At 37.6% G+C, this 72,089-nt stretch overlaps 1 protein-coding gene across 3 annotated transcripts; it reads right to left on the bottom strand.

The window, feature by feature from the left end:
- Positions 1–1,815: 1,815 nt before the first annotated feature.
- malrd1 (MAM and LDL receptor class A domain containing 1) lies at positions 1,816–57,405 on the bottom strand. 3 transcript variants are annotated; one of them, XM_060874088.1, is made up of 34 exons: positions 57,341–57,405; positions 57,028–57,138; positions 53,720–53,854; positions 53,490–53,578; positions 52,598–52,771; positions 51,491–51,587; positions 49,708–49,833; positions 48,439–48,591; positions 47,893–47,998; positions 47,425–47,792; positions 46,836–47,266; positions 45,845–45,932; positions 45,551–45,730; positions 45,295–45,454; positions 41,985–42,141; positions 41,633–41,743; positions 39,047–39,260; positions 37,981–38,228; positions 36,270–36,555; positions 32,627–32,872; positions 31,211–31,368; positions 25,413–25,590; positions 20,529–20,657; positions 19,697–19,849; positions 17,281–17,438; positions 13,945–14,152; positions 10,636–10,914; positions 9,396–9,521; positions 8,497–8,563; positions 5,723–5,814; positions 5,523–5,622; positions 5,315–5,375; positions 4,309–4,410; positions 1,816–2,382 (listed from the first exon to the last, which is right to left on the bottom strand). In XM_060874088.1, exons 1-34 carry the CDS (start codon positions 57,390–57,392, stop codon positions 2,320–2,322), a joined length of 5,406 nt encoding a protein of 1,801 aa, XP_060730071.1. In that variant the 5' UTR covers positions 57,393–57,405; the 3' UTR covers positions 1,816–2,319. The 3 variants fall into 3 exon arrangements, with proteins under 3 accessions (XP_060730071.1, XP_060730072.1, XP_060730070.1); XM_060874089.1 differs by having other exon boundaries at positions 57,331–57,369; XM_060874087.1 differs by lacking the exon at positions 57,341–57,405 and having other exon boundaries at positions 57,028–57,315.
- Positions 57,406–72,089: the final 14,684 nt, after the last annotated feature.

Genomic DNA, 72,089 nt, shown 5'->3' on the forward strand with positions numbered 1-72,089 from the left:
AACACATCATAGAAATATCAGAGATTAAAAAAAATTATCTGAGAGAAAACAAGTAGAACTTTGCCAATATGTCTAGTCCTTCTTGTCATTAACGTGTATGCCAAAAGATACCCTTAAAATATATCGCAGTGTGAAATGTACCCAGTCATCTGGTAATAGAAAGGATCATTCTAACAAGAACTTCCTACTGATGGACTGCCTGATGGATCGGGGCGAAATTCTGAGGTGGACTTTTTTCCCTTGAGACAAAAATGGACTTTGTGTTTCTGAGCATGAATATGTAAGCAACATTTCTGTAATTGAATCAGTTCATCTGCCTGTTACAATGATAATTTCATATACTGTAAACAGAAATCATACAAACATTCAATAACAATGATATTTACAATACTACTAATATTCAACCAATCGTTCTTTATTTATCACGAGAACGACACGTAGTGGTGGAACACATAGCTCAACATATTCAAACGTATTTGATTTATTATTGAGCTTTTGAACCTAATTAACCAGTTTTATTTCAGTCAAGTAATCAATGGGCTTAATTGAAACCTTAGAAACCTGAAAAAAAATCCTCTCCTATAAAAATGGCAATATAGATCTAGAATTAAAAAGTGCAATAATAAAAATCTCCAATAGCCAGAAAAATTATTGTTCATGTTTAAGTTATGAGCTCAATATTTGCAAAGTTGTAGTGTGTTCATAAATCTGTAGCTGGAAATTTATTTTATAGTTGAGTTTAAAGTTCGAGAACCCATGCAATAAACGAATGCTTTTTGTGTGAATTATGATACGGTCAGTGAGTCTTGCAGTGTTTTCATTACTCTGTCTTCTAATAACATTCACATCACTAAAGGATGGAGACATATCAATGACTCCCACATTGCTTTGTTAACTGTTTTGAATTTCTTGTTCAAAACACAAAGGACCTGGAGCAAGTATTAGCCCAAGCAACAAACACACATACACACAAGCTGTGCTTGGAACAAGGTGATCGATAAAGCTGTCTTTCCACACAGTCTCAGAGCAGCAGTTCAATGATCCATTCAAACCCACGTTAATTGTGTGTGTGTGTGTGTGTGTGTGTGTGAGGGTGAGTGTGTATGTATGTATGTATGTATGTATGTATGTATGTATGTATGTGTGCACATAGGTGTATTTATATGCATGTACAGTAGGTGTGTTTATGTATGTGTGTATGAATGTATGTGTGTTTGTTTCTGAGGTCATCAGCTCTGTATTGATACATTAATACGAATATTTGTTTTAATTCAGCATTTTCATTCTGCCACAACGGTGTACAGAATTCATTATTTACATACTTACTTATTTTATATGATTAACACACATTATCAATTTATGCTAAACTCAGAAGCACACATACAAACACACCTACTAACCTACCAACCTACATACGTGTGTGTGTGTGTGTGTGTGTGTGTGTGTGTGTATGTGTGTGTGTGAGAGAGAGTGAGACAGAGACAGAGAGAGAGAGAGAGACAGAGAGGGAGGCAGAGAGAGACAGAGACAGAGAGAGAGAGAGAGACAGAGAGAGAGAGGCAGAGAGAGACAGAGACAGAGAGAGAGACAGAGAGAGAGAGAGAGACAGAGAGGGAGGCAGAGAGAGACAGAGACAGAGAGAGAGAGAGACAGAGAGAGAGAGGCAGAGAGAGACAGAGACAGAGAGAGAGAGAGACAGAGAGAGAGAGGCAGAGAGAGACAGAGACAGAGAGAGAGAGACAGAGAGAGAGAGAGAGACAGAGAGACAGAGAGACAGAGCACACAATTGAAGTATCACGCTGTCAAACTAAATACTTGGTTTTGGTAAACAGTCCACTTTTATTGGCATATGCTGTGGTTCCACCACAAACAAAATCATTTAAAGATTTAAAAACAAAGTCCATGTTTTTGTAGGAGAATTGTGGTCTATTCTATGGTATATGAATAATAAAGAAACCACACGTTGAAGAGTAAAACAGGAAAAAACAAGTAGGAAATTTGTCGTGTTAAATATAATGTTTGAGTTTGTACTCAACTCTGTGAACTTTACAAGTAGGTTAGAACATCTTGGGGCCAAAGTAATAAGCTGGTAATTTGCAGATGTTCTCAGTGTTTTTTCCCAGAAGGGTCAAATAAATGCAATTTTCATAGGTATATATTTTTAAGGCTTTAGATACAAGTACAGTCATGTCAGCCAGGAAGGTTCAAATAACAAAAGTACATCCATAGGGGTTTTGTAGTGCAATTGCATGTGTGTGTGTGTGTGTGTGTGTGTGTGTGTGTGTGTGTGTGTGTGTGTGTGTGTGTGTGTGTCCATCCTCAGGCCTCAGAGCATTTAGGTTCCTTGTAGAGTGGGTTGGAAAAAGACAGTTTGGCAGGAAACTAAAAACAAGACAAAAGAATAGGAAGGTTATAAAGGTACAGTAGCTTTTAAGTAAAAAAATGTTACAGCTAGAGATGGTGGTGTTACTGGTTGCATGACAAACTCTGTTGCTCTTTGGCTGGAAAATGAAAGAGTGACTATGTAAAGAGTAAAATATGTGCTTGGTTCACTCTATATTGATACTGATTGAAGCAAATGTAGGGGAAAAAGGCCCCTTTATATATTGTACATAATAATCCTCACTTATTTGAAGAAATGTATAATTCAGCAGTTGGCTGCTTATCATCCAAAAGTACTTTATCTTACTGCAGAACAGTGTGCCACTATATCAGCTGTTGAGTGATTCAATTCAAACAATTGGAATATTAATGCCTGCCTGAGTCAGTCACTTGCGCGTGTCACTAAAGACAAAATCCAAGGCAAAAGTACACACAAAAAAGAAGAAATTGACTATTGCTTCATAATATCCATCCATTTTTTTAACACTTATCCTACACATGGTTGCAGGGAGCCTGGCGTCTATCTATGGCCAGGTCAACTAGGTCAAAACCTACAGGTATTTACTGATGAGGCCAAATGTATGCATACACCTAGGCTAAACACATTTATATTACTAAAAACCCATGCTTCCTCCCATACAATGGGGAGACTATCTATGAAAAACATTAAAATATATATATGGTTGTATCATGGGGTGCTTCATATATACAGTATTTATGAATCAAGTCCTGGCTTCTAACCTTCTCAGTGTAATTCATACACAGGTATGAACATGGCAATCTAAATCAAGTGCAACCTAAAACAGCTTGTCTTCATAAAACATAGGAAACTATGAGAAAATGGGAACATGATTCATTTGACCCAACTGCTAGAAGCAAACCAAACTAGCTATGCATTAATGTTATCATACAAATTGATAATCTGACACGTGAGTTGACAAAACAGGGAACAGTGGACAGAGCTGGGATCCTGCACTACCTATATTTTCGCCATTCCTATATTTCCTATGTAAATGTGTGCAGTGAAAACAAAAATTCACTTCCATTTCACGGTATCTAGACTAGGTCAAGTGTGTCCAATCTCATTCAGAAAGGGCCGGGTGTACTGCAAGTTTTCATTCCAACCATGCAGAAGTTACACCTTATAGTATTTTGAAAGCCAAGGTCAACTGATTAAATGTGTGGAATCAGATGTGGCTCCTTCTTGACTGGAAAGAAAACCTGCACCCACACCGGCCCGTTACGGATAAGATTGGCCAACCCTGCACTAGGTGAATGAAGTGTTAGGAAAGACCAAACATAGCCAATGTTTCATAGCTGGAGTTACTTATGTTTACAGACTGTATATGCTTCAGCTGAACTCACACATTGTTTACACAATACTCAATACTGTACATTAGATTTTGGAAAAATAAATATATGTCAAACATGACAAAATCTGTTCCAAGCTGCAAATGGGCTACATTTAGTGTCAATGCAAATCATTATTTATCTCAATTGCTGTAGTCTACAAAAAAGGTTAATAAGAAATGCATAATGAACTAACAAGAACTTTGATCAACACTGAATTGAAGTTAAGTTGCAGTGGAGGCTCAAGTGGCTAAGGCTCTGGGTTGTTGATTGGAGGCTCAAGGTTCAAACCCCAGCACTGCCAAGCTGCCACTGTTGGAACCTTAAGCAAGGCCCTTAACCCTCACTGCTCCAGGTCTCTGTATCATAACTGCCCCTGCGCTCTGACCCCAACCTCCTCAGTGAGGGTATGCAAAGAAAATAATTCCACTGTGCTCTAATGTGTATGTGGAGATAATAAAGTCTTCCATGCACCTGATTCACACATTCATAATAAATATGCATTTAATGAAATTTCATATTCTTCTTTTACTTTAGTACAGGTCAAAGTCTGTTCATGTGTGTTATTGTGTGTACCTCTGGTTCATCTTTCCATGGGTAAACACTAATGGACAGTTTAGGGAATTTACTCCATCTTGACTTAAACGCAGCAGATTCTCTGGGTCCCACATCTGAAAACTGAATCAGACATTAAACTCTCTTAGACTCCAACATCATAACTGAAATGCATTAAGGCTGAACACCAATAATCATACTTTGTGCAAATGTTTAGTATATGTAATGCAGGGTACATTATTATAGGAATATTTACAAAAGCATCATTATAATACAGTGATGTAAGCAATGAAGGTCATATGACAATGAGATGACATTATGATATTGTGCTGCACTATACCTGCATTTGTCTGAGCATTATGGGTAACATCATGTGTTAGTGCCTTTAGATATTAACACATTTTACCATTACAATAGCTTTCCATTAAGCTGATGGAATAGAAATTATATTGCAGCAGGTCTGATATATAATTATTCAGGACACTGTTGCTTTCAGTGTGAGATGTTTTTACCTTTGTTCATAACCTTACACAGAATTTTAGTGGGTCGAAAATAAAGTCTTCAGATTATAGATGCTTATGAACAAACACTTGGGGCATCTTAGAAAGCAGAAATGGGTTTGATCTCACTATTTACTTTAAAGATAGTTTGTGAAAAATATGTTTTTTTGTTTTTTTTATGGAACATTTCGAATATATTGCTTTACTAGTCCAGGTAAAGTGACATACGTCTGACAAACTACAAATTCTTAAAGCCTGAGTGTCTATTTTCTTATGAGTCATATCACTGTGACAAATAAATGTAATCCTGAACATGGACACAACTAAAATAAATATAGACGAATAGACAGACAGACAGACAGACAGACAGACAGACAGACAGACAGATAGATAGATAGATAGATAGATAGATAGATAGATAGATAGATAGATAGATAGATAGATAGATAGATAGAAAGATTTAAGGTGCTTTTTGAAATGAATATCTGAAGAAGTGTGCTCTCTGACTCTAATGCTTGTATACTGACCTGTCCTCTACACTCAGTAGCATAATGGTCCATCTCATCATTGGAAATCAACCTGGAGTCCCTAAGCAATAATCCAAACAATATTAACATTAATTTATAAAAAGCAAACCAGAAAAGTAATTTTTTCCCCCCTTTCTTTCAATATAAGTAAGATTAAGGATTGTAAAAATAGGGCATAAAAAACCAGGTCCAAATTATATACACTTACTTAGCTGTGCGCTTTCTTTGAATGAAGAAGAATATAACGGTGCCGGTCACAACAGCCAAGATGAGGATCATTACTATACTTACGACAGTGTACGCTATCACTGAAACACATGCAGAATTATGACATATCCATAGACAAACACACACACACACACACACACACACACACACACACACACACACACACACCCACACACTTACCTGGTCCAGCATCAGCAATCACAATTGAAGATGTGGGATTTGTTGGGTTTTGTAGCACATGACAGCGGTTGCCAGTCCACATTGATTTACAGCTGAACAGGAAAGAAATGAAACATTAACACACACGCACACCATGGCATCTGCTAACTAAAATGACCTTCAGTAAACAAAGATAAATTCCTTCGTGTTGGTTCACATCTGCTCCATTTCACAAAATATAAAGACATCCATTTAAACCACAGTCACACAGATGAGGATAAAACATTTACTGATGCTACACTAGTACACAATAAGCTCCCATTAGAGGCAACACTAGGGACTATGCGGGCCCCGGGCAGGAAAATGCAAGAGGTTTTCTTTGTACAATTTTGCCATTGTGTTCCTCAGATGATATATCAGAAATCCTTAAAATCCTCACTATTATGAGCCAACTAGAGCATAAATGTCTGACTGTGTTAGTGCGATATTCTGCATGCTAGATGTAGCACTAGATTAAGCTTCCCAAATAAAAAAATCTTCACTACACCATGGATGCTACAACAGAACACTTGATAAAGTGCAGGCTTTTATACTGTTTATATAATGTACCAGAAAAGATCATGATACCAAGACAATTGAAGCATCTGATCTACCATGAAAGTTAACTCAATAATTGACATTTACATTATTGAGCAGATGCCCTTATCCAGAGCGACATACATTATCTCTTTTTTATACAACTGAGCAATTGAGGGTTAAGGGCCTTGCTCAAGTGCCCAACAGTGGAAGCTTGGTGGACCTGGGATCGAACTTACAACCTTCTGATTGGTAGCCCAACACTTTAACCACTAGGCTGTCCAGACCCTTGACACCACATGCTCCAAACTGAAAGCCAAATCCTGTCAACTGCTTGCTTGTCAAAATGATGTTACTTTCTTTATGCCTTAACCTACTGTTATTAGATTAATGCCTCTACTCTAGTCCAGCTTCCTCTTTTCCACCTCTTCTTGGCTTCCAGACTGATACGTTCTCTTCAGTATGAAGATTAGTTGCACATACAGTAAGAGTGAGATGGGGTCTGCTTTAAAGGAAGGGTTTGTTGGTTGGGGATCTTGTGTAGTGAGTGTGTGTGTGTGTGTGTGTGTGTGCGTGTGTGTGTGTGTGTGTGTGTGTGTGTGTGTGTGTGCATGTGTGTGTGTGTGGGGTCCTCGTGGAGTGTTTTACATCGCCCAGCTTTTTATGGAAGTTCTGCACTAAATTTGAGATTTCACAATTTCTAGGACTTTCTAGTGTCAGCCTTCAGCGGCAATACCTGGGGTCCCAAGCAACCGCCCCTCTTGCCTGTGCTCTATTTATGTCTCTGACACTCATGTTAATACATTTTGGCTTTATTTGTCCTATATCTGCTTGCATTAAAGTAACAATCTCCAGTTCTTGGAGCTTTCATGCTCACCTGTACTATAATTGGAACCTGCAATTTTCTGTTCATATACTTTTGGCAGTCGGTGAGGGTAGCAGATACGGAGAGCAAGTGCAGGTATACATGACTTCATGAAAGTTTATTAAATTCAAAACAACAATGTAATCCAGAAACAACATCCCGGTGCAGGCAGTGATCGATAAACAACATGACCTAAGCACAATTTTGAACAAAAAACTGAAACCAGCAAACTATATACAGCATCTTTGTATCATAACTCAGAGTGTATAATTTGCAACGTGAAGGTGCAGTGCTAATGCTTATATTATATAACATGTGTGTAACTGAATTCTGGTGAATATAACTGGTAACTTGAGAGTATCTGTGATCTCTGTGAGTTGTAGTGCTTGGTGCCTATGTTTGTAGGCTGCACTGTAGTCTGGGAGTTAGTGCGAGACACTGATTTCAGTGTTGACATGACACAGTGATTTGAAAGCTCATGTTCTGCTGCCACTCTATTATTTCACTCTGATATTCACACAGTTGTCGTATCAGAAGTATTGTGCCTTAGTGCAAGGATTTCACAGGGCATAATATGATCAAGTGACATTTAAGAGTGTTAATTAAGTGCTATATGATACCTAGTACAATGGTGCTCAGCAGAACAACTCAATCATGCTCAAAATCATTAGACAGGTAGGTTAGCTAGGTCTAGCTAATATAACTAATGCATTTGGTTAGCATATAAAATAAATATATGCCAACCAAACAAGCTATTTCACCATTTGCAGGAATGTGAGGTAGTTTGTAAGTATATACCTGCAGTTTTGTGTCTACTAAGTTAACTTGTCTTTCTACAATGCAGTATAACAATAGAAGGAGAAGCCTTTATTTTTTGGCACATATACTTTACAGCACAGTGAAATTCTTTGCTCGCTTATCCTAGCATTGGAAGTTAGGGTCAAAGTGCAGGGTTAGACATGATACAGGGCCCCTGGAGTAATAAGGGTTACGAGCCTTTTTCAAGGGCCACTGGTGGCAGCTTGGCAGTGCTGGGGCTTGAACCACAATCTGTGCTACCACACTGTAACATGACTCTATATTGGTAAGCATTTTGATTCACAAATACATCTAAATAAAGCTTGCTGATTTAGTTTGTTGAGATGTTGATACTGAAAAAATAATTTTGTGTACATAAAATTCCCAGAAGTAATTATAAGTGGTGTTCCAAGTTACTGTGTCTCATGTGCTGTACATGTGATTGTGCTATAATGGATAGTTAAACTTATGAGTGCATATTGAGACTTCAAATGCTTGCAATATTATTTACTTGTGTGCGCGCATGCGTGTGTGTGCGTGTGTGTGTGTAACTTACATGCACACAGGTCCATGGATCCCCACTATACACATTCCATTATTAAGGCAGTAACCAGTGGGGCACTCTGTAAGCCAGACATATACGTTTAAAGGACACACACAGACACACAGACACACAGACACACAGACACACACACACACACACACACACACACACACACACACACACACACACACAAATTTAACAAAAATTATGAATGTTTATTTTGCAACAGATTTCCTTTACATATTCAGTACTATTTTATTACAGTCAGTCTCTGGGAATTTTTCATTACAGAAGTTTCAGTGACTAAAAACAAACTTAAAGTAGAACAGATGAGATTTTATAAACCCTGGAAAGACGAACTGCAGATCGAGAAGTTTCTCATTTGTCTCAAAATCTTTCTGCTCAGTTTGTGCTGTTGACTAATAAGTGATGCATGAGACATTAAAAAAGACGAACCTCAATAGGCTGACTGAGAAAAAAATAATGAAGCACTGAAATGAATAATTTATACCTTTTTAATATTCCCGTTATAGGGATCAGCATGTGTGAATGAAGAAAGATGGCTTCACATATCCCTTTCATTAGTCTAATGCTAAATTGATGCGGTTCATCATAAGCGTCATTATTATATGCTGCACACAGGTTCAATTAAGGGTGAGCCAGGCACAGGGAAATTGCAACACGGCAACATTATTAACTTATTATTAATTAATTTAAAGTTAAGGCTTCATGTTTTGTCTTCTTGCAATTAAGATTCATATATTCCTAAGATTATTATTATAAGATTCACGCATTTCACACAAATATACTTTTACTATACATACCTGCATGTGTATGGGTTTATGTATGTGCAGTATAACTAATTCTGAGTGTTTTAAAGGGAAAAAAGGATATCATTAAGTTAGCTTTACCATAGCAGCTGGATTCATCCGAGTTAAAAGCAGGACAGTCTACAGTTTGATCACATCGCTTGCTGTGAGGAATACAGCTAGCAGCTACCTCACACACCAACTCCCCGATCTCACACTGCACAGCAGCTGCACACACAGAGGGAAAGACATAATCAGGAAAAGTTTTAGCATTTACGCTCACTGACAAGTTTTATGATGTAAACCTAGCATTTTTGTTTAGCTTTAGCTCATGTTATCAGTGGAAAGAGATCACTATGTGACCGCCAGTCAGCAGATATGATTAGCAGAATGCGGTTTTAACATTGACATGGAGGATAAAAACAAAGAAAGAAAGCGAAGAAAGGCTTACGATAAGGCAAGAAGTAGGACGTGTTAATATAGGATCAGCTTTCCAGCGCTTGAGAGAACTGAAGGAGCGGGAAGTTGGCCACATATTCACAGATTTGAGTTTCCCGAGTAAACAACTCCTGAGCTAAACGCTGTTACTACACAAATAACACCTCTTTTCTATCGTAGTAATGTAGAGAGGCAGCTACAACTGCGTTTTGTGTAGTAACAGTGTTTAGCTCAGGAGTTATTGACTCGGGAAACTCGAAACTGTGAATATGCGGCCGACTTTACTTAAGACGTTGAGGTTGGTTTTTTTCCTTCTCGATTGGTGAGTAACGTTGGTTTTACTTTATTTCACACAACTAATATATGCCGTCCTTTGCATGATTATGCTTGTGTGTCATTTTTGCTTGTTTGTTTATCTGCAATCGTATTGTTCTTCCCTTCAGCTAAGATAAAGACACATTTCTTTCCATTATTTGCCTGGGTTATGTATGTATGTGTGGGCGGAGCTATCAATACAGGGGTGGGACCTATTTGGGTTAGGGCCGTGATTGTTTTGGTGATTTCATACAGTATGTCAACATTGGCTTTCAAACATCGGAGACCCTGCCTTTAATGGTTCAAATGAACGTTTTCATGAGAGCTTTAAGTCATCATACAGTAGTTCTTCATAAGTTTGCTTTTTCTTGTCTACAAGGGGCAATACTGATAATATACTCCTTTGGCAGATGTGGTAAATGGTAACATTCTATGTAAGATAATCCCAGTAGAGGTAAAACATCTCATTTACGGCATTTAGCCGTAACCCTAACCCTAACCCTGACACTAACTCTAATCTCATACTGAAAGTCAACAGTGTCGCGATTGTGTGCATGTATCCGTGTGTATGTGTGTGTGCACATCTTACGACATTCATTTTCATCCTCGCTGTTGGGGCAGTCTGGTACACTGTCACAGCGCAACAATGCTGGAATGCATATATTTTTGGCACAGTGGTACTGAGTGTCCTCACATACTGCTTGTGGTGGCACAGTCCCGGGTACCAAACTACCACAATCCTCCTCGTCTGAACCATCCACACAGTCCACGTCTCCATCACAGTGCCAGCTCTGGGGCAAACACTCCAACAAGTACACACACTGAAATTGTTCTGAATCACATGTCGAAGGAACCGGGGTCACAGGAGCTGTAAAATACATTAAACATTACAAGTCAATTACTTTTAAACATTTTTCCTTCAAATAGTTCAATCTCAGGTCATAAAAAAGAAAGTAGAACCTAGGTGTCCAATATAAGGTAAGGGAATATAATACAAAGAAATTTAGTGTGGCAACTGCTACACATAACACTCTGGAAGGAGTTTTAATAGTTTTTATATAATTAGGGTGTGAAAAATGCTGTAAATAGAAAAAAAACACTTTCAAAAATATATATGTTGTGTTTGTGTATTTTTAGAAATTTACAAAATGCAAAATGAGCAAACAAACAAATCAATTCAAAAAAATCAAATCAATATTTGTTGTGAATATGACCCTTTGGCTTAAAGGCATCTTGTACAAAGTAAGGATTTTTGTAAGACCAGAGTCAGGTATATGGTTAACCAATTATACCAAGCATATGCTAATGCTAATAAATGTAGGTTGAAACATAGTCATTTACTGAAACAGACACAGCTGTGTAGGAGGCTTAAAAGTGGGTAAGGAAAAAACAGATTCTGCTACTATGGTGAGGTTGTGGTTTCACGTTTCATATCACAGGGCATACACCATGGTCAGACTGATCACAGCAACAAGACACAAGGTAGTCCTACAGCATCAGCAAGGTCTCTCCCAGGACAAAGCAGAGTTCAAAGCAGACTGGGGTTTCAAGATGTGCTATTTAATCTATTTTGAAGAAGCACAATGAAACAGGCAATATTGAGGACCAAAGACCAAGGAAACTTGCAGATGAAAGACGCATCATACTTACTTACCCTTAACATCAGAAGATGTCCAACAGTGCCATCGGCAAAGAACTGGAGGACATAAGTGAACCAAGGTACACCTATCTACCGTCGAGAAAAGTATGGCCAGAAATGGTCTTCATGGAAGAATTATGAACATAAAACCTAACCTCCAACATGGAAACAAGACTAAGAGACTCAACTATGCATGAACTGTGGTGCAGAAAAATGTCAGCAGGTGCTCTGGGCTGATGAGTCAAAAGTTCAAATATTTGGCTGGAGAAGGAGGCAGGTTGTCTGCCAAAGGGATGAAGAGCGTTCTGCTGGCAACAGTGAAGCATGGTGGGGGTGAATACAAGTTTGGGGCATTTATGCAAATGAATTTGGGGATCTGGTCAGGATTAATGATGTCCTCAATGCTGATGAAAGATACTTCCATGTCATGCAGTACCATCAAGGAGGCATCTGAATTATTCTGCAACAACCCCAAACATACAATGCCTTGCAAAAGTATTAATACCCACTGAACCTTTCCACATTTTGACACGTTACATCCACAAACAAAAAATCTATTTTATTAGTATTTTATGTGATAGACCAACACAAAGTGGCACATAATTGTGAAAATGGAAGGAAAATGATAAATGGTGTCCAAATTTTTTTTACAAATAAATATGTGTGCGTGCATTTGTATTCAGCCCCACTGAGTCAATACTTTGTAGAACCACCTTTTGCTGCATTTAAACAGCTGTAAGTCTTTTGGGGTATGTCTCTACCAGCTTTGCACATCTAGAGGTGTGAAATTTTTTGTGAAATAGCTCAAGCTCAGTCAGATTGGATGGCCAGCGTCTGTGAACAGCGATTTTCAAGTCTTGCCACAGATTCTCAATTGGATTTAGGTCTGGACTTTGACTGGGCCATTCTAACACATGAATATGCTTTGATCTAAACCACTCCATTGTAGCTCTGGCTGTATGTTTAGGGTCATTATCTTGCTGGAAGGTGAACCTCCGCCCCAGTCTCAAGTCTTTTGCAGACTCTAACAGGTTTTCATCTAAGATTGCCCTGTATTTGACTTCATCCATTTTCCCATCAACTCTGAACAGCTTTCCTGTCCCTGCTGAAGAAAAGCATCCCCACAACATGATGCTGCCACCACCATATTTCACGGTGGGGATGGTGTGTTCAATGTGCAGTGTTAGGTTTCCGCCACACATAACGTTTTGAATTTTGTCCAAAAGTTCAATTTTGGTCTCATCTGACCAGAGCACCTTCTTTCACATGCTTGCTGTGTCCCCCACTTGGCTTGTCACAAACTGCAAACGGGATTTTTTATGGCTTTCTTTCAAAAGTGGCTTTCTTCTTGCCATTCTTCCATAAAGACCAGATCTGTGGAGTGCACGACTAATAGTTGTCCTGTTGACAGATTCTCCCGCCTGAGCTGCGGATCTCTGCAGCTACTCCAGAGTTACCTTGGGCCTCTTGGCTGCTTCTCTGATTAATGCTCTCCTTGCACGGCCTGTCAGTTTAGGTGGACGGCCATGTCTCGGTAGGTTTGCATTGTACAATGCTCCGTGAGATGTTCAAGGCTTGGGATATTAATTTATAACCTAACCCTGCTTTACACTTCGCCACAACTTTATCCATGACCTGTCTGGTGTGTTCTTTGGTCTTCATGATGCTGTTTGTTCACTAATGTTCTCTAACACACTTCTGCGGGCTTCACAGAACAGCTGTATTTATACATACAAGATTAAATTACACAAAGGTGCACTTTATTTGCTAATTAGGTGACTTCTGAAGGCAGTTGGTTTCACTGGATTTTAGTTAGGGGTATCAGAGTAAAGGGGGCTGAATGTGGAAAAGTTCAGTGGGTGTGAATACTTTTGCAAGGCACTGAAAAGCTAATGTCATTAAGAATGATCTTCAGTCTAGTGAAGACCAAGGAATCCAGGAACTGATGGTTTGGCTCCCACAGAGCCCTGATTTTAACATCACAGACAAACCAGATTTGTCTGGTTTTACAGACAAACAGATTAGTTTAGTTTAGTTATTGGCAGATTGTTCCTTCAAAACTGTTTGCAAGTGTACCTAGAAGAATTGCTAGAAATTTGGTCACAACAAATACTGATTTGACTTGGATTTCTCTTCTGTTCATGTAATTTTCATTTTGTTAATTGATAAAAATAAACTATTTACATAAAATGACACTTCTATTCAGCTGATGTTGATACAGATAATAACAAAACAGAATATGAGGCGTAGGTGCTTTACCTCCTATAACACACTCTCGGGTGAAGGAGAGGTCATCGATGGCAATGTCTGTTTCGTTCCATTCGTTTCCTCCCACCTCTGCCTGAAAACTCACTCTGAATGGATGAGGGTTTGACAGCACAACGTTACTGTAACGCCACCCTTTTCCGTAGTCCCCACTAGCAGCCCACATCAGTAAAGGAATGCCGTTACTGCCCACTGTGTACACCTACAGAGTTCAGTACAGAAACTTTATTTTCATCCTTCACCAACTCCCTTCCTGGGGAATTTATTATCTCCATTAAAAACGTACTACGCCTACAAATGGTCTTGGAGAATCTCTACACCTTTATTCTAATAAAAAATGCTCTATGAATATGCATAAATATGCAAATTAGAAACAGCTTCAGGTTCTTCTGCTATTCAAATCCCATGTTCTTCCTCTCACTTCTCTGATAAAGCTATACTATAATATTTGGCATGGTATGCTTACATTCTATTAAAAATAGAAGTAACACAGAGGGCGATGTGACTCTGTATGTGTGAAACTCACACTCACTTGGAGTCTGAAGACAAGTCTGTTAATCTTCTCTCTAAAAATGTCAATATATCAGAGGCATTTAGTATTGTATTTAGTGTAGTGCCTTCATTTTCATAGGATCAAAAGTGACTGGACAAACTAACATAATTATAAATAATATTTTGACTATGGAAATATAAGTCTGGAACCCACATCTATTTCCACATGCTGAGTTTCTTCCTTTGCTAAGTCTTTACTGCACCCACCTTCAGTTTGTCTTCGGTAAGTGAAAAGCATGCTCGGTCGGCTCAAGGTTTGGAACATTCCATTACTTTGCCTTACTCAGTGTGTTTTGGTTCATTATCCAGGTGTACTGCACCATGCAGTCCTATCAATTTTGCAGCGTTTGACTGAATCTGAACAGAAAGTGTAGCTCTATACACTTTAGAATTCATCCATTCACATCATCAATAACACCAATGACCCTGTTCCTCTGGCAGGCATACAGGTCCGTGCCATAACACTGCCACCACCATGTTTAACAGAGGATACTTTGGATCATGTGTCCTTCCTTTCCTTCTCCATACTGTCTCTTTTTTTCGCATCATTCTTGTTTTGTTTGTTCTCCTTGTTCCACAATTGGGCAAGGTTTTTCTAGTTTTTTTTTTTTTTTTTTTTTTTAATGAAGTCTAATCTGGCCTTTCTGTTCTTGATTGTTAACAGTGGTTTGAACATCTTGATGTAAACAGTCTGTATTTACATTCATGATGGCGTCTCTTGATTATAGACTAGACAATGATACGCCCACCTCCTTTTCTTCTTCTGTGTTCTTCTATGTTCATCTGGCCAGTGGTCATGGTATGTAGGTCAGTACAGGAAGTTTAAACTTGCTTTAAATGAATGCTTGCTTTAGAATCATTCTTAGGGAGGAAAGTCTGTGGTTTACTTGTTTGTTTTTTTTCAAAATTATTTCAGCAATATTGTATATTTAAAAGGTATGGTTAATATATAAAGTTTATTAATTTTTAAAATCTGTTTAATTCAATGTGGTCTATTTAATTGTCTTCAAATCTGTACATGTATCTGTTCCCTTTTCAGCCCTTGCTCATGCTTTTCTTCTATCTTAGGCTTGGATGTTATCTAATTGGTCTTTCATGCACCGTTTGCACACACACACACACACACACACACACACGCACACACATGCACACACTCACACATGCACACACGCACACACACACACACACACACACACACACACACACACACACACACACACACACACACACACACAACTGTTCAACATTTGTTTAGACTATACTGTAGAACACCCAGTTTGTCTTTGTGCATGCAATAAACATCTTTTCTATAATAACCTGGCTCTTGGGCTCCTGATTCTTTATTCATCTAACTTCTGATGAAACGGCAGAGAATTGATGGTCAAAAGATGGTCAAGATTTATAGGACTTGGGTACATGTTGTGAACTGGAATGTCACATAAACATTACAGCACAGTGGAGAATGTCAATTCTTCACATATCTCCGCTTGTAGGAAAGCTCGTGCCAGAGCACAGGGTCAGCCATGATACAGCACCCCTGGAGCAGGGAGGGATACAGGTTTTGCTCAAGGTCCCAACCTTGGTATCTTGGTGGTGCAGAACTCAACACCTTCTGATCCATAACCTAGCACCTTAACTATTGATCCTACATGTCTGTCGTCTTCCAGGCTTTTGGTGTTCCTAAGCTCACTAGTGCCTTCTTTCTTTTTAAAAAATTTGACCACTATTAATATCTCTGTACTAAAATTCTCTTTTACTTTTTCAGCCTAATCAACACTTTTTTTTAACAGTCAATTGCCCTTAGGAACTGTAACTAGTAATTCATTTTTGTTCTGAATTAAAGCTGAAATTTTATTTTGGATTCTTTATATGGTGCTTGTGTACAGAGGGAAAATGATAGAAAATGTGTCACTGTCTGAATAATTTGACATTCTACTGTAAAACGATTATAGTTAACCATAGAGGAAGTGAAGTCTTACAGGCACACTTAAGACAAATAAAAAACAGTCAAGAGAGAAGAATGTCATGATTTACTATTCTAAAGGCTGCTCTTAGGTCCAGTGAAATAAGTCTCTTGAAGGCAGCCGGGTGAGAAGAGTGAAGATAATTAGTGCCTCATAAAAGATCTGTCTCAGTGCTAGAAAGCCTCAAAGTGGTTATGAATGGCAAGGTAACTCTTAACTGAAAGGGAACCGTTTTTTCTAGCAGTTCGGACAGAGGGGGAGATTAAAGGTTAGATTTATACAGAGGTACAGGGGTACCCAAACTCATTAGTCAAAGTACAGCTGTTCACCTAAAATACTTTGCTTAAAGAACAGCTTGTTACACAACTCTATAGTACATTCTAATTTGTGTTATAAACGTATTCAATTCTATTCTCATTATATTTCTTATTCATTCTATTCTTCTATTCCCACTGCTTTTTGATGTACGATTGTGTATGTGACAAAAATAATTTAGAATTTTAGTTATTTCCATCTTGCTCCCACGTCTGTTAACAGATGTTGTAGATCAAATTTGGTCCAAAATTTGGTACAGCTGAAATGTACTAATATTGTATAGAAAATGTAATACAGTTAGAGCGCTCAAGGAAATCCAGCCCTGGGATTGGTGAAATAGATGGAACCAGAGCAGCAGAGACTTTAAGAGATTTATTGAGAATTTAAGAGACTTATTGATGAAGCAGCAGAGGGAATAGGAGATATAGTAAAGCAGTTTTATCCTTGTTTGTCAGATGAACTCTGCTTGCCAAACCCTTAATATCTTTCACTTTCTTACCTTCAGTGTGCCCATTTGTTTGTAGCCATACATGTGGAACCAGAAGCGCAGATGGCAGACACCAGAACTGGCCGGAAACTCCTGCTGGGTGATTATACGAGCGACATCCCCCTCTCGCTGCAAGGCTGAATTCACATACAAGTAGCTCCCTGTACCATCTCCCAGTTTACACCCACAAATACACAAGAGACTTTCATTACAGTCATGAAATGACTGACATAAACCATCATCATAAATCACCTCTATTTTATGTACTGCATCAATATAGGAAAATTGCTTGGGAAGGAAATTGCATTTTTAATGTTTTTTTTTAAATCATGTTTTTTTAAAGCAGGAGAAAAACATTGTATAAGGGTGTTTCTATGATTAGAGTGACATGTAGTATTGTATATGTAAGTCCTAAGAATGAAACCTTAAAAAATCCAAACGAATGGAAGAATATATGAAGATTTTTACAAAATGACAGCAAATACACAAATATCCAATAGGAACAGCATGAAGACATCGAGTACATGCTAGTGATGCAATTATTAGATTAGTACTGTTATTTAAAAAAGCAATAAGCTTGTATTTTCATCTATAGTATACTGGACAAGCCCTGGGAAATTTGGGTGATTGGTGCAATTTCCGTTCGAATATCAAATGACTTTAATATTCAATATTCAAATATTTCCTAAGTTCTCACTCACTCACTCATTTTCTACCGCTTATCCGAACTACCTCGGGTCACGGGGAGCCTGTGCCTATCTCAGGCGTCATCGGGCATCAAGGCAGGATACACCCTGGACGGAGTGCCAACCCATCGCAGGGCACACACACACTCATTCACTCACGCACTCACACACTATGGACAATTTTCCAGAGATGCCAATCAACCTACCATGCATGTCTTGGACCGGGGGAGGAAACCGGAGTACCCAGAGGAAACCCCCGAGGCACGGGGAGAACATGCAAACTCCACACACACAAGGCGGAGGTGGGAATCGAACCCCCAACCCTGGAGGTGTGAGGCGAACGTGCTAACCACTAAGCCACCATGCCCCCCTTTCCTAAGTTTAATATTTATATTTTAAGGTAAAGTACACTACATGGCCAAAGGTTTATAGACACCCAATCATTACATATGTGTTTGTGGAACAACCTATTCTAGATTAATTCCCTTTTTGCTGTTATAATAAACTCTACTCATCTGGAAAGACTATCCAATAGATTTTGTTTATTGGTGAGATCAGACACTGATGTATGGTGAGGAGGTCTGGGGGTCAGTCAGTGTTCAGTGGAGTTGAGGTCAAGGCTCTTTGGAGGACATGCAAGTTCTTCCACTTTATACTTGACAAAAAAATGTATTCATAAATCTCACTTTGTTCACAGAGGCCTTGTCAGGCTGGAACAGGTTTTGGCCCCTGATTTTCAGTGAAGGGAAATTGTAATGCTACATCATTCTAGACAATTGTGTGCTTCCAATGTTACGGCAACAGGTGTTTTTACAACATCAGCATGTGGTCATGTCACTGAAAATTAAACTACCATCTCTCAATATGTAATGTGCCAGGGTCTTGATCTTTTACACACATGTTGTATACACATTGTATACACATACATGTTGCTAATGTGACAAGCTCATGTTGGTTTCTTTTCTGCCATTTTTATCCAAACAGGCTGCTCAGGTACTTGTTCAGTCTCTTGTCATTTCAAGACTGGACTACTGTAACTCACTGCTGGCAAGTCTACCTATGAACGCAATTCATCCTCTGCAAGTGATCCAAAATACAGCTGAACAACTTGTTTTCAACCTGCCTAAATTCTCCCACCCCACAAAACTGCTGCGCTCCCTCCATAGGCGTAAGCGCATTTGTAAGTCGCTCTGTGCGTGATTCATGACCCAGTGATACTATCTGATAGTGCCCTTGAATATGGGTCTATATTAACAATGTATTGACACTAAAATGGACATCAATCTTGCTATTCATTTTATTTACTTTTGTCCAGTTCATACAATTTTGAAAGTATTTGAAGCAGACAAAAAAGTTTCTAAGCAGGTTTTAGTCAGAGGAAATGGTTAAGATAAGGACAGCTTTATTATCATGCTGCTCTGAATTCAACCATTTCAGTCCTGTCATCGCTCAGAGCCCTCTTGGTACAATGCTCAATTCCCTCAAATTCCCATAATGATATTACCAATAATTCAAAGCCATTAGAAAAGGAAACCATGTAATCAGACAATGACTGTGTCATAATTTTTTTCAGTCTTGGTCTTATAATGTAAAGTCTTTTAGATACTATTTACACTGCATGTAAAAATTTAACCATTGATGAGAATCTATGGATTTAGGTACAAAACTGAATTGTTTCTCAAATTCCATTGGTTTGTTTAGATTAGCTGAGTTTTAAAGTTTACCGTAGCTGTAACACCTACCAGGGCTGTGATCAGTGGATGGTCCTGCTCCTTGATGTTCTCTGCCATGTCCGAGCTGCCAGTCAAAATCGTCGTCCTGATCTTGCACCAGCTGACATTCTGCCTCCCAGTGATCCTCAGGCATGCTGAAGTTACAGGCTCCTGCTAGCCCACCTGCAGAATATCAAATAGTAAAAATGCATTGCTTATATAGACGAAAAAGACACAGTTCCACTGTCCTGAGCAAGAACTGTGTCTTTCTGGACATCTCCAGAATTATTGGTGCCATTTATGGAAGAAGGCAGTGAGACATATGTTGAGATTAAACATAGAGGCACACATCATTTAAAAAATTTAAATAATCATTATTTAGAGAGGCGATAATAAGATGAAGGTGACAATAAGATGCTCTTAAATGCTAGAGGATTTTTAAACTATTTTTAAAACCTTTACTTTTTCCTCTTTTGAAAGAATTTTCAATTACAAACATGTGTATGTTGATGAATGCTATAACAGAGAGTATACGGTTTATTACTTGTGTACCAGATCAGTCATTTATCAGTCAGTTAGTGCTGCTTTAATAGGGACAGCGTTAAAAGAAGATACTGTGGCAAAATATACTTATATACCGCCATCGTCACCAACAAGAAAACTTTTTACGGTTTGTTTGGAATGTCAAATTAATGCATTACAATTTAACATCCGAGACATGGTTATGTTTTTATATGTGCTTCTTTTACCTGAACAGCAATAACACCCTGCACTTTTAGTGCACATATTTAAGGGTTTTAGCTCAGTGTAATATAACAAGTGCAGCATTTCCTCTCAGGAACTGCAGAGAAAATCCACTCACTGCAGACCAGCTCATCGGATCCATCAGTGCAGTCCGGCTTATTGTCACACACCAGACTGGAAACGATACAGTTGCCGTTGTTGCACACAAAATCAGTGGCTTCCGGGCAAGATCCAGGATGTGTGCCACCTGAAACATACATATTCAAATAAACACAGATACATAAACAAATCCACATACACATTTTTCTTACTGAAAAATATGTCACCCAATCCTTGATCTTCTAACAAAAAAGGAATATTTTGGATACATTTACAATATAAAACCTGCAGTTTTTGTAAAATAATAAATAAATAAATAAATAAATAAATAAATAAATAAATAAATAAATAAAAATACATGTAATATATAAAAATGTATGCAAGGCAGTCTTCCTCAAGCGGTGGTGCCAAATGTCCTCTCAATGCCAAAACTGTCAGATCTTTATACTCTTTTCTTTATATCCAAGACATAATAATATGCCTTCAGAGCTGCCTGTGTGCATGTATGTGCATGTGTGTGTGTGAGAGACAGTGTGTGAGAGTGTGTGTGTGAGTACAGACATCATGGCTGATTAAATATGTTTAAAAAATATTAAAATAAAAAATTAAATATAATTCATAAAAATCATAAATATGCTTTTGGTGAACTGCAAAGAAAACATAAACCTTATGTAAGTCAAAGCTCCTTCAGAATTTTGTCTCTCTCAGCCAGTAAATGTCTTCCTATGAGGCGACCATTAGCTCCTCAGCACCTTTGCACTTGCTTACATCAGACCTAGCACGGATACCGCTATAACACATTACCCGTTATCACATCATATGTCAGTACTCTTCACGGAATCAAAGTTTATTGCTTTACACTCAGCCTTCCTTAGGAAATCCTTCTAGGAAATCCATTATCCTTCATCCATTTCGAACAAATCACACAAGACACTAGCATGCTTTCAGGCATGCTGCAAAAGAGCTGAGACAAAAACACATCACACCTTAGAACATGAGTGACAAAAACATAGGAAATCTCTTCTGAGCTCTGTAAATACTAACATATAGGCTAAATAATATTACTGCACAGCGGTAAGAAGAGCTGACGATTTAGAAGGATGGACAAAGGACATTTAAAAACATACATTTCACAATTTATCTTGATGATAATTACTGTTACTCTTTCTGTTCTAAGTACTGTAAGGAATGAGTTTATCATATTCACAGACAGCAATTTACTTCCTTAATACACAATAGGGAACAACACACACCCACACACCCACACACACACACACACACACACAAGAGAGAGCAGTTGAATGCTGAACACTGTTTTCATTATGCTGTTAAATGCCTTTCTGCCTTTACAACCAGACAGGGAGGGCCGAGAAGGAAATACATAAAAGATCTAAGAGAAAAAAAAATGTGTTAGTGGCCAATACACATGGATATCTATTCAGCATCTATATGTATGTGTGTATGTGTGTGTGGGTGTGTGTGTGTGTACCATGTAGTTTGTCAGATGTGGAAAATGGTACTAAGGAATGAAACCTGATCAAAACTTTGCAATAATCAGCTAAATCATTCTACTCACTGACAGTTGAAATAAATAACATTGATCATTTTTTATCAGTAGCATCTCTAAAGAAGTGGGTTCTATTAGACAGCAAGTGAATAATCAGTTTGTAAATGGGTGAAGTGTAAGGCCCAAACTGTGATGGCTAGCATCTCTAATACAGCAGTTCTCGTGTGGTGAATAGAATGGAAGCCTTTATTTTGTTACATACAGTATACATTACAGCACAGCGAGGGATGTGGTAGCCTAGTGGTTAAGGTGTTGGGCTCCCAATCGGAAGGTTGTGAGTTTGATTCCTACCTCCACCAAGCTACTACTGCTGGGCCCCTGAGCAAGGCCCTTAACCCCCAATTGCTCAGTTGTATTAAAATGAGATAAAATGTAAGTTGCTTTGTATAAAGGTGTCTGTTAAATGATGTAAATGTGAGATTCTTTTCTTTGTATATCCCAACTTGGTTGGGGTCAGAGCACAGGGTCAGCCATAATATAGCACCCCTGGAGCAGAGAGTTTTAAGGGCCCAAAATTGTCAGCTTGGTAGTGCTGGGGCTTCAACCTTGATCCACAGAACAACAACACAAAGCCTCTTGAGCCACCACTGCCCCAGGTGGTCCCAATATGCAATGGTTAATACCTACCAATATGTGGTCTAAGGAAGTACAACAGGCAACAGGGTCATGAACACCCAAAATCCACTGGTCCGATCTCACAGAGCTTGTAAATGAAGAGCTGATCATCTACAGCATTTGGTGGACACCGTTATCCAGAACAACTTATCTCATTTACACAAACAAGCAGTTGGACCAGCAGTGGCAGCTTGGTAGCTGTGGGATTTTAACTGACAACATTCCCATCAGTAGTCTCACTTCTTACCCACTGAGATACTATTTCAGTGCATGTTGGGAATGTAGAAAGGTGTCAAAACAAATAATGTATCACAGATTGCTGTGTATGGGGCTGTGTAGCTGCAGACCGGTCCAATGCTGAAATCACCCAGAATGGGAATGTGACCATCAGAACAGGATTTGGAATGAAGCAATGGAAGAAGATGAATCATCTTTTCTTTTACACATGTGGACAGCTGGGTGTAAAAGTCACTTAACTAGGAAAGAGATGGCACCAGGATGTATTCTGTGAAAAAGGCAAACTGGAAGAGGTAGTTTGACTAAGTTAAGGCAAAGGATACAATACTGTGCAAAAGATTTAGGCAGGTGTGAAAAAATGCTGTAAACAAAGAATGCTTTCAAAAATGGAAGTGTTAAACATTTATTTTCATACATGAACAAAATGCAGTGAATGAACAAAAGAGAATCTAAATCAAATCAATATTTGGTGTGACCACCCTTTGCCTACAAAACAGCATCAATTCTTCTAGGTACACTTGCACACAGTTTTTGAAGGAACTCAGCTGGTACAGTAGGTTGTTCCAAACATCTTGGAGAACTAACCACAGATCTTCTGTGGATGTAGGCTTTCTCACATCCTTCTGTCTCTGTCAGGACTCTGCCTGGACTTTGGCCATGTGCCTTTTGTTTATGTTTCGCGTTCACGTGTCTGCCCCGCCCTCGTCTCTTCCTGCCCATTTCTGCACACCTGTTCCTCATGTTTCTGTTGTCCTTGTCTCCTGTTGTCTTCGTCTTGTCTGGTCCTGTCTCGAGTCTGTGTTCCTGTTTTGTGTTTAAGTTAATAAATCCCTGTTTGTTGTGAAGCTGTTCTGCATTTAGGTCTGTTTTTATCCTGTGTTCGTGTCAGTCTCTTCATGTAATCCCAGACACACTCGATGATGTTGAGATCAGGGCTCTGTGGGGGCCGTGCCATCACTTCATGCTGGTTTGAAGGCAAAAGGTAGTAACACCAAATATTGATTTCATTCAGATTTTTCTTTTGTTTGCTCACTTTGCATTTTGTAACTTGACAGAAATAAACACTCATTATTTATATTTCTGAAAGCATTCTTTGTTTACAGCATTTTTTCACACCTGCCTAAAACTTTTGCACAGTACTGTATATGCCTCATATTATACGAGTCTTTGCTTACTCCAGTAGTGGAGTGGTACAGTACAGTATCATCATTGTAGATGATAAACTGGTAAGGTTCTGAATTGTAACTAAAATGAGTCAGCATTCTACTGATGTATAGCATACAATCATCAGCTGAATGAGAGAATTAAGAGTCCGTCGAAATTTCTATTGATTTTTTGACGGTGTAAAAAAAATGAATAAGTACAAAGTAATTTATTCATTCAAATTTAATTAAGTATAGTAATGAAGTATAATTACTCAAGTACTTTCCAACTGGGTCATATAAGAATAAAGATAAATATTAAACGCTGTAATTCACTTTAGATTATATGTATAATAGTAAATGCTAATGTGTCTTTACTTTAAAGTTGACCATAGGATCACTTTCCTAGCTTTAATTACCAGCTATCATGACTGTCATGGTCCAAAAAAAATAAAAAATAAAATAAGAGGGCAACATGTGCAGGTGCCCAGATATCAAGCTTCTTATGTGTTAACAGAGTCGGGGTTTTTTTCATCAGCTAATTAAGCAAGCGATATGATATTTTATTAAGCACCGCTCTGAGCTGTCCAAAGAGTCCTGCTGGTCAAGTCGCTACATGAATATTAAGCAATAATGAGACGAGGGAAATTAAAAGTTGACACTTCATTCGAATGTGATAAGTGAACTTTCTAGAAATGTTTATGAAATGTTCCCATAACTGCTTGTCCATATGTCTAAGGAACATAAGGAAAGCCTTTGTTGTCTGTACATGTGTTTATGTGTAATGTGTGTTTTCTGTCTTCCTTTGGTCGAGTGGAGAATTTAAATGTGCAGACTAAATGAACCACAAAGATTTTTTAACCAAATACATTGGTATTCCAAGGCATTACAGGTATGTTTACACAGCCTTTATTTTACACGCTTAAAAACCTGGAGTAACCAGTACACCGGTCTTCTAACAACAAACTGACCACAAAGGCCTTGGAAATGAGCAGATGAGTCAGAAATGTTAAATGAGGTAGAACGCTGCGCTTAGACTTTGTGGCGGACCTCTGGGGATTGAGTCTGACAATAAAATTCCAGTTGTAGCACAATCCTTTGCTGAACTATTTACTGACTTAACACAACTGATGCAAGTTACTGTCTATTAGGCTCGATAAATTAAATCAGGTGTTCTGGGAGGATGAAAAGCTTGAATCCACTGAACTGGGAAACAATGAAAAATGAGGCAATTCACAGTGAAGTTGAGTGTGTGTGTGTGTGTGTGTGTGTGTGTGTGGGTGTGTGTGTGTGTGTGTGTGTGTGTGTGTGTGTGTGTGTGTGTGTGTGTGTGCATACTCACTGCGGGCACAGTTGATAAACTGCAGGTCGTCAAGTGCAGCCCCACCACTGACGTCTCTCGCACGAACCACCTCAAAGATAAGTTCGAAGTTCCTCAGGTTCCTCAAAGGCACCTCAGCTCTCCTCCACTCATGCATCATCCTCTGCTCCATCCACAGCTCCTTCAGCTCGTTCTCTGTCTGATCATCACATGGAAACAGACAACAATCCAAACTTTACTCAGTATATTATAGAAAATGCAGTGACACTGTATGAACTTGCTGAGATATTAATTAGTTTATTAATGAATGACATATTTTGCTATTCAGCTCTTTATATTTACTTTTAATGTTCTGTAACATCCAGGATACAATTAAGCTCCGGTTTATGCTTATGTTATAGCAGCTCTAAACAATTGTTCTCTAACCGTCCTCTCTGTTTTTCCTACTCGTGTAAAGTTAATGAGCACAGCTTCACCACAGAGTCAGGCACTAGACCCAGACAGACCTGGCTACCAAAAGAAGTCAAACTCCACTGCACACAGAATGAAGAAGAAACAAAAGTGCACTGATGTCATCATGCCTTAAATCTACACCAATTAAGGTGTAAAACTTTTTTCCCCATTTCACAACCCAGGAGAAAGACTTCAATTTGCTGGTAAACAAGCATAAACAACAAGACTCATAAACAACCGTCACAAAACATAAAAGCAGACGTTGATCCTAGAGCTAACAACACATGGTGTTAATAATCAAAAGCATATGTAAACTTTTAATCTGGTTTATTTGTGTAAATTCAGTCATACTTTTATCTCATGTGCCGGAGCTAAACATCTGTTACATGAACTAGCTTATTCAAGGCAGTAATAAATGCACTATTTTCAGCCTACCTAGTATTCATTTTTGAACTGATTACATTCTGAAAACTTAGAGATTCTGCAAACTTATGACCACAACATTATTTACAGTATGTCAAGCCTAAATTAAATGTAAATTTTTTTTCAACTAGTTGTTTCACACATTTCATAGGTGTCAATCGCTGCATCTACACTGCTATCGTTGTGTAGACAACAATATCAGGTCTCCTACAGTATGCAATGTCAATGACAATGTGTACTCTTGTTACATATGATATGAACAAAGCACACCAAGTTTCATGTTAGGTACCTTCTGATATCTAAACTCTAAAGCAAAATGTCTGATATACAATAACACAATATTATAGGCCATGTTCCCAAGAGCTATTTAGAAACAGGATTTTAATATATTTTGTATAACCATGTAATTATTAAGGAGAAAACAAACCAGGGCAGAAATAAAGAACAGTAATTCTTCCATTAAGGATGGAACAATGCTGTGCCAAATCATTCATCAAGCTAGAAAAATCCTGGGAAATGTCAGCCCCAATTAATTGACCGCTATACTAAAGCTTTTAAAGGATAGGGATTTAAATATCAATACAATATAATCAAATGTAATGAATGGATTGTTATATATAATCCAAACTCTTACTCAGAATCCTACTGCAAGCCGTATCCTTGTGCATTATTAATTTGGCAGATGCTTTTATACAGTGACACATTAATAAGTAGAGCAGAATTTAGCATGTAAGCATTGGAGGGTTATGGATCGTGCTTAAGGATCTAAATTTGTGACTCTGGCTGATAACTCATGACCTGACAATCACTAGCTGAATTTCACTGTTTCTTTTAAAAGACCCTTTAGTGAAATGGACTTATATATCGTTCCAGGAGGTCCAGCTGAAATACATTGTTCCAGGAGGTCCAGCTTAAACAGTTTCCTGCTCTTTGGGTGGTACTGAAGTACTGTAATAGATTTATAATAGTAATGTTCAGATAAATAATGTTCAGATAAATGTTCAATAAAGGTGATATCGGGATAGCTGATATACATTGATCATCCATTCTATTAAGAACACCTGCTCATTCATGCAATTATCTAATCAGCCAAGTGGCAGCAGTCAAATGGATCAAATCATCCATCCATCCATCCATCCATCCATCCATCCATCCATCCAATTTCTGTACCTCTTGTCCTACCCTGGGTCAAGGGGAGCCTGTAGTCTATCCCTTATTTATACCTCATATCATCTCAGGGAGTGTTTCTTTGCCACCAACATCCATGCCATAATCAAAGTCACAGAGCTCACATTGTTTACCCTTTCTGATATTTGATGTGAACATTATCTAAAGCTCTTGAACTGTCTTTGCATGGCTTAATGCGTTATGTTGCTGCCACTTGATTGGCTGATTATATGTTGGATGGTCAGTGTATATGACCTGGTCTACTAAAAGGTATATATTTCCAGATAATGGTGCCCTGTCATATCCATGGGTGACACATACTGTAGTAATGCTCTTTTTGGCTCAAGGTCGCTACTTACAGCTGAGACTACAGCTGAGAAAAGCCAAAAAAAGAAAAAAAGAAAAAAAAACACTCTTGACTTTCTTGTTCCTCATCAGAAAGAAGGGCGTTAATTTATTTAATTATTCGCTTCACCTCAATAAACATTCAAACAAATTTCTTTCAAATATACATCACTCGACACAGCTAGCTGGCTAACAATTAATGAACATCGAGGTGTCCATGTTTATTTTTTAATGTTTTTTATTGAATGCAGCGAGATTGAAAATGACCTGCAAATTTCCAATGGTGAAGTAAGTGGAGTCCAGCATAATCATTACCATTTTGTAGCCAACACATGGTAGTTTTTTTTTTTAATTTAAAATAATTCTGGAACTCTTGCAGGCTGAGGACAGGAAGTTATTACATTTTCCACAACAAATTAAATATTCGCATATACTGTTTATTGATATCATCGTCTGCAAAAAAGTACGAAATACCAAGACGTTTGAAAATGTGTGGCAATCTACAGTAGGTTTTTGGCACTTATTGCAATCTAAGCCAATCCATTGTGCAGCTCTTAGAGTTTGGCAAAGGGTGAAAAATAATTGCGCTGTTATTGGCACTATACAGTCAATCCATCAGTCTACGGATCAGTCTACTGCTGTGTAGAGGGAAGCATTATTGCTATAAGCAAAACATAATGCAGACAAAGCAGCCAGCCTCGGTGTAGAACTTCAAGAGATTTATAAGTGAGGTAGCGCAAGTGCAGACTTAATCAAATATTAGGCATGGATGACTGAACAGCATAAGGTGAGTGTTTATATTATAAATGCATTATAGTCTCTTGTGTGTGTGTGTGTGTGTGTATGTGTGTGTGAGTGTGTGAGTGTGTGAGTGTGTGTGTGTGTGTGTGTGTGTGTGTGTGTGTGTGTGTGTGTGTGTGTGTGTGTGTGTGAGTGTGTGTGAGTGTGTGAGTGTGTGTGTGAGTGTGAGTCTTTGTGTGTTTCAGCAGTCTAAACAACCTCGGGGCAATAACTGTAGCAGATTTTTGTCTGATGATATCTGACCTCGGCACTCTGATAAACAGTGATATATGATATTGGGATAAAAAAAATGAGTGTGAAAGAGATGATAGTCTGTTTAGATGAGTGTGTGACAAATAATTTGTTATTCTGATGATATGATGATATGACAAAAACAAGCGCTAAGGGAGTAAATTTCAGTACATTACTAATTACTAATGAATGTAAACAAACAGGAAAAAATAATATTACAATAATAATAATCTATAATCTGAAACACACACACACACACACACACACACACACACACACACACACACACAGTCTGGGAGTGTATCCATCTTAACTGCAGAGCCAGATGGTAGTGGAAAGCTGCTCTGTTGTTTGGGTGAACAGATAAACACATGGGCAAGTTGGCATTGCTCAGCTATCGGTACAGATGGCACAAATAGAGCTGCAAAGCTACTTTAAGATCCTCGGATTACCCAGAAGAGGGTCTATTTCTCTGTCTGAAATCAAGACAACAGACAACAGAACAAAGACAGACTAAATTCGTCTTTTGTTTGGGAACATGGTGCATAAATTCTTTATTAAGTATGGATGAGATTTTCAGTAATAATGTCTCATATAATCATGTCTGTATAATTGTATTCATTATGATGCTTCATAATGTTTATTGTATGCAATGATGTTGTAAGTAAAAGACAACAATTGCTGGACCATGCTGTTATGCATGAATAATCTACACAGGATGGAGTGATAGGAGAGCCATTAACGCAGCTTTATTTTCATACAATTTCTACTACTTACAACTTGCCAGTGCTAAAACATAATGAAACATTATTACACATTGTACATTTGTAACTTTTATTTAATGGAATGGAATGGAATTTAATGTAATTTAATAATATAGTTTTGTGTAATCCCATGGAATGTCTGTGAGACAAGTTAGTTCCATGTTATAAACTAATGGAGCAGCGAATCATGGGAGAATTTCTGGTAGGCTGTGGGTTTGCCAATACAATAAGTTAAATATTAGAGGTATAACCTCAAACGTCTTATTACAGCTGTGCTCTGAGACACACACATACACGCAGGCATTTTTGTTCACATCAGAAGTACATTATTGGCAAGAATCTTATCACATTGTTGCCAAAGCAAATATTGCAGGTAGACTGAAACAACGTTACACACTGTGAGCCTATCGATCACACCCCTGCTTCCTCATACAGGAGGCAACAAGCCAATGAGTGCAGCCAGCCGAGATCCTAAATTGCACCATTGATTCCAGTCTGGTCACATGACAAATGTACAGGTTTACAGGTAGACCTAAGAACTCTCGCTTTAGCTTTAATCAATATGGAACATGGAAGTAAATGTACAAAATTTATTTCGCAAGAGCAGCAAGGACAGAGAACTGAGATCCAGCTGTTGAGACAGGCATGTACAGTATAGTGCACACAGTGTAACTCTGCATATGAGCTAATGTAGCAATGACAGCTACTGTATGTGATCATCCCACTGCATATAATATTAATGCTAATTATCTACAGAAAAAAATTGGATTATTAGAGTTTGACAAATTATGTAGTCCATGCTTCTCTTTCCTTCCACTTCAAGTGGCTTCCAGTTTAGTGTCATTTTAGCTTCAGGGAAATTTCAAGGCACGGCTGGGATACTTGACTGATTTGTGACTGATTTATTAGGTTCGAAATTGTTATGTGGCCAATTGTTGTGTGGTGAGTGAGGGATATTTGCTCATTTTTATACTTTCTAAGAAGCCATATTCATATTTACATTACTAGTAGCCCAGCTCAGCTGAAACTAAAGTAAGAGTGTTTGTTTAAGTCAGAGACACACCGATTGTCATTTACGAAGAAATCAAAAAACATAATCACCTCTGTCCTGAAGAATCTATAGGTTTGGTAAGCTTACTGACTGAGTAAATGTCAAATATACTCCCAACACGTCCTCATATCAGTGATTATACATGTTTCTTTATTATTATTATTATTATTATTATTATTATTATTATTATTATTATTATTATTATTATTGTTGTTGTTGTTGTCATTGAATTGTTGTTGTTGTTATTGTTGTTATTGCTAATGTTAGCCATTGATTATACCAAGTCTGTGTTGTTATTATTATTATTATTATTATTGTTGTTGTTGTTGTTGTTGTTGATGATGATGTTGTTGTTATTGTTGTTGTTATTGTTGTTGTTGTTGTTGTTGTTGTTAGCTATTGATTATACCAAGTTTGTGTGGAAGTGTTGTAACTACAGGAATAATAATATGATTATTAATAAACTGGAAACATTTTTTACAGTTTGTGTACTCACACAAGTACACAGTTGTGTACTCTTTCACAAGGATGTAATTCTGGCTGAAGTTACAGCAACTAACACTGAAAAGTTTGACGTGTTTTACCTTTAAGAAGAGACGGATGACTCCTGTTGCTTTGTGGGAGATGTAGTACCAGAAAGTCAGTTTGCAGATTGCACTGGACTCTTTATATAAAAAACTTCTCATATGAGCTTTATCCCCCTTTAGACCCACTGGAGTGGCTGCCAAATATACAAAGTGGCCTGGGACATAGAGGAAAAAAGAGAGAGGTATAGGATCACAGAGAATAAAAGTGATTTAGGATTGTAGACAGGTGAAAATTAGTACAGATGAAAATATTACTATATACTGTAGACACAGCTGCTGAGCTCAGAAACTTAAAGATCAGCTCGCAGGAAATGGACGGAACCTTTTTATTCTATTATTATGCAAAGTTCATGAATGAACAAAATGCCAACAGAGGGTTTTGGCAATGGCTTTAATAATATCAGCATCGCTAATGCTATTATAGTCCATATTTTTTGTAGCACTTATACTACACATGGCCACTAAAAAACCAACAGTTTATCCCAGGAATTAAATGGGGCACAATCACAGGGCACAATCGCAGTGACAACTGACAATTTAGAGATGACAATCACCCTAAAGTGCAGATATTTGGACTTGGGGAAGAAACTGGAGTACCCTGAGGAAACCCCTTAGGTGCTGGAAGAACATAAAAGCAATGAAATCAAACCTCTTGCATACACATGCATGTTCATTCTAGCAATTGAATAGCTTTGGAATATAAATACAAAATACATTGCTGCTGTACTGTACAGCTGTACTGTATATGTATACAAATGTGGTTAAATGGGAGCATAGTGGCATTGTGGGCAGCATATTTCCATCACACAGAGAGGGACTGAGTAATTATTGTCACATCACTTAACGTCACATGTCTGACATGGACTCCGACTCCCAGAAACTACCAGCACTCCCACATTCACACTCATTCCAGACTTTTAAGGATGTATTTCTGTTAATGATGTGCTAGTGTTTCTCGACTTGTGATCCTAATGAGCTCTGATGTTCCTGTTTCGCTCTGCTGAACATTTGCCTGTCTATTTGGATTGTGCTTTTACACTGTGCCTGTTTACCTGTCCCGATACTTTTTCCCATTCCTAATTTTGTGACTGCTTATCCTTTATTTCAGGCTTATGTTACTAAATTCTACATTTGCACCTAACCCATTTTGCCTCATGCAAGCTATTTACTTTTCCTTACTTTTTATATATTGAAGGTTGACTATAAGCAGTAAGAAATAATTTAGCTTATGTGGACCAACATATATACTATTACACTGTTTTAGATATAACTCTGGGAACTGGATATGAGTCAGTGTGCAAATATCTAAATGGTGCATCAAGGCCTACAGTGTAAATGCAGCCGATGTAAAAGCTTTAATAGCTCAGATATGTGTATAACGTATATGTAAAAATCTCAAGGTCATCTTCCTACCGTTTTCATTCAAGAGTGTGTGATCATATGGTGGTCTGATGCTTTGAGCAGAGCCAGTGCCTAGCATTAAATCAAAATTGTCTGCAAGAGAGCTCTTCCATCCGCAACGACCGTCTTCGAACGAGCAGGAAGTCCCGCAGTTCTTCTCATCGCTGTTGTCTCCACAGTTGTCAATAAAATCACATAGTTGCTCTTGTTTGTAACAGTCACCGTTATCACACTGAAGTAAACCTATTGGGCAGAAATCTGAGGACAAACAGACACAGATAATATGTGATATAAAACAAATGAGCAAAATATATTGTGCATTGTGTAACTGTGTGTAGAGATGGGGGAAATGTGCACTGTGTGTGTGTGTGGGAATGTTAGGGTATTAAAAGGGTGATGAGGCGTGAGGAAGAGGGGAGGTTTCTGTAATGAGTGATGAAAAGAATTCATAAATTCTCTAATCTTTTCTTCCTGTGGAGAGCTCAAGGCCAAACAGCAGGTCTTTTTACACCCTTTCAGTCATCCTTATTTTATTTTCTCTTCTCTTCTTCTCCAAGAACAAGGCTTTCCCTCATGGAATCACTAACAAAGTTAAAAATACAACGCTGTGCATGTTCAGGTATGTGCAAGATCAGATCTCCACCTACACACACACACACACACACACACACACACACACACACACACAATCCCACACTGTCATAAGATATTTAAAAAGAAATTCTGTGACATTACTAAGACGAAGCGTAGTGGGATTGTGTGAGTCATATCTCTCATCAAGGAATCTCTCCAGTGGCTTCAGAACAAAGTAAAAATAATTAAAACCCTGAGCCGGAATCTGATATGTGATTTGATGCTGATCAAATCCACATGGCCTCATGCACCCCGACTGCAGATTTATGCTTCAAACCGGGTTAAAAATTCTGATCTGATCTAACAGTGAAAGTTGTCAACATGTCATCATATTAGCGTGACTGAAACCTTGCTAACAGCAGAGATGCTTAACACATGATATATTCTAAATAGATCCTGGAATGCTTTGCCCTGGGCTGACTGTGGGCTGACTGTGGAAGTGTTATCTATTATCAACACATTCAGTCGTTACGACTTGCAAACTATTCACACTCCTTATTTATCATACGCACTAGCATTTAAATTCAATATTAAAATATTTAGAACAAACAAAAATAATTAAGCATCACAATGTGATACTTGATGAGTATTCATTAATTAGAACAAACAAACGGATTAATTGTTAAAATTTTGTATTATTTTGATATCAAATTATATTTATATTAATAATGTTCAAACAGCTAATTAATCCCAAGCATTAACCAAGGGAAATTTGATATTTATTTAAATACAATTTACTAAAATGCGTATAAAGTAATCTATCTAATCTTTCCTTTGCATATTTATAAAGGTAGTTTATCTAACTATCATAAATATGTATTGTAGTGTATTGTATAGTTAGTTAATTCTTTTGCTAATTTGAGTCATTGATGATTAGGGACCACAACAAGAAAACAAAAATCTAGCAACGTTCACAATGCAGATATGTTTCATGGTTAATAAATGATAATGTCATACTGTATGTCTGTGTCGTTATTTCATCCTTCCATTCTTACAAAGACTGCGCTACTGTGTGGTTCAGTTAAAACAGTGTCATTTTTTTTTAAATGAAGTATCACAGTCTATAATATTTAACAATATTCACTGAAATGTTGTTGTCCACTGAGAGACTTTGTTTGATTCATTTTTTTTTAATTTCATTTAATTTGAATATTTCATTTAAATCATCATCACTAAAGTAGTTCAACTAAAATAGGTCAAACTCAGAATATTTTATTAATCTGTATTAATATATTTAATATATATATATATATATATATATATATATATATATATATATATATATATATATATATATACACACACACACACACACACACACATATATATATATCTTGATTACATTCTTTAAAGTGATACATAATACCTGTAAATCAGGGCTATAAGGTTTATTACTAATAACTTAGTAATAAATAAATTACTAAGTGAAAAATAAACCATGCAAGATGGATTCTTACTGTACATCAAAGAATTATTGAATGAATAAAAATTTACAGAAAACTATGAACATATCTTTAAGGCATTTTTCCTTAACTCCATACGGTACTCTTGAGATTTTATAAAATCTGATATTAACCTAAAGTTACCTCAAGTTACTCATGCTTCGTAGGTTTGTCACAGTGTTAAGCAAATTATGTCTTAAAGCAGAACCCTGACCTGACTTGAAGGTATTTGTTAGATTAATATCTGTGTTTTAAACTGTAATCTCAGCAGGATCTCGGAAAGAATTTGAAGGTACCGCATCAAGTGAAGATGACTTTGTTGAATTTCATCCAATTAAAGCTATAAAATAGTCGTTAACTCTGCCACAGGCCAAGTTTAATGTTTTTTCTTAATGTAATATCGCAAACTCTTATAAGACTGTGCTAGAAATCTACACACATTTATGCAGACTCACAGTGTCTGAGACGGAGCAGACAGACACAGACATAGCAGGGTCTTTGTTCTCAGAGAGACCACACACAGACCAAGTCACATTAGAGTTACACACTAATACTCTTGAGAAAAACACACACACACACACACACACACAGACACACAGACACACACACACACACACACACACAGCTTTTTTGTAGCACTGGGACATTTGTACCCATTTCTCACACCCTGCAGTCTTGTCAATCAATGTGAAAACCCAACTATGGATTAGAACGTCTTACCTCCCTCTGTATTGCATTCACACTCATTCTGCCTCTGTCTCAGAGGAGTCGACGTGAAAATAACTGAAGGGATGCTCAAGGGCCCCTTTGCTTTTCACACAGAAAGCCTTGCTGTACACAATTTCTGGCAAGACGGACGCAGGGACAGATTTACTGATAAGAAAACATGTTTAAAGAGAGAACTGATCAAAGGACAAACACCTAATCTCTGCAAATTACAACTAAAAATACTAATATCTGCTTTTAGGATCTCCTGAAAATAAATTATAATGGAATATTCTGTAAAGGAGTTTTCTCTAGTAAACTTTCAACTATTAACTCTTCTTTTATTTCCATCACCCCAGACTACACAGCACTAGACAACTAACGGCTAGACGTGTCTAGAGCTAGCTGTGTTCTTTTGCTACTACCTTGTGTCTCGGCAGAGAACCAATTGAGGCGCTTCTTAGGGGCAAAACTCGCTACAGATGACCTATCAGTGCTTAATGCAGTGAGAAAAAACAGGCCAACCCCGGGGAGAGAAAGAGAGAAGAAAAGAGACTGCGTTGGATGGAATAAGAAAATGAGGTAAGAATATTAGCAATATAAAACTACAGACACCTCACGAGGGAATTAAATATTTCAGTGACAGAGGAAAAGGGAAAATATTGGTTAAAAAAAGAAAAGAAAAAGCAATAATTCATGAAAGCCATAGATCTGACTGAGCAGTGGATGGGGAATTGAAGTGCCTTGAATACTATCAGGTTTCCAGTCCACAGTGCATTGAATTTGAACAAACAGAGCAGAAGGAAGCTGCTATTCCTGAGCTAAAAGCAAAATAAGTTAAAGCAAAAAAGTGAGCTGACAGAATAAAAGCATACCAGTAGGTGAAGGGTCTGGGAGGTTTGTCTTGTGATCATGGGTAAAAAGACAGCCAGGTGAGAAGTTGATGTCATCAATGCTGATATCTCCCCTTCTGTTTCCACCCATCTTTCCCTCAAACATGACTTGGAAGTGCTCTTTGGAAAAAAGGGGTACTTCCTGTCTCATCCAGTAGTTGCCCTGATTCCCGGTAAGGTTGAGGAGGAGGGAAAGGGATGACTTTGTGATCATGTACACACTCAGAGTGCCAGCACCCTCACCAGTCATATGCAGGTAAAACACCATCTACAAAAAGGAAAGATGCTCATCAAGAATTTTATAAAAATGATTTTAGAGGTATTAGTATCATAGAGTTAACCAAAGATCATACTTTCTACTTTCTACTTATATTCATTCTGTTTTGGCCTCACTTTTTTTTTTCTTTCAGATTTATAAAGTAGCTGTAATGTGTTCTATATAGGCTGTCAACATCAAGTTGATATGGGCAAATGTGTGTGGATAGCTGACTAGCAAACCCATATGTGGGTCTCTCCCACACTGTCAACACAAAGTAGGACGCACAGCTGTGTAAAATATCTTTGTATGTTGTGACATTATAATTTCCCTTCACTGGAACTAAGAGGCCCTAATCTGTTCCAGCTTGACAGTACCGTGTGCACAAATTGAGGTCCATGAAGATGTTTTTGTGGAAAAAAAATGAAAAAAGTTTGGTGTGGAAAAACACAAGTATCATTCACTCAACCACACTGAACACCTCTGGCATAAACTGGGACACTGACTGCACTGCAGACATCCTCACTGCAGACAACATCACTGTCTGATCTCTGATCTCACTGTCTAATGCTCTTGTAGCTGAATGAACACAAAACCCCACAGCCACGCTCCAAAATCTAGTAGAAAGCCTTCCCAGAAGAGTGGAGCTTATTAGAACAGTAAAGGGGGAATGAATCTGAAATAAGATGCACATACAACAAACACATATGGGTATCCCTTTTGTCTTCTTGTCTCTCTCCTTATCCCTCTCTCTGTCTTTCTGTCTCGGCCACATTCTAATTGACTCCCTGGCAGGATTGCGGAGTGCAATTGATTAGTATTGTAGGTGCATCTGAGGGTGAACAACAGGTCTCTTCCAGGTGGCCAATCATCTACATTTTCCTTTCTCTTTGTCCCTTTGTTTCTTCCACAGACATACAAAATGAATAGTTGATTGATTCCTGCACGGCTGCCTTTTAAAATGAAACAGAATTCCTCTAAAATGATTTGATAGAAATGATTCAAGTGCGTTCACACAGACACAAACAAGCTTGAAAAGGCATAGGACATGATAAAGCCTTTCCTTTCTTTCTTTGTTCACATACAAACATATTCACATACTCTCTCTCTCTCTCTCTCTCTGTCTCTCTCACTGTGTGTGTGTTTTGTGTACTATGACTGATAGCTGATAAATGTACAGAGCAACCAGGATTATTAAAACCACTTACTGGGGTTTTACAGTATCACAGTGTGAGCTTTGGAAACCTGTCTGTTTACAGCTTAGCACAATTTCACACAGTTAATTCAATCAACCACTTAATCACTCAGTGAGCCACCTATTAATCCATCTATCAATCCATTCCATAGCCTTACTTTATTCCAAAATATTGACCCTTTGTAAGCGATCTACTGTGCTCCTGTTAGGTGGTAGCTGATTTGCTTTAAGGGAAATCTGACCTTACATTCTCTGCTGCTCTGGCTAAACACTGGACTGGAGATTCGAGCCATGTCTCCAGAGGATTTGGAGAAAAAATTCTCCCTGTACAGGTAGTGGCCTGATGAGTTGCGTAGAGTGTGGTCAGTGGCTGGACCTGTTTCCATTGTATGCGTTCTTCCTGCTTTGATCAGCCAATCAGAATTGTCACTCTCCAGTTGGTGCCAGGCACAAAGGTCAAATTCAAAGTTACAGTGCGCGTGAAAGCCCTCTGGAAAATAGAGACATAAACACACAGACACAGAAAAATATACGTGTGTTATATGCAAGGTGTTAGTGGATCTAACACTCCATTACCAATATTAAAAATGAAAAAAATCTATATTAAAATGATCATAATTGTACTCTGAGGGATAACATTAGGAGAAGCAAAAAACCGCATGAAGTGTTGAATTTTTTATTTAATTAATAATCATGGACCACTAAAAAACCATAAAGTACATAAATTAAGGATAGAAGTGCATGAGGTTAATATGAAACATATGTTAACTTAAAAAAGACCCCAAAGGGTCATGAACTCACTTCCTGTCTGTCAGGTATTTAAGCGGGTTTTACCATCACTTTTGCATGAAGTATTGTTAGTTTCACTGCATTATTTGTCGTTTAATATTCATTAATAGTAGATTATTGTTTTCTAGTGCTAAAGGGTTTCAACCTTCCTGTTTCCTGTACTACATGTTTTTTGGATTAGCATTTTGGATTTGATTTGATTTCCGGATTGTACTCTCTGTTACTGAACTGTGTCTGTTTTCTGGTGATGAATCCAGCAGAGTATTCACAAGGGGAGTTATTCATGGCATTCGATGGCGCTCCCTGAGAAGTTTCACAGTTCTACAGATCATCATATTTTCTATGTTCCACATAGAAAGTTCAAATAGAAATAAGATAATAATAATCATTTTAAGAGATATGGGCATATCCTGAGGAGATATTATTAACTCAAAAAAAAATAAAAAATCCTGCTTAAAATTGCAGCAACAAAAGTGGCAATTGATTACTTTTTTAAACTGATATATAATTATATCTTACTGCAGATGTAGTGGTTCTCATCTGAACCATCCCCACAGTGGTCGATAAAGTCACATAGGTTACCGTCAGGAATACAGAGACCATTAGCACATGCAAACTCAGACTTTGTGCAGGGAAAACCTGAGATGACTGGAGGTGCACAGTCAATAAACTCTACATCATCAACCACCACATCACCCATGTAGCTAACACCTCGCTTACTACGGAGGATTACCTGAAAGCACAATATCATTTAATATAAACATCTTTTTAAACACATTCTACAAAAGTAAAAATCGTGCTAATTATTATTTAATAACGTTAAGATGTATTTTGTGGGGGGCACGGTGGCTTAGTGGTTAGCACGTTCGCCTCACACCTCCAGGGTTGGGGGTTCGATTCCCACCTCCACCTTGTGTGTGTGTGGAGTTTGCATGTTCTCCCCGTGCCTCGGGGGTTTCCTCCGGGTATTCCGGTTTCCTCCCCCGGTCCAAAGACATGCATGGTAGGTTGATTGGCATCTCTGGAAAATTGTCTGTAGTGTGTGAGTGCGTGAGTGAATGAGAGTGTGTGTGCCCTGCGATGGGTTGGCACTCCGTCCAGGGTGTATCCTGCCTTGATGCCCGATGACGACTGAGATTCCCCGTGACCCGAGGTAGTTCGGATAAGCGGTAGAAAATGAGTGAGAGTGAGTGAGTGTATTTTGTTTAAACTAAATAAATGTATTCACTTTAAATAAAAGACTGTAAATAATTTTACATTCTAGTCAGCTAAAATGTACATAGTTGTAAAAGAGACAGAGATAAAATAGATTATAAACAAAGGTTATGTAAAAATCAAACAGTAAAAAGAGGAGCAGAAAAGCATTTAGACCTGAAATACCCAGTATGCTCAGAGAAGACACTTCAGCAATTGCAGGGAGCCGCAGAAGAGCACTTCACAGCTAAGTACTGGGCATTAATGTGTCTATGAGCCTGCAGATGTTTGTGTTTCTTGGTGTGGATTGAGTTTTGATAACGTGCCGGTTAAGAAAAGAAGGCTGTCATATTTCTGGACAAATCTGTTCAACTCAAGATCTACTTTAATCAACTGACACCAAATTTGATCAAACACTCACACAAGCACAGAAGCATTCTTTAAAAACCAACTGTGTATATATTTTTATACATATCTAGTTCATTGGTTTGTGGTTGTATCAAAATAAATATTTTGTCCATTATATTAATATATAATGCTTTTGAGGATCAAGTGGGTAAGGTAGTTTTGATAGGGTAGGGTAGGGTTTAGTAGTGTAGATTAGAGTGGGTAGAGTGAGTAGGATAAGGCAGGGTAGGGGTGGTATGGTATGGGTAGTAAGGTAGGGGGACAGTGTTGGGAGCCTGGCATCAGTTCTGGCACTTTAAACTGCCCCAGAACACTGGAAAATACACTATAGTGCATTTTTGTATTGTATACAAACATTATTAAAAGATTTTTCAAATAGCATTTTCATGCATTAATTCAATATAATGGGACTGCAACAACCACAGAATTTGATCTATTTAAATAAAGCTGGACTGGAAATACTATATTATAGATTATTAGAAATGTCTTCAAAATTTCTGTAGACCTATACCTAGAAGACATGGCTACTAAATGATCAAATTGAGTTATACCTGATTATAAATGATTATTATCTGGGGATGCTAGCAAGAGCTTTTTGGTAAACATGATATTTTATTTGATTCCCCAAATATGTGAAGTGGATGAAAAGAACAGAAGAAAGTTGGAAGAATGGCAGAGTTTAACATTATCTTTAAAGACTTACTTGGTAGATTATTGTAAGGTCGGAACCAATTTCCTAGATACTTTCAAGCTACTGTAATTGTCATCACCCTCCTTATACTATGGGTGTCTGTTGTGTCTTCTTTACTTTTTGGTTACTGTCCTGTGAGACTGGATGCCTTTCCTCCTAATTACTTATCTATACCTCCATAGGTGGCTTACAGTCAGGCACACTGCCTTACTATATCTTTTACATCTAGAAAAGTAGTACAACACAGTAGTATATCACATTTAGCTATGTGATATACAAAGATATGCTGTACGTCAAACAATTGATGCATGGCAAGGGTGACAATTTGGTATATTTGTAGTTATTTGGCCAACTTTATCTATGAAGGAGGCTCAGAAAGTAAGGCTCTATTTAGAAAACTATCGTGATGTCTTGAATTTTTTTAGCAGTTCACTGCTGTTCCATTCCACTGTCAGAATGGAATCGATTTAATTTAATTGTTTTAGCGACACAAGCCTGTTATACACTTAGTCAGGATACTGTTGGGTTTCTGTGTGTAGAGTATCTGTTTTTTTATGCTGTTGGTGAGCATGGGGAAGTGCTGGGAAAAGTGTGTGCCCTTGCTTGGCAAACAATTCAGACTTCTCTACAATAACTTTGGTACAAAGATAAAATGGACAGCACAACTAAAAGAAATAATAGATACACTATGCTCATTTAATATCACCTGCTGTAGCTCCTGCCTAAATCTATAGACAAACCGCTGGCCAAGTAATTTAGAAATATATAGAGGTGGATTACACAAATTATGCAGACGTTGTTCTCTCTCAAACCTGAATATTTTGGCGGATTCCGATGAAAATTTTGCCAAGCATCCAGCGCCTGCCTTGGTTTCCTGTTTCAGACCACACCTTATGTGTGACATTACCAGACTTAATAAAAACCTACAAACACATGAATGAAAAACAGATTGTTGTTAAATGGAACTAAAGTAAATAAATGTAGTTAAATGTCCACAATAAGTTTAATCCTTCATGACAGTTCACAGAAATTTGGAAATAATAAAAATAAGAATGTAACACAGAGCATAAAATATGAGGAAGTGCTTAGTGCTTGCACTAAAGTACTGTATCGATTTATGTTTGTTTCATAATGAACTTCAGAGATGACATTTAAAGCATCCACCTGTAGTGTTCCAACAGTGAAGCCACTCATATAGTACCAGAATTCCATGGTGCACTGGGGCCCTGTGGCAGTGATGAGTGGTGTTATAAGATCAGACACATGGCCATATCCACCATTAGAGCTATCTGCATAGATGTACCATCCTTCTGCAGTGCCACTAAGTCCAACACAAAAAGACAGATATACATGCATACACACATTATAAATTGCACAACTGAAAGGGTTAACAACTGGATGATATATATTATTTTAGATATAAGAATGAATTGTATCTTAACCGTACTTTACAGAGATAAATATATTAAATACATTTTTACATATTAACATGTTAAAGTTTTCTAATTAAAACATATAAAAAAGAACATTTAACTATACTTTAAAGACATCGAGGCTTAAGATCAAAATATGAATATGAAATGTTAGCTTTTATTTCCTCATTAGCTTTTCATTTTCTCATCGGTTTTACCCACTAGGGGTGACCACAGCAAATCAGCTGTTTCCACCTAACTAATTCTTTACTCTCACACAAATGACCTTCATATCATCTTTTAACACATCCATATATCTCCTATTTGGCCTTCCTCTTGACCTCTTACCTGGCAGCTCCATTTCCAATATCCATCTACAAATAGAACCACTCTCTCTCCTTCAAACATTTGTACATGTCCAAACCATCTCAATCTATCCTCTCTGACCTTGTCCCCAAAACAGCCAACCTGAAATGTCCCTCTGATGTGCTCGTTCCTAATTCTGTCCATCCTCGTCACTCCTAAAGAGAACCTCAGCATCCTCATCTCTGCTACCTTCATCTCTGCCTCATGTCTTTGTATCACTGCTACAGTTTCCAACCCATACAACATAGCTGCTCTTACTACTATCTTGTACACCTTTCCTTTGATTCTTACTGACACTCTTTTGTCACACAACACTCCTGACACTTTTCTCCACCCCCTCTAACCCGCCTGCACTCGCCTCTTCGCCTCTTTTTCACACTCCCAGTCACATGATGGTTGACCCCAAATACTTAAACTCCTGTACCTTCTTGACCCCAGCCCCCTCTAACCTCACTGTTTTACTTCCCTCCCTCTCGTTTAAACACATGTATTCTGTCTTACTATTCCCCTTCTTTCCAGAGCAGCCCTCCACCATTCCAGGTGATCCTCCACCTGCTCTCTACTCTCATTACAGATCACAATGTCATCTGCAAACATCATTGTCCACTGAGATTCCTGTCTGACTTCATCAATCAACCTGTCCATCACCATAGCAAACAAGAACGGACTCAAAACCGATCCTTGATGTAGCCCCACCTAACCTTGAACTTCTCTGTCTGACCTACAGCACATCTCACTGCTGTCATACATATTCCTCTCATACATATTCTGAACTACTCTGACATACTTCTCTGCCACTCCTGACATCATCATACAGTACCATAGCTCATCTCTCTGCACCCTCTAAATCCACAACGATGCAGTGCAGCTCCGTCTGACCATCTCTGTACTTCTCCATTAACATTCTCAGAGCAAAAATTGCATTGATAGTGCTCTCAAGACAACCACCATTGTCCCCGTCCCAAAGAAGTCTACAGTATCCTGCCTTAATGACAATCGTCCCGTCACTCACACCCATCATTATAAAGTGCTTTGAGAACCTCGTCATGACCCAGTTATCACCCTCGATGGACCCCCTACAGTTTGTGGATTGTATTGGTTGGGACTACTTACTAAGTCCTTAACTCTGTATTTGTTTATATAGCACAATGGTCCCATACATGGTCCATGGCGTTGTCGCATTTCACTGTGTACTGCAACAGCTATATATGGTTGAAATGACAATAAAAGCTTCTTGATTTGACTTGACTTGAATCTTCTCACTCTCTGAAATCCTGTTGAACAATCCAGATATAAGCTACACTGCTGTCTCTCCTAGACAACAGCCTTTCCACTCTTGATTTGCCTCAGAGCCTTCATCAGCTCATCCTTTATAATCTTTCCTATTTCCTGCTTTACAATATTCACCTCTTCCTCCCATCTTTCCCTCTCATTTTCCCCGTTCATCAGCTCTTATAAATACTACTTCCATTTTCTCTGCACACTCTCCGCTCACATGTTATCACCTTTCTTTTGCACATCCTTTCCATCTCTATCTCTTTGTCTCGCTAATCTGTACAAGTGCTTCTCACCTTCCCTAATGATTTCTGTTTGGCCTTGGCCACATCCCTCTTCACTCTTCGCTGTGATTCCTTGTAATCCTGTCTACTTTCTTCAGTCTTTTCTACGTACCACTTCATTTTAGCTGGCCTCTTCTTCTGAATGCTGTTCTGTACTTTCTCGTTCCACCACCATGTTTACTTACTTTCTTTTCTCTTTGCAGATGACACACCTAGCACCCTCTTACCTGTCTCCCTGATCACTTCTAATGTAGATTCCTGGAAAGTCATCTGGAAGTTCTTCCTGACCACCCAATGCCTGTCTCAGATTTTGTCTGAATTCCTCACAACATTCTTCCTTTTTCAACTTCCACCATTGGTCTTCTTGTCTATCTTTCCTCTCCTCTTCCACTTGACCACCAGAGACATCTTACACATCCAATGCTGCCTTGCTACACTCTCTCCTAACACTACCTTGCAGTCAGTAATCTCTCTCAGATTGCCTCGTCTACATAGAATGTAGTCTACCTGCATACTCCTACAGCCGCTCTTATATGTAACTCTCCCTGTCTTCTGGAAATAAGTGCTAACTACAGACATTTCCATCTCCTTAGCAAATTCCACCACCATTTATCCTTCTAGGTTACTTTCCTTCCCACCAAACCTGCCCATTACCTCCTTATCACCTATTTTCCCCTCACCAACATGACCATTGAAGTCTGCTCCAATCACTTCTCTGTTATCTGTGAATACTCTCCATGACCTCATCTAACTCACTCCAGAATCTCCCCTTCTCTTCAACACACAGCCCAATTGTGGAGCATAAACACTGACGACATTCAACATTCAACCCCTCAACCCCTTCAATTTCTAACTTCAAACTGGTTACCCTGTCTGACACTCTATTCACCTCTAAAACATTCCTTACAAACTCATCCTTCAGGATCACATCTACCCCATTTCTCTTGAATAAAACAGTTTTTAAGGGTAGATTCATGTGTATGTGTGTACATGTTAAAAAACTTTTATTTGTTATATTTGTTTGATCACACCAAAATTTCCTACTCATTATACATACAGTACAGTGTTCCAAGACTTTTGGATTGGACTGAAAAACAGAACACCATACATACACAATACACACATGCAGATACTTACAGAGTATGGTCATTAACAGGCCTGTGATTTTCTTCTCCATGGTATATAGTTTCTCCCTGTCCTATTAGCCACTGGAAAGCATGTAGTTGAACTGGAGGTTTGGGGCTGTCCAAATTCCACCCACAAAGATTTCCACCCTCAAAATGACACCGTTCCATCACTGAACATTTTGAGAGAAAGAGAGAACAAGTGTATGTGGGAAGGGGATTTGGATGTAATGACTGATAGATGGATATGAAGATCAACACAGACATACCACAACCCTTTTCATCAGAGCCATCTGAACAATCCCATCTGAAATCGCACACTTTGTTGTGGCTCACACACTCTCCATAAGTCCCACACACAAACTGGCCTAGTAGACAGCTATGAGGGGGCAATGTAGGATTAGTGACTGCTGGAGCCGTAGTGCTGGCTTCTAATGAAGGGAGTACACCTAAACACACATATAAAAGAATAAAATGATCCAAATGTGAAAATGTACACACATACTTGTTTTAGAGTGGGTTTATAATAAAGCTATTAGTTGGTGTCTCTTTGTCACATTTACCCTCATATGGCTCACAGCCCAGAAATGAGAGGTCATCTATTGCTATATCTCCTGTGAAGTCATCCCCCACTGTGCCCTCTACAAGTATCTGAGACAAATTTCACAGAGGAAAAAAAAAAATCCCATTTACATATGGTTGTAAATTGTATCTTAGGTCACAGAATTAAAACCTAGAGGAAAATTGGCTGCATTTCTGCATATCTGCATTATGCAGCCAATCTGATTAATCTTCAACTGCACATACAATATGTCCAATATCTCTCCTAGCCATGTCTTTCAAACATAACATAGCATCATAAAATCGTTTAAAAATGAAGAATTATAGAACAAGGAACAGCACAAGAAGAGCTAAGATATTATTGGTATTTGATTTGCATCAGCTTCAAAATCTGGCTAACCACAGATAATTTAACTCTGTAAAAGTTGAATCTCGAAGAGTGAAATAAAATATATTCTGTTATAAATAGGAATGTTCAGGAAATGGTCAGATGTTTCAAATGGCTTTAAAAGTGTTAATGAATTTGCTGTGTGTGTGTGTGTGTGTGTGTTTGTGTGTGTGTGTGTGTGTTTAATGATCTATATCTACACATTTTACAGCTTTGGGGCAGAGATCGCAATATTGCTGATAACACAAGTTGCCAAGGTTACGCCGCTTTAAAGAACGTCTAATTATAGTTATCAGCCAATGGACAGGGCTGTGTGTGACATTGTGTGAGTGTGTATTTGAGGTTTTCTATGCTTGAGTCTGGGTATGTGAGAGCTTTTGGATCATCATGGTCACTAAAAAGTCACTAAAAGCATTAAAAAGTAAATGCCAAGGAAATGTAATCAATAACATTCTTAAGAATGATGTTATTTTGAATATTTCAGCCTTCCAGCATGGTGTACTCATTCGCTATGCATTTATTCATCACTCAGTGTTTGTATGATTGAAGGAGACTTTATAGTTCAAACTTTATAATAAAAATGTGGGCACATGCTGAGATTTCACCTGGAAAGGCCGTGCACTGTTGATGTACAGGGTCTTTCTGTGCCATAGGTCGCCCTGGTCACCATTGCGAATCCACAGCATTTGGCCACGGCCACTGTTATAGTTGCGGATGTAGACTGCTAATCGGAAGATGTACTGGCCCAGCATGTGATAGTGGAACCTGAAGACACAAGTTGTCCAAGGAACTTCTCCTTTGCTGAGAGTGGGATTAAAAGGTCTGCTAATTAGCACAGCAGTGTCTTTAAATTGTTGAGGAGCTGAGGACTCAATGTAGAGGTAGTGCCCACTCACACTGGACCACGTGTGGTCCTTATAGGGGCCGGTGTTGGGAGTGGGAGTAGGTCCCTGGTTCCAGGTCCAATCAAAAATGTCTTCATTATTCTGAGTCCAGCTGCATAAGCCATCCTCAAAACTGCACATTAACTCAGAGGCTGGAAAAGCAAAGAGAGGTGAGAGACAAATGATTAAGAGAGAGAAAGAAATTTAGGAAGAAATAGAATTTAGGGTCACAGCACAGTATTAGAAGTGATACAACACCCTGGAAAAGAGTGCTACTCTGAATCAAATTCTCTTGTTAAGATGAACTTACAGCAGTTTTCCTCATCTGTACCATCTCCACAGTCATCAACAAGGTCACAGAGCTTGAGGCGGTCCACACATGCTCGGCTTCGCACGCAGTGGAAGTAGTCCGGGTCAGGGCACTTGTCCATTGGAGCTGGTAGCGAGCAGTTGTGAAAAGTGATATCATCCAGTGCAGAGATTCCATCATATACACCCAGGCTCAGTTTGGACACCAAGATCCAGAAAGGCCTGGTTTGGCGGCCAAGCTGCACAGTCACCGGCTGCCAGAGGTTTCCCTGATGATAAAGTGTGTGCCACAGAACTGTAAGGTTGTCCATGCCATCGATTTGCAGATACATGTAGGCCGCACCAACCGACATACCGGCATTGTAATGCCTATGACAAAATTTCAAACATACAATTTAACTCAATGTTAAATGTATCTTTATATACATATCAGACAAAAATGTATCTGATAATAAGGTCTCACTGTTACCAGAAGGTCATTTTACAGTCAGGGCCAGCATGCTGGAACATGGGACTGCGGAGTAAAGCGCGCTGAGCTAAACTGCTGCTGTTCATCAGGACTAGAAGAAAGTGGCCTGAAAGAGAGGATGTACACTGTGAACAATAGCAAGCCTGTAAGGGTGATGGATAGATGTGAAAAGAGGAAAGAAATCATGAACAATAAAACCAGATTTATTAGACATGATAACAACACCATGAGTTCTTTTTAGTGCTGGGCCACAGGGAGCACTGACTGACTGACAAAACCCTAAAAACCCTTAAAATTCATTATTAGTCATCAAGTGAATACAAGTAAATTATTTTCATCTAGTTAACTAATTTTGTTAATTAATATGCATCTAAGTTAAGCCTAATTATAGTCTAGAATGTCTAGAATGTACTTTCAGGCATTCAGGCATTTTCGTTTTCCAAGACCCCAACTCTAAACTAAAGTCTCTAAACTCTAGCACAGGATGTATTAAGCATAAATGAAATACACATATTGTCACTTGTGCTATGAAAGGTATGTGCTTACCAGTGCTTGTGTTGGTAGAGTGGTCCCTTGGAGGTGCTTTGTATTGTTGGTCTGTTGAGATGATTTGAGGTGAGCTTCTGACCCAGTCAAAACCATCACCAGGCTCAGATTCATGCCAGCCACATGCATCTCCCTCGAAATCACACTGTGCAGCTGTAGAAAACACACACACATGTATGCACACACACACACACACACACACACACACACACACACACACACACACACACACACACACACACGCACAAACACATGGTTTGAATCTATGTGTTTATGCATCTGTTTGTGTGTGCGTGTGTGTGTGTGTGTGTGTGTGCATACATGTGTGTGTGAAAAATGTTGGAAAACACTACTACTTTATTGCAATCTGTTTTAGGGCTGATCAAAGGATGCGAAAGCTATATTTAATCTCTGTTTTCTATATCTATATTATCTGTTAGCAGTAGTAGAGGATGGAATGATGACATTTTCCTATGTGTTTCCAGTTGTTCCTGCAATAGAAGGATTTGGTTTTTTATTGTTTATTGTTTTATTGTTTTATTGTCTATATTTATTAGACAATAATGTTGTTAGTGTTTTTTCTTCTTTTGGGTTCAGTAAGCTTGGTTATAATGTCGTTCTCAACATTGTGCATGGTATTAGAGCCGGACAATACGACAATATAATATCTACAGTATATGGTTGTATTTGTCATGTGTTAAATACATATATATATATATATATTGAACCTACACTGAAAAGTTTATTTGAACTTGAATTTTTATATATATATATATATATATATATGTATATATATTTTTATATATATATATATTAATGATTATGATATTTTGTTATATTGGCCATGCCTATCTGATATTAATGTATTAAATGTATTCATTTAGTGAAGCTTGTGTATTTCAGTTCATACTGTAAGGTTTTAATCATCAGTAGATGGAGTAGGTGCCTGTGTGATCAGCTGTGGGATTTATTTTATTCTTATATCAACAGCAACGAGTTAAAATACTCATAATTTATGGTCATCCAGAAAAGGGGAAGACATCAATCAAAACTGTAAAGGGTTAATGTTGATTTGTGTTCATTCTACATAAAAAACAAAATGTAAAATACAGAAAACAAATGTCTCTGTGAACATCTATCTTGTCATTAAATCAGACATGAGAAATATTTCTATAGAAACCTTAAAGTATCTATATGTAAATGAACCAATTTAAATCTGATACAAATGTTCTCTGATTGCATAACATGCATGAAACTAACAATACTCACGGCAAGTGGCCTCATCTTCTCCACGAGGACAGTCCAGAGTAAAGTCACACACTTGCTTTGCGTCCACATGTATACCTCCCCCACAGTGAAACTGAGAGCGGCTTGTAGAGGATACATACATTCCCTCTGTTATTTGGAAGGCAGAAGGTAACATATTAGGCATACTGTGTTCTGAAGGTAAGTAATATGATATAAAGTCAATACGGTGATGTGTTATACCTCAATAAACGTCACGTGCTAAAATTCTATAGTGAATTGTAAAAATTGCAAAATCTAATACAGCTTATAACCTTTTTAATAACAGACATCTTTATAAAGCATCATTACAGAAATACAAAAGTAGATTTAGATCCTTAACGAGCAAATAATTCAGAGATGACTTCATCTTAATATACGGTCATAAGAAGAAAAAGCAAAGAGTGATAAGTGGAAAAAAAGTAGTAAATGTTTTGAAAATGATAAGGAATGTTTTGAATGAATGAAATAAAATTGGGGAATAGAAGCCTTTATTACCCCCCCCACCCAAAAGAAAAAAAGGGTTAAGGGCATTGATCAATTGCCAAAAATGGCAGCTCGGCAGTGTTTGGGCTTGAACCCCAACCTTCAGATCAACAACTACTTGTGTAGTTTTGCTACACTACTGCTTTGCAGCAGTTTGATGGCATATTTTTATATCATAGATTGTAGAAATGTAGATATGGAAAGTATAATGATATAATGATAATTGTTATTTTGTCAAATTCTAAGGATACAATGGTGAAATGGTTTTGAATGCAGAAGAGGAAGATCATTTTTATTGGAGAATTTCTTATGTAGTAACTTGAGTGCTCTTATCAATGTAACATCCATCAATCCATACATCCATCCATCCATCTATCCATTCATTCGTTTTCTCTTCTGCTTATCCTACAAAAGGTTGCCGAGACCCTGAAGTCTATCTCAGTCAACTAGGGGCACAAGGCAGAATACACTCTGGACAGGATGCCAACCCATCAGAAGACACACACTCATTCACACACTATGGACAATTTAGAGATGCCAATTAGTCTACAATGTGTGTCTTAGGGCTGGGTGGGAAACCTTGCCCCCAGAATCTGGAGGAAACCCTGAAGCACAGTGTGGCCATGCAAACTATACCTATAAATGGCAGAGGTGGGAATCGATTCCTCAATCCAGAAGCAAACATGCTAAGCAAATTAATCATGCCAATCATTCAGTATGAAAGTAATAGTTAAAACACACTGCTAAATTGTGCAATCACTCCCTGTTTCCTCAAAATTCTGCACCTGCACATCATTTCATATTAGATAGCATTATGCCTGAAACATGTAGTGCCATTATTTATGGATGAATAAAACTGAGCCCATGCTCGAGAGGACATATTTCACTATGACAGCACAGAGAGCAAAGTAAACTATAAAACCAGGACAAAAATTACAACTTGCCATAATAGACAGATTAAAAATGCCATTCATCTTTATTTCACCTCCTTTTAATTTGCACAATCAGCAACAGATAAATCTGGCTTTTCCACTGATGAAAAATGGCACTCAGTCCCTTGGTCTTTTCCATTAATACCTCCAAGCAGTATTTTATAATCTCCTTTATTATTAATTTTATATTTCTTTTAATGATCTACTACAATATCCATAATATCCACATATGAGCTGCCAACTTTGATTTTATTCTTTCCCAAGAATGAATCCTAAGCTCTTTCACAGGGACCGTACTTAAGGTGAGAGGTATCAGGTTTCTATGTTAGGGTTGTGTAGATGTTTGTTACCTCTAGCTGATACACAGCCTGGACTGAAAGACAAGTCATCAAAGGCAATAACTTCTTTAGGATTATTGCTGCTGGACATCATTCCATGTATGATTACCTGCAGAGATGTAAGATATAATTCCACTCCAAACTCAACAACTGACAATTTGTAACGTGAAAATTTGTACAATTTATGTAACCATTTTTAGCAAGTACATTTTGCTTATTATTATGCTTCAAATCACAACAATGAACAAAGAAATACATATAATAAATACATGCAAAAAATAAATATACTGTATATACATATAAAATACATGTAATTCAAATTTAATCAATGGTCAGTTTTTTTGTACAGCAGTAACACAACCAGCAAGAAGTCCTAAACAGTCATCAATCTTGTAAGTTAAATCTGCTAACCATTTTAACATATCTCTGTAAGGCCAGTCCATAAAGCAGGTCTCACTGGTCAAAGTCTAATTTGTGGATTTTCCAGCAGTGCATTTTATGGCTGAGAGTGCACTAATGACAAAGACAGAACTGTAATTCTGTTCATATCAGTAAACAAAGCAAGAGGTTTCAAAGTTCCTACTGTAGAAATACACTCACTCACTCTCTCACTCATTTTCTACCGCTTTTCCGAACTACCTCGGGTCACGGGGAGCCTGTGCCTATCTCAGGTGTCATCGGGCATCAAGGCAGGATACACCCTGGACGGAGTGCCAACCCATAGCAGGGCACACACACACACTCTCATTCACTCACGCAATCACACACTACGGACAATTTTCCAGAGCTGCCAATCAACCTACCATGCATGTCTTTGGACCTACTGTATAAACTATTACTTGTAATTCATTGTTTGTTGGTTCACTCGTTCATTTGCTTATTAAAGGTTCGCTTGTTTATTAGCGTTTTGTTTATTTCGTTTACGGCGACTCGTTAAAGGCAGCAATTTAAAAAAAAAATAGGCAAAACAGGACGTTCTACAAAAATTATCCATGGATTAAGTAATTCTGAGTAAGAGTCTGGATATAAAGCTAACTACACAACAATGGGACATGTTGCTGGGTAAATTGTCTAAAGTGTCTTTGTAAAGTGTCTTTGTAAGTATACACGTACACATACCTGAAACTCCTGGCTCTCTTTGAATGTAACTGATGTTCTTAACCAGGTCTTTGAAGGTGGCATAGAGGTCAGTCTGGACTGAATCCAGATTTGTCTTCGCTCTCCTGAAGGTTGTGCTTTAACCAGAACCTGTAAGCCACCAGTCACTTGGCCCATGTGGTAGTAGAATGTGACCTGCAGGGTACAAAAGAATTGGCACAGTCAAATAAACACACTGTAATTTTCAGAGAAACACATAAAAAGATCATTCATCATACCAGTGGAAACATCAAAACTATTATAATCTTATATAAAACTTTTTGGATTGAATGTGGATCAGAAAATACCATTATATAACATTTCTGGCAAATGTAATTCTTTCCAATTCTTTTCAATAAATTCTTTATCCTGATCATAGTGAACCGAACACAGAGAGTAATTTAAGACATTTGGGAGAGTGGGGACTGATGGTTGAAACTCTTGTTTGGAGCCTTAAGCCCCAGCACTGCCAAGTTTCATCTGTTGGGCGTTTGGCCAAGGTACTGAATCCTGTCCACTTTAGACTTGCTATATCATGGCTGACTTTGTGCTCTGACCCCATCTTTTTAAAAAGCTGGGAAATGCAAAAGAAAATCATTTCACCGTGCTGTAATGTGACAAAGAAAGGTATTTTCTTTCTTTTAGCCCAGGATCACCTGCAGCGCTTTATAGCTATGAAACAGCAATGCTACTCACGGTGACACTGTGCCACCCTGCTTAACATCTGCAGTATCTAAATATAATAGAAATCATATCAGGAGTTTTTTTTTACATTTATGTATATTTCAGTAGTTATATGAAAAACAATGTAAAACAATTAAAAAAACAATATTCTAGTTTAAGTGGAAGATTTGAACCACGCAGTACATATTACCATGCAGGACTCTGAGGGTAGAAAAGATGGACTGGAAATTTCTGCAAAGACTGTCTCTCCAGTTTTCGAGTGCAGGAACAAATAGTGTCCTAAGTGGAAAAAATGAACATTAATGGATGAGAACTCAAATATCTAATATCTCTAGCTTTCTATTGGTTGGCACAGATTACAGTAAAGATGTATAAACACTTTTATTACTTCTGCTAAGTGATTATGTAAAGATTGCATACCTGAAGGGTGCCCAGTGTGGTCTATCAGAGGTCCAGGATCAGTCAGGCAGGTGCCTCGAATCCATGATTTATTTGGGTCTTGTGTTTGTAGATCACAAAAGCCGTCTTCAAAATCGCATGTCTCTGAATGGGAACCTGTTCAATTGGAAACCAGAAGCCGTTTAAAACACTGGAAAACCCTACATCAATATACACAATCAAAGAACTTATTTTCCATTTCTAACACATTTTCACAAAATTCTGTAGCTGCGTTTTTCACAGACCATTAGACAATGCTCTGATCCAAGCTCACAATGAGAGCAGAGTCTTAGATTTCAACCATGGATGACTATGGTATCATTAATATGTTAACTCGAGATCGCTCAATGTTCGGCTGAACAATTAGAAACTGCCTTCAACAACATTTCTAATGGAATTAATCCACAGAAACAATAACTTTAAATTAATTTGCATCCATGTGTGTTTAATTATGAATACTGAATGCTTTAAGCAATTATTTTGGATCTGTTTCTGTTCTTTGACTCCATAGAATATGACAATAATTTTTGGAGATGGCCTAATAAAACATGTAATACATTTATGCCCCACTGTGTCCTTTGGCTATGATTCAAAGTAACAACCCATTGTAACTTAGCACACACTTTCATAACTATTGTTTAAGTTACACAAAGCATACGTAACTTGCATTCTTTTTCACTCCTTCTGACAACTAGAAGCAGCATGAATAACGTAGTTAAGAGACACCACTTTGGACTCAGTTCAAAGGTAAAATTTGACAAGTTTTTGTCAAAGTTGTCAAGTTGCATCAGTAAGTCTCTGGCCAGAGAGTGTATATTGTTTCTTTCTTTGTTTGCAAGCCTTTTTCATGGTTCTTAGGCAAGCAGAATCTTTTGTTTTTTTGTTAGTTAAGACACTTAAGATCAGTTCAGCATCTTACATAAACTCACAATGAGGAGCTTTTTGGGACTCCGTGGTGACTTCACAAGGAGAACCCATGCCTTATCCATTAGTAAACAGAATAGATGGAAAAGACATGTTTTCAGAGAACCTTTATGGTGCCATACATGCTGTTATGATGTGATGCTGTCAAAGGATAACCACATACACCTTTAAAGTAGATGGGAACGAGTGGCTTGGCGCTGTCTAGCAGTCTGCAGTGAAATTTGGGAATTGAGCAACATCAGGAACCAGAATCAGGATTTATGATGTATACAATTCACAGATAGCTTCACAAAAGCTTCATGCCTTTGTGTTCAAGCCTTAGGCTGAAAGCTCACTACAGAAAAGTTAGTAATTCTAGCACGCTTTCAGGAATTAATGCTTCATAGTTATTATCAAACTTAGCATCATTTACAGGAGCTGGTGCAGCACATAGTGACCTGGCTGAATCTTAATCATTTCAGGGTGGCTAGCATTTTTATTAAGCTGAGCTTCATGATGACAAAATGTTAAGCAATATATAGGTAATAAGAGATATAATATCTGAACCAAAGCAAGTTTCTAATGAATAAAACTGCAACTGAGGATTCTGTTTTTTTTGTAAGGCATTTACATAAATATAATTTTTTTAAGAGAATGCTTATCTTTCTTAATTAAATTAGACTGGAATATTTACATAGAGATGATTGTTGAATAAAGTTTACTAATATTACAGTCACAATGCCAGTATCATTCCTCTTTATTTCCCATTAATATGGCTGCAGAGTTTAGTTCCATCCCATGCAGGAGTAGGTTTTGTGGGTTGTAATGCACTATTGAGGACTCTACTGTATGTCTACCACCGCATCTACAGTATATTCTTCAGGATTATGACGTATGAGATAAAGTGCTAGAACTCCTGCCTCTTGTACCATATTTTTGGTTGCATAGCATAGCTTTCTGTCATGAACCTGATTGCTAGCAGCATGGCTCTTTATGCTAGCTATATATAGTGTAAAAATGGACAATTAGAATGAAAATGAAGAAAACAAAGGGCCAGTTTACAGAGAAGAAAGTCGAATAAACCAGAAAACCCACTGGGAATGTATGACCCACTGCAAGTTCATATACATCATGCAAAATAAGGCTAGGAATGGTTGGCTAATGAAAAAAGCCAATTCAAAGCTAGCAGACACCATGGAGTTATGTAGCGTTTCCCTCAAATGTAGAAAAATACTGACATGCACTTCATAAAAAGAAGAAGAGAGTGTGACTACATGAAAGCTGTATGACTATACGACAGCAGTATTTATTACAATAGTTGCATCACATATCAGTGTGATGCAAAATAGCTAAAAAATAGAAATCTGCAAAATAAATAAAAATTCTCATAAATAAAATTGAACCATCAAAGATAAAAGAGCCTGACCGAAGAAATATTTGAGATGTTATTGGTTTGGACACGGATATTCTTATCATGATCTATAAAAAAACTTTAATGCAGACAGAGAAAACAAAAAAGACTTGATCTTAATGAAAATGTATCTCTTTGAATGGATGTTAATGTTTAATACTAGGATGGCTCAGGCAATATCCTGTCTTTATTTGTTGGGAATTTGTCCAAGACTGACAGCTAACCATTAATCAGAACTGTTTCAAAGACACTTATGAGGTTGCGTAAACATCCTTCCAGCCATATTTTTCCGTTTCCAAAACACACAACTGAGGCTACAAATACAATAATACACTGTTATGTGTCATCTCTAAGCCTCCCAGATGATATGCTGTTTTATGAGAACTGCTCTTTTTTCTGTTCCATAAACAGAGGTGTTTACACATTACACCTCATTTAAAAAGCATATTGTACTGCCGGTGAGCTAAAACAGGAAGCTGCTAAAATTTTAAAAAATGTAGTTATAAATATCTCACACAATACATAATGTACTAGACCGAACAGAATAATCAGTTCAGAGAAGACGGCTTGAATTTGACTGAAAGAAAATTATATAATTAAGCGATTATATATTATTATTACTAAAAACCTTACGAAGATTATTGACAGAAAGATTATGATTGACTGTGGAAAGAATCTTATGGAAGTATTTTTGAGAATACTAAGGAATTGTTCCCACCCACACTAACTCAAACACCTCTACAATGTGTACTTTGCTCCTTTACCATTCAATTAAAAATCTTACATGGTTGAATTTGCTTAATAAATATATGTAAATGAATGCAAAGTAAAATGTAAATATAAGTCATTTAAAGTCAGATTTTAAGTAGTCTTCTATAACACAGCACATGATAACATAAAGAATATAGTCACTAAACCTGAATTAAAAAGGAATTATACACAAAGATAAATGAAAGTAGTGAGCTTTAATACTTACAGTTTCTCTCATCGCTGCCATCTGAACAATCTTTGCTGAAGTCACAGACGTACTTCTCTGACACGCACTCCCCTGTCAGGCACTTAAACTCATCGGGCTGGCAAGGCTGACCTGACACACACATCACAGCCCACACCAAGACGAAGGGCCACACAAGTACTTGCATTAGGCTTTCTGACAGGTAGGTCACATAAACACAGCTAAATAAATTGATATAAAAATTTTAGCTTTAAATAAAATCTCTCTCTCTCTCTCTCTCTCTCTCTCTCTCTCTCTCTCTCTCTCTTTCTCTTTCATACGCACTCATACACACATCCAGCTCTCCTCAGCTTCAATTTCTCCTCAAAAATCTGTAGTCTGAACATAAGTCTGAGGAAGCAATTTACTCAAACTAGCCATAGGCCATAAATGACTTTTATGACGGTTACAAAACACTGTGTATGGGGGAGACTAAAGTCAACCTTGAAGTCATTGGCTGCAGATAAATCTGTTGTAAAGTACGCAATCTGCAGTCTAAACGGAAGGCGCACCTGTATAACACTTCAGAATTAGACCACAATGCAATCTCAATTCGATTAAATGTAGAAGAAAGGAAAACACACTGGTGAATTGAGCCACATTGTGTTCAGTGTCACAGCTCACATCTGTTTTACAAATGTTCTCTGGCGCATGATCACATTTATAAAGAATCGGTGGCTAAAGGACGGCTTCTAGACGCCGTGTTAATCGGGAGAGGAGTCATGTCGGTTAGAATGATATTACAGCAACCTACAAAAAAGACCAAATACTGTTATTGTAGCTGTCACATATACTGTATAATTTATATGTGTTATAAATCAAATGAAATAGAAGGGAAAGAAGATGGAAGGGTTTTATGTCTTCTTATTGTTGGCTGGCTTTTTAATCATTTCTTCTGACAGGAAGACATTTTTAGTTAGATTATAGACCAGTTAAGACCATTTCCACCAAAGCAAAACGCATCTTTGCGCTTACTGTATTGTGTGACTTCATGACAATGATCATGTGGTCATGTGATCATAGAAATAATTTTCAAAAGGTCTGTAGAAATCTATCCTTTATGTGTTTTTATTTCATTTATTGATATATTGCTTGCTATGTGTATATGCTCGCATATATGCTTTATATGTCTGCAAGCTTTTTCATGGTTCTGAGCCCCGTATGGAGACTTTGTGGAGACTTTTGTTATAGATATCTATCTTTCGATGTTCTATATAGAAGCATCTTAGCTGCTTTATAATTTGCTTTAGCACCAGTAGAAACATTGGTCAGACAATAAGTCAGAAAATTGATCAGAAAACAGACTAATTTAGTTAGTAAGTAAACAAAACAAATTTGTATGAGCATGAAAAGCAGTAATGTCATACATTCAGTTTATATACCCTTAAATTCCCTTTATACTTTATACTATTCTGTAATAGTTGCTTTTAACGAAGGTTTTTCACTTGCATTAAGCATTTAGTAATAATATATTACTAATATAATTAGTAATATATTACTAATACATTATTTTGTTACAAATGTAATATATTCTTATATAATACTATTATTACTGATAGTAATAATTGTTTATTTAATAGCATTTTATTTAGTTATTTTTTCAAAGGCATGAGGAAAACATCCTATTATAAGAATTTCAACATTTATACGGTTATGCAGCTATCCAGATCCTTATTAGTTGATAATATTGTTAGAGTGTTAGAGTTAGTGCAATAAGTAAATTATTAACACAATGAGAAATAAATTGTGTGACTCACAATTATATTATCACATCCATTTATTTTCTTCCACTTTTCCCAATGGGGGTCATGAAAGCAGGAGGCTGAGAAGATCAGTTCAGATCTTATATTGGGATTTCTAGACATTTCCAAACCTCTGCACACCTCCAACTATGTGCTCCCATTAATACAAGGAACATCAAGGAAAGGAACAAAAAAGTGTACCCTTGTCAGATTACGCACTGAGTTGGTGTGAATAAGTGTGTGTCTGGTGACCAGGCCATCACAAAACCCAGTAACCCCTAAAAAACCCCTAATACAAAAAAAAACCCCAAATTGTAACATGGTTTTTCTTCTAATATTTCACTGTCTAATTTTGATGTGTCTGTGACCCTCAGATTCTTGTTCTTGGCTGGACACTGATGCAACATGAGATGCTTTTCTGCTTACCACAGTTGTAAAGAGTGATTATATGAGTTACTGTATACTTCCTAGCAGCTTCTGGCACTCGATTTTCTGTTTTTTTTTGGTCCATTCTGTATAAACACTCAAGTCTATTGTGTCTGAAAATCCCAGGAGATGAGATACTCAAACCAGCCCATCTGGTACCAACATTCATGCCACAGTCAATGTCACTGAGATCACACTTTTTCTTCATTTCGATGGTTGATATGAACGTTACCTGAAGCTCTTATAGTAGATTAATCACATGATGACTAATGACTGAAATGTAGTTTGGGAAGCATGAGTATAGATAATATCACACAATCCAGCACACAGCATTTACACAATGTCTTCTTTTTAGAAAAGTCTTTATCTGTACAGAAACCCAACTTTATTTATTTATTTTTTTTTATGATTAAAGTGTTCCACAAGGGTTTTAAATGAAAATTTGCTGTCCAGCCAGATACCATAATATTTATATGAGTCAACTGTCTCAATTTGTTCTCCGTCATAACACTTTAATGGATGTGGTGAAATGGCTCGCCCAGCTAATTAGAACAGTTCCTATACTCTAGCGGTTACTGCCGTCAAGCTCCATCAATGATGGCGTTACCTTGATTGATGAAATTAAATATTAATTAATGAAAGACACTCGGTCACACAACCTGTCTGCAGGGACAAAGGGATCTTGACTCACCAAGATTACTTTTTCCTTAGTGATTCCTGAGGTTACTTGAACTTTAGAGCAAAGTGGACACTTGACAGGCTGCGCTTTCCCTAAATGCCACCTAATAATAATGTCAGTCCTATAGACACACCAAACAATAGGAGCCAATGCAGTGGCAAATTAACTGATCTGGTGTGATTTAAGGATAATTGCAGTCAACCAGTGCTTTTTGTACTAGAGGAAAAATCAATTTATGTAACAAAAGCCAGGGTAGAACCTGATCTGTATATATAGTCTGCTCCACAGACAAACTGAGGAGGTCGTTAATTCTTTTTTAACTCTTGGGGTGGGGTGAGGTGGGGTGGGGTGGGGTGGATCAATGCTGACTTTCTTTACTTTTATAATCCATCAACAATAAGATTTGACTTTTTACATTTTTTTTTAGAATCGATTGTATTTTATTTATTGAATTTCCCACCGGGATGAATAAGTATCTATCTATCTATCTATCTGTCTGTCTGTCTGTCTTTCTGTCTGTCTGTCTGTCTGTCTGTCTGTCTGTCCGTCCGTCCGTCCGTCCGTCCAGTGAGGTCTATGCTAAAAGTCTAACACAAGTAGTGGAAATGATGCAAAATAGAATCATTTCCACTATTTAAGTGGAATCTTGCATACGTATCCAATTTTCAGAGTTTCTTAGTATTTGATTTGTCCCCTTTTTCCTTTTATGATCATCGGCCATGGACTCCCCAAGTTTTGTTTAACCGATGAACCATTTTAGATCAAATGCATCAGAGAGATATTAGACTAATAAATTATGGAAAATTTCACCTTTTGTACAAAGCAGTGGACACTGATCTATAACTCATTTGTTTACAATTAAATAGAGACCTAATGAAATACTGCAGAATCTTGAATATTAATTGTTCTTTTATAAATTAATGATTAATAAATATTTACATTTTGAAGATGAATGCCCTTTCTTTGTTTTAAAGATAAAAACAAACAAAAGGGAAAATAGATGGAAAGAAAATGCCAGATTTTGGTCTCAGACATTTTGACCCCACTGCATCAATGCTGTTGTGTAGATAACAGGTCTTTGTATCACAGGTGATTAACTACTTACAGTCCCAACTTATTTTTTTAAGATATTTAAAAAACAACTAGGAATGAAAGTAGTAGCACAGCAATTACAGTGCTCAATAGTTTCTGTATTATCAAGCACAGAAAGACATGTAGTAAAAAAGCTTTTTGTCTTTCTTCCTCCATGAAGGAGAGAAAAAAGATTGAAGGTTAATTTAGTTTGAAAATGCTATGCTAAAAATTGATCAATGCCGGCACTGCCCTGGTTAATTTAGGAAGAAAGTAACCAAATTTTTGAGAATGACAGGATAGAAGGTCGCAGAATATTGAGATGGATGAGGGTCTGAAAGAAAAACGAGGCATTTAAATTCATTTCACACTCTCAGATATGAGACCACAAGAACAAAGGATAGCAATTTAATGGATTAAGCAAAAAAAAAAAAAAGAAAAAGAAAAAAAAAATTTCAGCCCAAGTGAATGTATTGAGCACTGGAGCAAAAAATAGAACAAAAAAAAAAATCTGCAGGCTGGTATTATTTCCTTTTTGGTGACTTGTAATTTCTTACCCTAATACTAGTCACACTCCTTATGAAACTAGATTAAAACACAACAAACAAAAAAAATTGCATTTTAATCAAAAAGCTTCGCTTTGTAAGTTGTTGTAAAGTCACAAACTTTAATAATGCCTCATAAAGCTGCAATAATATATTATAAGTTATTTCTTGCTCATTTAGAATTATGTAGTAAAAAAGATAGCTTCAAGTTGTGTTATTATATTAAAGACTAAGAAGATACTTCTGTTACAACATACATGTACATCTTTATGAGACATTATTAAAGTTTATTAAAATGCTTACACTGAATCATTACCATGTACTTAAGCACAGATATTATATTTTAAAACTTTAGAAATCATTAAATGTAAATTGCTACTGAAATTATTTGTTTATATAGACAACTGAGACCTCAGCTCTGTATGAATATCACTATTATTCAACTATTTATTCGGTGAAAATCAGTAGACCAAAAGAGATGCCCAAATTCTCAGTATTCATAAAAAGGTGGGCGAGAAATTAGAGGATAACCTTCAGTACACAATGTGCGGTCACATAAGGAATTGGGCCTGTAGTCAAAAATAAAGTGCTACAGGTATCTTTACAGGTAAACAGGCTACAGGCTACAGGTAAACATTTTATCAAGTGTTATACCAAACTTGTTTGACAACACATGAGTATACTGTTGGTTTGATGAAGGTTTTAACAGCGGTAGTTGTAAAAAAAAAACAACAACAGTTTTACAGTTATTATGATGTTTTAGGTGACATGACAAAACCAACAATGCTGCTATGGAATATCCAGACTATATTCATCAGTGGCCAAGCAGCAGGTACTGAATTGAATGTAGTAGGTACTGTCACAGTAGACCATTTTAGATGCATGCCTGTTATCCTGTTGTTTGAGACTCCCATAATCCTCAGCCATCCCAGTCAACACCTCGTTACTAATATCTAGTAGCTTGTAATCACACTATTTTTTTAAGTCTGACAGCAACATTATGCATAAGTTATTCCCAGTCACTGTTATCTGCCTGTCATGATTAGTGTTTTGACCATTCGCTTTCTTCACTTATCTGCTATATTGCTTTTAATAAAAACAGAAAACCTGCACTCCATCTGAAGACATTACCGTAGTCATTTTTTATGCCAGAGCACTGTAGCGCTTTAATAAATGATAATGGCATCTCACTGAGACGTCCAATGGTTGCTATAAATTACTTCAAAACCAGCTATAGATTTTTTTTTCTGCTTCGCCTCGCTCTCAGAGTTTACCTTTAGTTCTTTATAAATTTTTATTAAATTCTTTATAAAATCTAAATTTAAAGTCAGTAAGTGATGTAAGAAAACAATCCAAATTGAAAAGAGACCTTTTGGGATTTTCCTTAAATAAATTGGTGTAAAGACTGCTCATCTTTCTGACCCTATTAGTTAAGCCTTTAAAGAAATAAACAGCAAATGCTATTCTATCAAAAAGCATTGTCTGTGGAAAGGTACCTTTAAACAGCTTTTAATGTTAAATATGTGTCAAAGCATCAAACAAAAAAAAAGGGTCTACTTGCATTTTAGTGTATAATGTATATTTTATCCTGATGAAAATGTAGTTAAAGGAATCGGTTAAGAAACTTGTCTGTTTCTGTCTTGCACCCAGTATTTATGAAACAGATCCTGGATTCATCATGACCAGAGATAATGAACACAAATACATCATTATAATTAATATAGTATGTATTGGAGATTTGGAATTTATGTAGTTCAACAAAAACAAATCTGTGTCTGTGGATTAGTGTCATGCCTCATGCACAGATTCACATTTTAAAACTTTGGATACCTTTATACATTTATGAAAGATGCTAAGTACAGAATTACGTGTATTAATATTATTATTTTTGTTATTATTATTTATTTATTTTATTATTTTTTTATAAGTCTAACACACATGTGCTTTTGATTTTTTAAGGCTTTAGTTTTTCTTTTGCTCTTTTGGCCTTTATCTTTCCTGGTATGTTCTAACTCCCTATAACCATTTTATTTCACTAAGGAAACACAATGTCCCTCCCACACTTAATCTGGAGGTCATTTTCATCATTTATTTTCATTCCTTGTTCTTTTCAGGATCAGTATACTTGGCTATTTCAAGTTCGGTCTACAGAGAGTAAATCTGTACTCTGTCTCAGTGAGGTCTGGCAGAGACATATCATGCTTGGTCCATGTTGAAAAGGTCAAGTGGAGGAAGATGGAAAGAGGATGAACTTTCTTGATATTTGGGTTTGTGTGGAGTTTAATATCACTCTGCCCCTGGGAACAAAGGAATACTTTAATGCACTATTTCTTCCAAAAGATGAACCAAACGAAATGAACACACACATGCACACACACTCACACACACTCAAACACAGAGAAACGTACACACACACACACTCTCTCTCTCTCTCTCTCTCTCTCTCTCTCTCTCTCTCTCTCTCTCTCACACACACATACACACACACACACAGGCTATTTAGGGGTTAGTGCTTACTTATTCTTACTTAACAGGGAAACTCAACCTCACCACATAATCTTTAATAAATTGCTGTGGATACCCAGTTGTCCAGCTCAAACTGAACATATGGTGCATCAAATATTAGTAAGATGTTTAAGTGGGAATCTGTTCAGTCGGATTATTGGTGCTGCGGTGGATGATTGGTGTCTCCCATATCTTTGTATCTAAAAACATTAAAATTGTTCACAAAAATTGCTCAGCTTATGTTGACACTAGGGTTTACTGAGGAACATAAGTTGACATTTACAGCATTTAGCAGACACCCTTATCCAGGGCAACTTATATTTTTATACAGCTGAGCAATTGAGGGTTAAGAGCCTTGCTCAGGGGCCCAGCAGTGGCAGCTTGGTGGACGTAGGACCCGAACTCACAACCTTCCTATTGGTTGCCCAACACCTTAACCACTAGGCCACCACATCCCAGTTCTCATGCGCCAGCACACTACAGGTTATGTGTCTACAAACATACCATATGGTGCATGTTTATTAGAATAAATCACATTCTAAAAGTTTAATTAAAAGTTAGACAGTGAGTTTAATAAGAACAAAAAGAGAGAGAAGTCTAGACTAACAGTTCACTAGAAAGATTTTGCAGAACTAAGTGATAAACAAAGAAGTCCCTAGATAATTTGAACCCTTTTTCATACACTGATTTCATAAAATGATTTGTTTTATGGCCGTATGTCTGATAGAATTAACCAGGTAACCGTAGGCTTTCTATGTGAGATGTTTTTACCTCTGTTAGGATACAGAATCTTAGTTGTTGAAGATAATGCCTTCAAATTTTATATGCTTATAAAAAAGCACTTGGGGCATCTCAGAGAGCAGAAATGGCTTTGAGATCGTCATTTCCTTTGAAGATATAAAAATTTGTGTAAAAAAACTAACCATTTGGGGTTTTTGAGAGGGGACTTTTTTAGGTATATTGCCCCTAGTCTACTTTTATATGAGCCATTAACCACCACTGTGGAGTGTGACATGACAAAGAAATGCTACGCTTAACATTGGCACCCGCAAAGCAGGCGAAGTTCATTTTTGGGCTTCTTGTACAAAGAGTTAAAGAGCCGGCTCAGCCACAATGTACTAGATCTTCCTCTTTAAATGAGCCTAGAGAACATGTCCAATTGCTTTGTTGAACTACTTGTTATTAATTTGCAATCTCAGGAAGAAAATGTGAACATTTTTTCTCTAACAAAACTTTGACACTTAAATATCATTAACATCTATTAGGAAGTTTAGAAAGTGTCAAAACATTAATGCATCACTGTAGTGGAATTTAGATTTCAGAAATCTGAATGGTCAGTACACCTATGACAGGCATGTCTTTTTGCCTTACATGTATCTAGTTATGTAACTTCAGTTTGTAATTGCAGGTTGTTATATAATATGGTGTGCTTGGCTTTTGTGCTAGCTTGACTTGACAGTCTTTGTTACAGGACAAGCACATACAGATGTAACCTTATTTCTCATTCCCAGATCAATACCTCAACTTTTTTGTAAGATTGCAATTTGGCAGCCTTTCTTTCATTCATAAAAGCAAGGTTACAGCTGCTTCAACATTCAGTATATTATACTGATAGCTAACACTGGGATGTCTTTCTAATTCATGCACTAAAATAATATATTAGGAAGAGATCTCTAGAATCTAGAAATAGTAATCAAATATACTACTTCTTCATTTTATTATTATTATTATTATTATTATTATTATTATTATTATTATTATATAATTTAATACTATTAAGATTATATCTAGACACATACATACTATATTTGTGTGAAAATCCCAGGAGATGAGCAGTTTCTGAAATTCTTAAACCAGCCCATGTGTTACCAGCAACATGCCACAATCAAAGTGACAGGGATCACACTTTTTCTTCATACTGATGTTTGATGTGAACACTAACTGAAGTTCTTGAACTGTATCTGCATGATTTTATGAATTGCACTGCTGCTACGTGTGTGTGTGTGTGTGTGTGTGAATCTTTCTAGAAATAATGATCTTCACTGAGATCATTTTTGTCATTGCAGTATAGAAACAAAAACATATCTACCTTTCTTCAAAACACATGCCCAAAATTAGGCATGTCATCATCACAACTGAACAAGGGCACACTGTTATTAGCTCAGCCTAATATCATCCTCATCATTGCAGGTAACAAATAGCATTAATCACTTGGTTTAGTGATATAAATTATGTTACAGCAATACATAAAATTAGCACTGCAAATTACATTGGAACCAGTTGCTCATCCACTCTTACCTCAGGTCAGGGCTGGAGAGGTACAGCAGGTTCTTCTCTCAGACCTCTCTTATGTCCAGCAATTAGTCTCTCATATATGTTGCAGGTCTTTGCGCTATTGCTTTCAAATTGTAGCATCCTTAAGAAAGTGTAAAAGACTTCCAATGACACTGTAGAACAGAAAATCACCCTTTCACTCTGGGCATCGCATGGACTAGATTTAACCTTGCCTTAGGACTTATACACATGCACTATGAGTGGAAGATCTATGTGCTGTAGACACTGGTCAACCTCATCCATCCTTTTTCAGCTGTCGCCATGTTCATAAAATCCTCCAAATTTGTCATATCCTGGATGAGTTCTTTGATGGCTTGTATGTCAGACATGTTGAGGCAATATGCTGGGTATGAGCAACTGCATGTCTTGTGTGCCTTGGGGTCGACCTTATGGCAATTTGTGCTGCCATACTATAAATGATGGTGACAACGAGCATGATATTTTCCCATTCTTTGACAAAGATGTCTCACTTTCAGCATGGCAACATAGCAAAAACAAAAAAGTAATTAGGGAAAACATGACTTGCCACATGACTTAAATGAAATAAATCAATATCAGAAATCAATATCAGAAATCAACATAAAAATCCTATTATAACACATATGTCAACATTTTGAAATTCCACCATCATGTAAATGTTAGGGACCCCAGTCATTGGAAATTTTTTAATTTGCTTTGTTAAACCATATTTTCATAAAATGTAAGATAGACACCGTTTCCTCAAGCCATCTCTTAAAATGTTTATTTGGTCTGAAATTGGTTTTGTTTTGTCTGTAAACTTCAGTCATATGTAGGGTCAAGTAGAGGACATGCTGCACATGCACAAGTTTTATTTTGTTTAACCATTAGCTCACATTAGGTTCACTCTAAGAAAATTTCTTAAAGTTCAAATCGAAAAAAGATCACAAGTTTTTTTCCCCTCTGCTGTTAAACATTGATGCAAGACATTTTTGACCTTTACCTTTATGATAATCCCCCTTTCTTGTTATCTCATAAAACAAACTATTTGATAGAAGCTGTTAATGGAAGATGGAAGAAAATGGCAGATAAAACAATGCTTGGGGCAAAATCAGATATCACATACTGTCAGGAATGGCTACAACTATTCCCTTCCTGGACACTAGGGGTCCTTGGGACACAAATGTGGGGATTGGGGTGGGGTGTCAAGCACAAAAAGCAATACACAGAACACGAAGACGTTACTGAGACACAAAAAAAAAGATGACAAACAAGAGACAAGGAATCACTCAGAATGTCCCTCTAGTAGTAATAGTTGAAGCCCTTTTTGCATAAAGATATGTACACATGTTCTAAGAAGTAATCTGCTGTAAGGAGCCTTTAAGTTACTTAAGGTAATACACACATACAGTCTTCTAAAAAAACACTGCTGAAGACTCTTTAAAACAGACACAATGGAGACAAAATACAAGAAGTTCATGCATGTGATTCTTGAGAATATAAAAATCTCACATGCTTATGTAAATGCAAATTATGCCGTAACTTCCTCATTTTAACCCAGAATGCAACGTCAGTAGTTAGTAAATGCAGAAATTCTGAGAAATTGCTGAGAGTACCCAATTCTAAAGCCAAATTGAGAAATAAACACAATCTATGTGAGAAACAAATGCTGATGTCCATGCAGTTTGTGGTTCTTGGTGTTTCTTTTTCTTTTTCTAGTCAACAATCTGCGGAACAATTTTCCAGAGATTTTGTATTGTCAGTCATTGTCAGTAGCTTCCTGGGTGCCATTTAGCAGAAACAGCACAAAATATGTCTAGACAAGTATAAATATTCTGTATGATTCAGCAAAACTGAAATAAACAATAAGTCTTACTGTGAACTACTGATTAAGAACAGTTTTATATTATATGCGAATAAGATTTATTAGTTTGGCTTGATGTTGTCAGACATTCTTGAAGGATTATATTTTAATATATTTAATTTATATTAGAGGTGAAATGAGAGAAAAGTAAAGAGAAAAGTGGAACTTCGCAAAAGACAATTGTTTTAGAACTTCTAAAAAACTTAGTTATATAACACACCAACACATGGTTAAAAAATTACAAACCTTAAGGTAGAGGTTCATTTATTATTTTTTTTATCAGTGTATATGACAAGTAAATTTACCAGCTTGGAGCAACATCATATATCATTATAATTCATTTAATTTAGTAGCTTAATACCCAGCTTCTTCAAGAGGAAACTGGACGAAGTTGGGATACTGTACTTAATGGCCAAATACGATGTGTCTTGAGTACGCTCCAAAAATAAAGGCACAAGTAAGCTATTCGTAAAGTAGATACCATTAGATGAGGGCAACTCTGCATATTAGCTTATAAAATGTTCACATAAAATATTTCCTAACAAAATAATGAGTGTTGCGGTTTAGTTTCAGTCTATTTTGTGGGATTTCATTATGGTTGTTAAGGTGGGAACCCAAGCATTCTACATTTTTTAACATCAGAATGATGCTTTAATCCAAAGAAATGTATAAATGAGACTACAACAGATGATTTTCTCAAACTGCTCAACTGTGGCAGTTCCCTTTCAAGGGGAAGTCGACACTGCATCAGGTCTGAAGCTCTGTGTGCACACATGCCAATTTAATGGCTCGGGAAGGACACGAAGTGATTACCCACCAGCAAGTCCATATGCGTGCATTTCTGGGTGGGGAGGGGCTTTCCTCCTCTGATCTGCCACCACAATCAGTGGAGTTCGAGGAGCTTCTGTGTCTAAATTGAATTTATATTGGCCTGAAGAGGAAGTTAGTGTCATCCGTTCTAAGCTAGATGACCGATTTCTGACTTTAGGCTGCAGGCTGCTGCCGTTTTTTTCCAGACCTCCATGCCAAGGTCTTGGGGAAATCCCTTTTTGGTGTTTTTTTCCTGGCCATGTCTGACTTTTCAGGCATTATAGGGCTTGAAAGTCATGGGTATGGGGCAATGCCTGGGATTGAAGAGACAAGTGAGCTATCTCTCTCCTACATCGCCTGCATGGAGGAAGACTGCACTTTCATCCAAGCCTTGCAGACCTACTTCAGCCCTTGTGGGTTAGGCCTATACGGCAGCAAGCCAAGCGGGTGCAGCCCTGCAGTTTTTCAGGCCTACCGGGCTGACCTGCTGAAAGAGTTCGATGGTGGTAATTGGGGACCTTAGGTCTATCATCTTGGCCAGGCTAGCTAAGAAGCAATCCTGATGCCTGAGGGCTAGTGTTCTGCGCAAGGTTGACACCACTCTCAGACAACCGGGCAGCATGGGAACTTCTTCCAGATTTTATGATGATAGACTTCAAAGATGCTAATTTTCACATAGGCATTTTGCCAGAGCACAGGAAGTTCCGCAAAGCATACCAGTATTAAGGTTCTTCCTTTTGGCCTAGCCCTTTCACCACATTTCAACATTGCATGGACGCTGCACTGGCACCGCTGAGTTTCCAGGGCATCCGTGTACTGAATTACCTGGATGACTGGCTCATTCTTGTACAGAGGGTGCTCAGCCTCATTTCGGCAGCAGCCAACGTTGTCCCTTTGGATCTGCTTTACATGAGGCCATTCCAGCTCTGGCTTAGGGGTCTGGGCTTTCATCCTTGCAGACATCCCCTCAGGTTTTTAAGGGTTACGAGCCATGGCCTTTGTACCCTTCTTATGTGGAAAAGACCCTGGTTCCTAGCCTTGGGTCCCACTCTAGGGGAGTGTCACCTTCGCAGGACTCTTTCAACAGACGCCTTGCTTTCGGGCTGGGACCTTTGATGGCTGCCCTGCCCAGGGTCTATGGGAGGGCCCTTATCTCTCATGGAACATAAATTGCTTGGAAATGAATGTTTCTAGCATTGAAACACTTTCCCCTACACCTCAGGGGCTGCCATGCTGTGGTGTCTTATATCAATCATCAGGGCAGTCTGTGTTCACACCTTCTGTTCAGGTTGGTAGGCTGCTTTGGGCAAACACCAGGTTTATTTTGCTCAGAGTGATTTTCATCCCAGGGCATGTAAATCAGGAGGCAGACTTCCAGGTGTTGAGGCCCAGGGACTGGCATCTCGACTCCGCCATGTGGAGAAAATTTGGTAGATATTCGGCCAGGCGAAAGTGGATCTGTTTGCTGTGGTTTTCCCCCTCTCATCCGGCGCTTCTTGGTACAGATGTGGCCGAGGCTCCGTCTGTATGCCTTTCCCCCAGTCACTCTGCTCCCCCAAGTCCTTGCCAGAGTGCACCATGATCGAGTCAACTTTCTCCTAGTTTCTTCTAGTTGGCCCTCTCAAGTTTTGTTCACGGACCTAGTCGCCCTCCTAGATGGCACTCCATGGGAGGTTCCCATCAGGATGGATCTTCTCTCTCAGGCACAGGCTCCAGTGACACCCAAATGAGGATGGGTTCCCCTATGAGTCTGACTCCTCTCAAGGCTTCTTCCTTTACCATCAAAGGGAGTTTTTCCTTGCCACAGTCACCTCAGTCAACTCAGGCTTGCTCATTAGGGATAAATACAAACACATTTAAAAATATCTAATATTAATCTTGAATTTTTGTATTATATTTATCTTTATATTAACTTTTTGTTTAATGTTTATGTTCTGTAAAGCTGCTTTGGGACAATGTCAAATGTTAAAAGCTCTATACAAATAAATTTAAATTTGAATTTGAATAGCAGTAGGCATGCTCATTAACATAAGAATAGAATGTATGAAACATAACTCTATTATTACATAACACTATTTATTTAACACTATTTATCTATTTCTACTTTTCCTGTCTTCCCATTTTGACCCCTGTCTACTTCTGAGATAGAATATTGATTGAGGTTGATTCTGTCTGAACTCTGTCATCACTGCTGATTATGATTTTAGGAACAGACTCAACACTATACTTACATCCAGTTGTGGATTACAGAAAACTACTGTACGTAACTTAAATAAGGGTGACTTTAAATGATGCTAAACCATACATACATAATTAAACAGGTGGAAACAATCGCAACAAGGATCACTGTGATCGTGGAAGTGTAGGTATTTGCTCCAGGATTTTGGAGTCCATGGGGTACATGTTCATAGGCTGCGGTGAAACAGAGTTTGTATTGTTGAGTCTATTGTGTATTACAAGGAAGATGTTCAATCAATACAATGAATTAGAAATTGAGCAGATGAGTGCTATAACCACTGAACCACCATTAGTAATGCAAATCTTCCACTTTTTGGTCCTCGAACAAGATCTTAAACAATTGTAAATTGCATTGTTTTCTTTTGTTTCTTTGTGTGTGTGTGTGTGTGTGTGTGTGTGTGTGTGTGTGTGTGTGTGTGTGTGTGTGTGTGTGTGTGTCCAATAAGCGGAAAACGATTTTTTTTTATTTGAAATATAACTTACAGTTGGCTGGTTGGGGTTAAACATATTCGTGATGTGCTTTATTCAAATTAAATATTGTAGAAGAAATTAAATTGTATTGCTGATCTCCTCAAGGCAACAAGCGAGGGGGATTAATATTAATATTAATTACTCACACTAAGCCACCTCATTTTGGAATGATTAGATTAGATGACATAGTAATCATGTTGAATTATTATTATTGTTCTTAAAGGAGTGCTGAACTAAAGGTAATGTAAATATTTAGATGGAATTTTGGATTGGATGGCAGAGCCCAGGGCTGAAGATTTATTAAAGTGAGAGACCATAGAGAAAACTGGGAAGGAAGGATGGATAGTATTGCTGGCATTCTGCCTTCAAGTTGCAAAGTACTCTTCTTTGCTGTTGTGTAA

Source organism: Tachysurus vachellii, chromosome 7 (assembly GCF_030014155.1).
Source record: "Tachysurus vachellii isolate PV-2020 chromosome 7, HZAU_Pvac_v1, whole genome shotgun sequence".
Taxonomy (NCBI): Eukaryota; Metazoa; Chordata; class Actinopteri; order Siluriformes; family Bagridae; genus Tachysurus; species Tachysurus vachellii.

Bases quoted from the DNA above. Each gene is read 5' to 3' on its own strand.
- malrd1 (XM_060874087.1), bottom strand. From the start codon at position 57,193: ATGCAAGTACTTGTGTGGCCCTTCGTCTTGGTGTGGGCTGTGATGTGT. The intron at 32,873-36,269 runs GTATGCTTTTAT...GTTTGTCCTCAG, and splicing joins CCCAGACCCTTCACCTACTG to ATTTCTGCCCAATAGGTTTA. The intron at 31,369-32,626 runs GTAGGAAGATGA...TCTATGTCCCAG, and splicing joins CACACTCTTGAATGAAAACG to GCCACTTTGTATATTTGGCA.